The sequence below is a fragment of the Dendrobium catenatum genome, unplaced genomic scaffold (genome assembly GCF_001605985.2).
Source record: "Dendrobium catenatum unplaced genomic scaffold, ASM160598v2 fragScaff_scaffold_1089, whole genome shotgun sequence".
NCBI classification, from domain to species: domain Eukaryota; kingdom Viridiplantae; phylum Streptophyta; class Magnoliopsida; order Asparagales; family Orchidaceae; genus Dendrobium; species Dendrobium catenatum.
This window is the reverse complement of record NW_021319551.1, coordinates 1,429,643-1,501,731: the sequence shown is the minus strand read 5'-3', so window position 1 is coordinate 1,501,731 and position 72,089 is coordinate 1,429,643. Positions and strand designations below refer to the sequence as shown.

Sequence of the window (72,089 nt, the reverse complement as noted above, 5' to 3'; positions counted from 1 at the left end):
ATTAATACTTGACTGTCATATGTATGAAATAAAATCATATGCTTGACAACTATCTTTCTAAATTGTCATTAAAATCAATATATGTCCACGATGATACAATATACTCTTTTAATTCAAACCTTGCATTACTTACCTACTTGCCGAGATTCTCCTCTAATTCTTTACTTCGTTCTCTTCTATGATTGTAAGTCACTTCGAAACTCTCTCTGTACATGACTAAATAGATCTAGGACACCATAAGGTACAACATCTTTAAGAACTTGTACTACTAATTGGAAATCCATACAACAACTATGCATATTACCAAAATAGCTTACCCTGACTTCTTCTCACTTAAATTTTCTTCTTCCTTTCCGTTATTCTTTTCTTCTACTCTTTCTTTCCACTGCACCAAGACACCACACTAATTCATTGATCCTTCAACTAGTTTGTACACTCACATCAAACTAATTCATTACAAGAATCTGATTAATTAACTTCCAATATTGATAACAGTTTTCAAATAAAATTCCATTCAATTATACTGATAATCCCACTGTGTCGTAATTTCTCTTCTAAGCAGTGCCGAATTCCCTCAGCCAAACACTGCAACAGTCCTGCATGCATTGAATCGCCTATATGCAAAATTCTACTATGTCATTATTCACATCTTTGAAGATTGACGAGAAACAACCATTGATAGAACTTAAAATGTGAAGAAGCCATAGTAAATCTCTTGACAAAAGGCTGTTCCAATTGCTGATCTTTTCACTTTGATGAATTTTTTATTTATCTATTTTCTTCTAAATATTGTTTTATTGGCTTCCCCCGGTTCTTGATTTTAATCAAATTTGATACAACTAAAATTTCAATTGTGACATTAAAATTCAATTGCGACATTAAAATTAAAATTCAATTGCTAACAAATTTTGTATGGTTCAAATTTCTACTTGATTTTTTTGGAATTATTCGTTCATTATATTATTATTTAATTCGAAGTTTTGCATTTCATGGTTTGCAATTAAATTAAGTATATTTTGTATATTTTGCAGTCTTTAATCCGGCATCTGCTAATTGTAATTATCTTTAGAGTAATCTACATTTATTACATCATCTCAGTTGCACTAGAAACTCTATTATTAACTCATGCATCAACTATTATCATGATAATAACAACCACATCATCTACATGGAGCATGTTTTGCTTTGGCAAAATACAGCTTAAAAGAATGAGCAGAATAAGAAAGATCAGCATAATTACTCACCAGGGACATGACAGGGTTCTGCGAGCTAGCAAAGGGAAATTGATCTTCTGAATTAAGCTCTTGAAAACAAACCAAAAAAACGTTAGGGATACAAAAGAAAAAAAATTGCCGGTCCAAAAAGATAATTTTTCAAGGAACAGCTGAGGAAATATAAGCACCTGAAGTTTCGGTGTTATTACTGGGATTTGAACAGGAGAATCCACCATTTTGTACCTCCAAGGAAACAGGTGAAATTTCCACTTGTGGTACTTCAATATTTTCAAGCAAGTCAGCCTCCATTGGAAGACGAAGAAAATGAAGAATGCATTGTGCTTTTGACTTAGTAATGACATGCTCAGCAATTTCATTCCAATTGTCATTAAATTTCTCTACGGCCTCAAGCAGCAACAAAGTTTCCTGATCTGTCCAAATATCCCCATCTACATCAGTCAAATCTTTCTTGGAGTTCATTCTCACAAAATCTAAGCTTGAGTGACCAGTGATAAATTTTGCATCATTAAAACATTCTGAGCATAGGATTGTCTCAACCTGCAATCATTTTTTTGACATATAACAAGCAAGCAAAATGTGACCATAGCAGACCAACAGAGAAGCAAATAGAATAACTAATTGATCATAATAAATCATCAATCATGTCATGCCCATATTGTTAGCATAAAAAATATAATTTAGGGAAGTACTCCACAATTAATAAGTGGTGTATATTTATTTGGCTGTACCTTAAATCCTCTCTCTATTATAAATAGAGGTCCTCTAGCAAAATAATACATATGAGTTTTTGCTCTGTCACAAAATAAGAGCCTGAAGAATTATATTGAAATTGAATTTACTTACAACAAAACGGGCATCTATCTCAAAGGAATATATTATTGATCTTCTTTAAGAGCTTGGCCTCCTAGGTTGCAAATCATTAATACTGCTACTGATACTCAAACTCCTAACAATGATAACCTCTTTTATAATCAACCTCAATATCAAAGGTTAAACGATTTGACTATCACTATGCATGATATTTCACTCATTATAGGAATTGTGAACTAGCATAAGAAAACTCTAAAATAACATTGAAAAGTTGTTTTGTATATTCTCAAGTAAATCAAAAAGTCTAATGGAAAAGAGTATGTACTGAAACTAAGCAATTGGTTATATTTGTTAGGAGTAATTTTTCCACCTCAAAAAGCATAACACCAAAATAATTTTTTCTTCAATGGCTACTCTAGCATCGACACCCTTCACAAAAATCCTAGGCATTATATATATACACTAGCATACCCCATCCCTCCCTCCCAACAGGGCCTAAACCAGCCGCTCATTTAAGGATGAGCAAACATAGCATAAAAATAAATTAATATTTAAAAAAATCTAAATTTCTATTGGTTTTGGTTTAGGGTTGAATGGATAATAATATAGACAAAATGCAGCATCTTTTTATACATAATATCCAACCATTTGGGATATTCTTCGAAAAAATTTTAATTAAATCTCTGAGCAACATTTCTAATGATTGTTTAAGGAAAATTATGATTTTTTGGCTGATGGGACCCTTTCACCAAATATGTTCTTCTAATTTTATCTTTCTCAATAACATCATAACTCCAAATTGAAGGTCAAAGCCGAAAGTCAATCGAAAGAGTATCAATATCAATATCTACACATTTTTTTCTTCAAATATCAATCCATTAATCAAAATTAAAACACAGAAAATCTATTTATTTAGCCAAAAATATGATGTAGAACGAAGGGGGTAATAAAAAAAATTAAATATCTGAAATTCAATTTCAGATTTCCCTTAATTAAGGGATTTGAATTTGAAATTCAAATAAGATGGAGGGAAGGATAAATAGGTGATTAATTATTCCCCTAATTGGATTCCTTAATAAGGAAAGAAATAATTAAAATTAGGGAGAGATGGGGCCGACCATATGGGGAGAGAGGAGAAATGTCCACATACAATGTATGTGGACCATAGCATTAAATGTGATGGGGTAATTAAATCTGAAATTAATTTCAGATTTGAGAGATTTGAGGGATTTCCTAAATGAGAGTTGGTTTAATTAGAAAGCTTTTGGAATTCAAATTATTTTGAATTTGAATTCAAATTTCTTTCCAAATAACAAGAGGCTAAATAAGGAAATAACTAATGGGGATTTAATTTGAGATCTAATGAGAAGTGAGGGAGGCCGACGGTTAAGGAAGGTTATAATAGGTGTAATTAATGGGGAGAGGGGAATTGGGAGGGAATTTAAAACTTCCTAAATCATGATTCTAAATTAGGAAAAGGGTAATTCAATTAAATATAATTTAAAATCAAATTAGACTTAAATTTAGGAACTTTTCTAATTTAGCTTAGTTAATTTTAGGAAAGTATTTGAAATTCAAATTTGAATTTCAAATATATTTAATTCTTACCCCAAATTAGGTAGGCTAATTTTGTTTGGTATTAATGATGATTGAAATCATCATTAAGAGGAAAAAATGGATGGGGTGGCCGGCGGCTAGGAGGATGGGAGGAGATGGGGTGGCCGACTAGGAGGTGGTGGCGGAGTGGTTTATGGCGGCGGTTGATATGGATAAATTGGGGGAGGCTTGTAGCTTTGGAGGGGTTTGTGGGAGAATCGGCAGGTGGCAAGTGGGGGATTTTGGCTGGATTTTCAGGGAGGAGGAGAAAAAGATTTAGGGAAAGAAAGATACAACCATGAGCCAGGACACATCCTGCAGCTGACGGGTAATATGTTGCCCTTCTTCAAGAGACTTCAAGCCACGAGCCCGGACCCATCATACGGCTGGGGGAAACTCTGATTCCCTTCCATATAAATCTCACCCAAGTTCTCTCCAAAGAACACAAGTGCAAACAAAATTTTATTAATAATCCATCATCCCTAATACAAGAGAAGGGGCCTCTATATATAGGTCTCAAAAGAAACTAAAAGACATATTTGCCCCTTGGGCTTACATAAGACAAGACTCTTAAATAAAGGGATAAAAAGGAAAAATTGCAAAATTAAATCAAAATACAATTAATAAACTAAAATAAAATGGAGTGATCCCGACTGTCGATCTTCGACTCTTCCTATAAATATCTTCCTTCGGATATCCGCATCAACATAGCTAAAAATCTATCAATTTTATATTGCATACCTTATTAAATTTGATTTTTTATCTCTCACGCTTAAGATAAACTACATTACCACAAATAGTAATCAACCCAAACAAATACTAAAACCAGAATCATTTTGTTTGAAAAGATGAAATGGTTTGTGATTTAACACAACTGATATTGTCTTATTTTTAAATTCAATTGATATAAAAAACTATTTCCTATCAGATTATACAACATCTATTAAAATTCATTCGAATTTACAACTCAGTTAGAATTAAACTAAAAAGTCAGTTTATCAGAATTATAAAGTTAAATATTTTTTTTTCCTATCAGACTATTAGTTAGCTCTAAAAGTAAGAATTAAACTAAATTTTAAATGTTTCGCATTCTTTGGAACAAAGCTTGAACTTATTTCAAGAAAAATGCAATTATATAAGAAAACAAAACATCTCTGAAAAATAATATAGAACGGAATGTGGATAGTAGGGAAACAACTTTCTCGGATCTTTTAAAAAGAAGAAAATGGAGAAATACACAAATATTGTAAAAATCTAATAGATAAAAATCTGAATTACCCAAAATAAATTCAATAGCAAAATTTTCTGTCAATACATTTATTTATTTAAAGATTAGATGAGGTGGCATGTGAGGAGGACGAGGCACCTTTTGCAGGCAGCGGTGTCCTACATGGAGGAGGCGGAGTTGTGCAATTATAAGGAGGCCACGACATTTGCAATGGGTGGTGTCATGCAAGGAGGAAAAGAATTTATGGATTTTTCCAACACATCAATTTCAATTCATATTGTAGGAAATAAAACAATTGAATGAGAGAAAAACATTTTGAGATTATTTAAAAAAGATTGAGGCTTCCAAGGGAGAGAAATAAGAACATAAGCTGTGAGGAGGACATGATTTATCCGGTGAGATATTCAAAGATTAAAATAACGAGAATTAAATTTAATGATTCAATGAAAATTCATATCATATGAGTTAAGTGGGCTAACTTTGATGACCTTGGTAGGAAGTGATGATTCATTATACTAAAAAATTGGTTGGCCCAACCTTTATCAAGAAAAGATGAATGAAAAAAAAAATCCTAACTTTTGATAATGGGAAGTTTGTTAGCCCAACCTTTATCAGGATAATTAAAAAATTTCCTAACCCATGATACTAGAGAGTTGGTTAACTCAACCATTAAGGGGAAACTAACACACAAGAGTTGAAGCCTATAAGCATGATATGACATTTCTAAAGTAATGACTATTAAAATCAAATAAAATGATGAAAATAAGGAATTCATGTCATGTTCAGGTTCAATGAATAGCTATACTAGTTATTTCTAGTTTGATTTTTCATATAGTAATTCATAACTCCTGTACTGAATTAACATCTACTGCATTGAGCTCATTATGCATATTTTAATGTGAATTTTTCTTATAGCTCATACAATCAGCAAAGCATTTTGTCCTTTCCTTATAATTTGACTTTATGTTTAAATCATTTATCTCGCTGAACTTATAGCTCATTGGATGCTATATTTCTAGAAAAAAAAGGGCACGAGGAATAAGGAACATGTGATATATTTTGCTCCATAAATCAATGTTTTTAGATGTATAAATTCAAAAATTATATAGATGATAATAATATAAATTAAAAATATTGGGCATATTAAAATTTATTTTGAAAGTTTTATTAGAAGCTCTGTAATTAACTCGATGATTTGATTATGTGCACTTCCATTTCAATCTTCATTACAATTATTAAATGTCAATTATATATTTAGACGATCAAGCCAAAGTATTTTCATTCATTCGATCTTAACAAGTTAAATCAGGATCAATGTGATCAGAATTATGTTTGTCCATATTGTCCACTTCTATTATGCTCATACTTGCCTAGAAGAGGGTGAAAATGGGGCATGAAAAAAAATATGGCACATGATACAAAGCCATATCTAATAATAAGGTTGATTACAGAGTTATGATCAATTAAACATGTGAAATTATGCGAGAAAAGACTCCTTTTACGTGGCATTTGATTTTCCTAATACAAGTTAGATTTTGCACTATAACAATAAGCTACCATCTAAATGATCACAACCCTATGTTCCTTGAAAAAACCAAGCATATTAATGATGATTATTAAATCATGCAAGATGTTTTTTTAAGAAGATTGTAACTTTTTTACAGTTTAAAAGTAGCAGGCAAATGCCGGTAATTCAGAATAAGTTGATTATACTTTTACAAAAACATTGGGTCATCTACCTTTCTCTCAATTATGTAACAAATTGAAGCGAACTAATATCTATGTTACAATTCAAAGAGATAAAATTTCAAATTTCGCTCAATACAATTGTTAGATGTTAATTATTTGAGTGCTTCACAATTCTACAAGACAACTTCTAGGTGACAATTCTCCTTGTTCCGGGATGAAGCCTATATATTCCTATTGGGATGTTTTTCCTTATTCTTTCTTATAAATTGTTTGGTGATTGTTTTGTGTGAGTGATTAAGTGTTGTCACATTTGTTAAATAAAAGAGTTCCATTTTATAGTATGAATCTTAATTGTTATGGAAATCTTATGTTGGTTCTCACATTTTTGTAGAATTTTAGATATTCACAACTTCTAAATAATTATTTGGAATGAACATTGGGTTCTAAATAATCATTTGGAATGAACATTGAGTTGTTGTATTTTGTACTAATAGAAACTAATCTTTGCCTACACTCAAAGCTAGGAAGAAGCAAATTGTGTGGTCTTTTGTTTGTTTCTTTTCGTCTCATCCTATGTCTACATTAGTGAAGTCTAGATCCTATGACATCTTGCATTACAATATACTATACTTATATGATTTGGAATTAAAAATAGTATGCTTTTTTTAAAAAATGAGGGGCAAAATATTTCTATAATTGTACAAGGTTATAGTGATATTTGGGCAATTATAATTATTTTGATTATTTTATTGTGGCAGTATCAAAGTTTGAAAAGAACCGAACCTAGGTGTTTTTCTAATCGATACAACATACAAATCTCATTGTGGTAGTAGGTGTTAATCTCAAACTAAAAAATTAAAAATATAAAACTAAAGAAAATTCATAAATATGTCAAAAATTATCACAGCATAGTTAAAGGAAAATTAAAAATCAAAAGCTTAAAATAAAATAAAAACAAACCAATAAAACAAAAGGAAAAGAAAAAAAAATAAAAAATAATAAAAATAGTAACAAATAAAATAAAAGAAACATTAAAAATAAACTAAAAGTTAAATTAAAAAAAAAAGAAAATAAAATCTATTAAAAAGAAAATGAAAAAAAAAATTTAAAATATAAAAAAAATAAACTTAAACGAAAATGAAAGCAATCTGATAAAAATAAAGGAAAAGAAAAATCATTTAAAAATAAAAAATAACCTAAAAACTTAAAACTCTCTATTTCCAAATAAATCTATACTAAAAAACCCTCTTGTATATAACTTGAAAGTGCATTTTTAAAGTAAATATTAATTTGAGGCATTTTACCTCATGGGCATCAAGGCATATAACCTCAACACATATGCCTTGAATGAAAAAGGCATTAAGCCTCGCTCTAACTAAAAAATCATTAGCCTCAAAGAGCTTAAGAGGAGCCTTATGGTCAGATGAGCCTCGAGATGGGTGCCTCGAATACCTTTTTAAATCACACGTACTATGTGTTATCTATTTATAATAAATTTATCTACAAGTTTTAAAGTTGTCAAGATATTTGCAAACCTCAATTACTTGATAGCTCTAGCAAGTACTTTCAATGAGTAATATATATTCTTTAATCACTCTGATTGCTCCTTTTGTTTTATTATGCGTAAGTTGATTTTCTATATTTCTTTGTATCACATATGATAGTAATCTCACATCTTTTTGTATAATGCATTACTTTCATTGTATGCGTTTTGTTCAAAAAGGTGCATTTGCTTAAACCTTAGTAGGTAATCAACTTAGCAACATACATATAATCAAGACTAACTTAATAACATATAATAATTAACATGTAATCAAACCTTTATTCTCGGCAATGGTGACATAAACCATGTTAATTCTTTTAATTGGTCACGCTTTATGCATTTGCATATAATGCTAGCTAAGATTAATGAAGCAAGAAAAGGAAGATTAACTAGAGAAATAGTTATTAATAAAGTTGAAAAAGTGTAGTCTCTGTATATTGATGGAGGCAATGTCAATTGTAGCATAGTTTCTAAATAAAATTGAGTTCGAGATAGCTGGAATATGCAATTTTGGAATTTTCCTTCAATGATTTGGATTGTTGTAGGCATGGTTTAAAAAGCCAATTGAGGCACGCATCGATTTGAGCGGCACAATGGGCATCTTGAGGCATAAGCCTCATCAATTCTGGTGAGGCTTACACCTTTTTCATATGAGGTGTGCGCATAGAAGTATTTTAAGGCGCTGCCTCAGACTATAAATTTAATTTAGGAATATATATATATATAATAATTAACCTACCATCCACACATGTGAACTCGATTTGGAACGAATAGGCCTCAAGATAGAGGGTTGTGCAAGAGTTCTTTGTCAATCCTCAGCATTAAGCACATCTCCAACATGCGAGCAACAGTGTAGTATTTCAACATTAAGCTCGTCTTCAGCATGTAAGCAGCATCTAAGCATCAAGACCATCTCCAACATGCGAGCAACACCTAGTGTTAAGCTTGTTCCCAACACACACCCAGGGTTTCTCTTTATTTAGTTTGTTGCTATTATGACTTCGCATGCTTCACCTGCTTCACGTGAAGTAGAGTTTTAAAAGTGTCACTCAAGACAGCTTCTTCACCTCCTTTGAATATGACATACTTTTCAGATCGAAAATCATGACAAGAGCTTGCAACGAAGGTAACAAACTTACTTCTATTTTGTTCACTTCTTCTATGAAATTTCATTAAAGCAAGATAGAGAAGGAACAGGGTTTATCATACTTGTCAATGGCGAATGGTGCACCACAGCACAAAGTTCCCCGTGAAGCTATAGCACATAGCACACGGCTAAAAATTGAACAAAACAATGCCAATTATAAACTTATTGCTAATCTTAAAAGAAGATTTAAAGAGTTCGAAGTTTGAGACTTTGTGATGGTGCGAATCCGTCCGAAGCGTTTTCCTCCAGGATCCGCAAAGAAGTTGCATGCGAGAAGCGCCAGACCTTTTAAAATAATTTCAAAGATAAACAGTAATGCTTATGTGTTGGACCTCCCCAAAGGTTTTAAGATTAATCTTACATTTAATATAGAAGATCTAGTAACATTCGAGGGACCAGAATTTAACCCCAATAATCCACTTGCTAATGAGCCTTGTGTGACCCTACCTGGTGAGATCCCTAGCCTACCTCCACTCCCCAATTGTCCTCACTTACCCAATGCGGAGAAGATAGAAGCCACATTGGATGATGAGATCATTTCCACGAAAGAAGGGGGACGTCGAAGATACTTAGTTCACTGGAAAGGGACCCCGGCGACAGAGGACACATGGGTTGATCAAGAGGAGCTACAGAGTCTAAATCCAGATCTCCTAGAGTTGTATGAGAGCTCTAGGGACACTCACTCAACAGGGTCGAGTTTTCTCCCACCTGGGGAGAATGATGAGGGCATCGACAGACGTTATCGACAAGTTTATCGGCGTAGGAATCGTAGATCGACAGCTACGATTCACAATCTTTATTTTAGATGCATTCATGTATTATGTTATATTTATTTGCTAGTTTTGATTGTACCCTTTTACTTGAGTTTATTTGAGTTGTAGCCTAAGGGGCATTTGAGTTTTTTCTTTATTTTTATTTTAGACCTATATATAGATGCCTCATATATTGTAAGAGGATGATGAATGATTCAATAAAATTTAATTTTGTCTTCTTCTTCTTGTGAGTACACTAGAGGGAAGAGAGAGAGCCCAACGTGTGGGCAAGCGCAATACCCACCAATCACCGGAAGAGTCTGTGGCTCGTGGTCTTCTTCTATGTTCTCTATTCTATCTTCGTTATCACCCATCGGCTTCTTTTCATTCTTCTACCATCATCCCTCAACCAACATACCTCCCTTAGATACAATCCAATTCCCCTCCCAAAACCCCCATCCGCTGGCCTAGCCCTTGGCCACCCAAGCCACCCAACCCGACACCAAGCCCACCCTCTGCCTCCTTGACTGCCGGCCCCATCAGTGTCCCAAGTCATTATGGAGATTCCAATCATCATAATGACTCCCTAAATTAGCTTAAGCAATAAAGGAAGGAGTTAGAATATTTTGAAATTCAAATTTGAATTTCAAAAAAATTTCCATATTTACAAATTCTAAATAAGGAAAGTTTTCAAATTTGAATCCAATCAAGATTTAATTTAGAGAGGATTTAATTATTCTCCCTCCTAATTTGTCATAGCTTGTTTGGAAAGTATTCAACTCCTCCCCAATCCCTCCCTCCTCTCTCTTGATGTCGCCAGCCCCCCCCTTTAATGGGCTTCTAAATTATTTTCCTATTCAAGCCCTAAACCCTACTTGAATTTGAACTTAATTTCAAATCCAATTTTCCTCCAATTTCACTTAAACCTTAAATTAATTTCCACTTAAACAAAATTCCCTAACCTCATCCTAATCCCTCCCTTTCTCCCACAAGCCGCCAGCCTCCCCATCACCCAAACTACCAGCCCTCTTCCTCCTCCTTAATCCTTATCGTCTCCTCCCCTCTTCCCTACTTCTCTACACCCACCCTTCAAGGCAAGCATGTATGGCCGATACTGAGATCGACCGCGGATTTATTTTTGACGAGCAAGGAAGGACGGATATTATTGGATCTCAGTTCTTTGACGTGTACTTTGGCATCGACTGCATCCTATACCAGCTTACACGGTCTATTGAAGAGCACATTCGTCTGGTCCATTGGATAATCGTCGATCACCCACCACCTCCTCCACTGTCGGCTACCTCTCCATCAATGAAGGTCTTCAGCTCCATCTTCCTAGTGATAATCTCCTTCCTTGTATGGTTCGTCATCCTCCGCTAAAGCTCAAGAGTGATTGAGTGAGAAGGTACTCAAGGTGAACCCCTCATTATTAAGTGGTGGATTTTGTTATGTGCATGTAGCATTTAATTTCATCATTGGATTTTGATTGAATTGTTTGGTTAATCTCAAGAGCGCTTCTTTGCCTAATCAAGTTGAATGTTTTGAATTCTGAAAGCTTCCTTTATTGCAAACAATAATTTTATATTAGCAAGTTTTGATCAATTATTCATTTAATTTCTCAAGTAACTCCTAGTTGTTTACATCAGAAGATTTTCTAGTCTAGGTTGTACTTCCTCTTAACAATACAATGCTAACTTAATGTTCAATTCTTCATCTAAATAATCCAAATATGCTTATGTTATTGTTGTTAAAAATTTAATTGTGCCCTTCTCTAAAGCTATTGACTATTTAGATTTTGCATTGTATTTGGAGCACTAACATTTGAGCCTACAATTTATGCTAATCCTTCAATTCATTTTTTATATAATGAGATCTAGTGGTGACGGAATTGGGCGTGGTGATGGTTCAATAGAGCCCGACATTGAGGACAATAATCCTTTGTGAAGTCATATAACAAAAATTTTAAAAAAAAAAAATCTTCTAAAGGTGGTGATAATATTGTATTCAAATGTAATTACTGCAATGTTATCTATAAAGGATCACACTCTAGAGTTAAAGCAAGCTCATTTGTTAAGAATTGTTGGTCATGAGATTAAAATTTGCCCCAAAAAAGGTTTTTCACAGTTGATTGAATTGTATAAAAAAGTTAATGAAGCTGAGCAAAGGATTAGAAAAACTCTTCCTAACGAGATACCACTACCAAGTATTCATATTTCACATCCTTCCTCATCTCCTTTAGCTCAAACTGATGATGTTACCGTCATTAAATGACCATTTAGAATAAAGGAATATGAATCTAAAAAAAAATTGTAGATTATTCTTTGGAGAAAGTATTTAATTTGCAGATGAGAGCAACTAGATAGAGTACATGCTCAAAAAATTCTTATTGAATGCTACAAGTGTGCTTGTTATAATTTGTTTTATTTTTGTACCACTTGAAGCAATGCTACTTTAAGTCTACTCCTTTTCATTTTTACTCCTTTCGATGTTATATATTTGCTTCATTGTTCATCTCTCTGTTCCGTAGTACATGCTCAAATAATTCAAGTCAAAGTTTCACTACGTTATGTTCAATACTTTTACCATCCCGTGAATAAAATAATTTTTCTGTCTTTACTTGATAGGTTGAGAGCACATCCATCTTATTATTTTCATTCAACCACACTCGACTTTAGTATTAGTTATTCTTTAACTTCATTATACTAAAAAAATATACCCAGTTGCACTTAATAAAAGTTAACATATAAATCTTCCGAAGATTCTCTAATTCACTTAGTAAAATTGCACGTTATTTTCATTTTTTACAAGATAATTTCAAGTTGTGTCCTCAATTCTGGATCAATTAATTTTAAAAATGCATCAAATGTCCTTAAACTTATTACATATTTGTACTGCCTATCTTCCGAGAGTATTAACTTTCAATTTAGCATCCACTAAAATAACATATTATGCCCTCTACCTTTGTTCTACTATTCCTAAACCCATTATCTCTAAGAATTTATGCAGCATCAACCCCTCATGTTTCTAATACATTGTTGCATTCATACGAGAAATAAATCTTAAGCATGGATTTAAATCTATTGTAGCAACCAAATTTTATAGCACGGATATTCAAATACATTGGCATCTTTTCATTTTATTGCCACAATAGTTGCTACAAAAGCAAAACTTGAAATACACCATACTCCAAATATGTGACGATTCAAGAAAAGTAATAACAATAAAACAAAGTAAATTAAACATGGCTGACCAAAATGAAAGTATGAAAAGAAGTTTGAAATTCAAATAAAGCAAATTACCTTCAACTATTTAACTTTCATTAAAATGAAAGTTCCAAGCAGCTCAATTAAACATTATCATAGAAATCTTCGGACATACAATTCAAATTATTTTGTAAATTCTCCTGATGATGGTTTCTAGAAAGGAAAATTAGTAATAATAGAGATTTTATGAGAACTTTTGATATTACTATTACATGCTTCCTTATTCTTAAGCCAAACGCTAGATCAATATGAACAAGGATTCTAGATGAAATTGAACCATATATTTATACTCAAACTTCATGTTTGAAAAACTCAATCCTTCATTTATTAAAATTTCAAGGTGTCTCATTTGTGGATATTTTAAGCCAAGGTGCACACTAAAACAAATGGTGAACAAGTCAACCATCATATAAAATTCGAAATCACATACAACCGGCATATACTTGCATAGCTTGGAAAATCACCAATAAAATCATGGAATTATAAATAATAAATGAATGATCACTTTTGCCACCTTTATATAAGCATATAGTGATCCAATCGTAAGAAGATGGTATTTGAGAAAGAAGCATATTGCCTTAAGTTTTTATAACATCAAATCAACATATTAGAGAAGTAGCTGAAGAAATGGTTGACATGTTCCATGTTAAAGGACTGAAAGCATCACATTAATCAAACTTGATTTACTCAAATAAATTAAGGCCTCTAGTATGACCAATTTGTGTGTTCATAATTCCACTCACACAATGTGGACCACTTGTGTATGACAAAGAAAATCTTTTAACTTTTTCTAAGATAGACGCTTAAGATAATAAACAATTAATTGGAGAAAAAATAATTCCACAACATGTCCAAAAATAGGAGTGTTTGCATCCTATTTAGAAAATAAAAATTGAAAATTGTTTAGATCAAGACAATATGTCTAAATAGAAATAGAAATTTAATTCCATAATCTTATTATCATATGTTATGAAATTAAATATAAATTAAGTTATGAAATTGTAATTTAAAATTCAAAAAATGAAATCAATAGATCAAATAAAAAGTTAAATTAAATTTAAATACAAATTGTATATGAAATTAAAATTTTAAGCAATGCTTCGTGGGCTGGCAACACTGCCACTTTTAAATTTCATAAAAACAAAGCCCATTTCAAAACCATGCTGATACATGCCATTAAAAAAGAATTACTGAGGGCCGACAAATTCATTTGCAACATAAAAATTAGAAGCTAATCACAATAATAGATATAAGATTATCAGTCACAACACAGTAGAAACACCGAGAGAAATGAATGATAAGTAAATATAATAATAATAATGGATGAAGCCAATTAGGATAGTTCAACATGCATGGAAAAAGATAAATATGAGCTTAATAAGTGAAAAAATATAAGGGTAAGCATATTTCCTAATGAGGCCAAACTAATTTGCTGAAAAGAAGCGAATGAGGTTAAGTATTAGTTTACACATAAATGGCACTGCCTCAATCAATTTCACATTTTAAGCTGTTGAAGTCAGTAATTTCTCTTTTTTTTTTCTTTCCTGACAGATAAAGTTTATCAGATAGAAAAGCTTTACTTTCAGTGAATTAATAACAATAATGAATAGAAGCAACGATTAACTATTTGAAAATGGGACTTTCTTTTTTCTTTTCATAAGATGACATGTAAGCATAACTTGTAAGCCAAGATCACTAGATGAATAATCCTTTACCGTACACATAACATATACCAAAGAATAAATGAGAGATTTACCATCAAAGGACAGAAAACTTTAAATTAAAAATAAAGCAAGCAGTTGTATAGCATGTTAAAATTTTTTGAAGCAATATGAATAAGAAACATTTTACAAAGCATGCTTTCCATCGCAAAAACATGACAGCATACTTTTCTTTTCAATCCAAAACTAATGCATACATAATATTATAAGGAAATTATAAAACTGACCTCCTTTTGGGATTGGTAGAAAAAATTAGGCAGTGGCCGGGAGCAGTAGCTGCATGAATGCTCAGATAATCTTTCTCTAATTCTAACATCCAAATCACCCAAATGAAAAGCTGAATCCTTAGAAGATGAAGACGTTGACAAAAGGGCTATATCATCTAGTCTGAGACTACATTTAGGCCTATCAAACAAAATCAAGCTATCAATGGATCTCAATGGTGAGGTGTGTACAATGAGCTCTCCATTAGCATCCTCCTTAAGAAGTGAACCAGCCATCCTAAGCCCACGATGAACTGATGAAGAAGAGAGATAATTGATTATCCCCCAATGGTCCAGGAACCTCACAATCCGGCTGAGATCATATAGCTCGTTGTTAGCTACAAGCCCCTGGCAATCTGCATACGAAAGCCTCCGGCCAGGATTCTCCATATACTTCGCAATTATCTTGTTTCTTAAAGCAACGTACTTCTCTGCCGTGTGTTCTGCAGACTTCCCAGAGAAGAAGTGCGGTATCACTTGCCTCTCTAGCCGGTGAACCGTGCTTAGAGAAAACCAATCTTAGGTTCTCCAAGGGGCAAATTATCATCAGGCTACAAAACAATACAAGAAGAAGGGTAGAATCTGATAAAGCAGGAACAAACTAACCAGAGTGCATTGGAAGAAAAATGATTTGATTGGTCCCGAATGGCTTCATGAGACCTTTTCCTTCCATGAGAGGAGGAGGCGTGCAAACATATGACGAGGGCTTGTCAACGTCCGGTGGCTGAAGAGAGGGGTGGTCGGGGAGGACAGAAGAGAGGGACTGCAGCTGACCGTGGGAGATATTCTCAAGGAAAGGAAGGCCAACCGCACCCTCGTTGCCAGCTGAGGGGCCGGAGAAATGTTGCCGTTCCGCATCCACAATGGAGACAACAGATGGATGGGGCCGGCGGATAGTGCGGCGCACGACAGCAGGAAAGTCGCTGATCCGCTGGGCGCCGTCGGAGAAGACCTCGCTTTGACGCAGGAGTACAGCACTGTCAGTGTTCCGGTCTGAAGCGGGGGAGTACCGGTAGTCGTCATCCGCCTCATCATCGTTAGCCACTGCAGCCACATGTTCTTCCTCTTCCTCCTCACCAATGCGGGGCTTCTGCTGGCGCTTCAGGTTGCACTCCCGTTTCCGCTTCCTCCAGTTAAGCTGAGAATCTGCAGTTGGGGGCGGATAATGGATCAAAATCCAGTTAAGAGTGAGATCGGATAAAAGAAACCCTAAAATCAGAAATTAAGATTGCAAGAGAGAAAGGAGGTGAGAAGGGTATCAGAGAGAACCAGAAGATGGGAGAGAAGGAGATGCGGGAGACATGGCGTAGCCAGAAAGGACGTAGATTGGTATTCTCTGTTGGCACTGGCGAGAGCACGGAATGGGAACTAGAGGAAGCGGGGACGCTAGAGAAGCGTTAGGAAACCGCGGGTCACCGTACCTCGGGACGTGCACTAGGAGTCGGACGGTGACGCCTGGCTGTTAGGAGCCGGATGCAAATTATATAATTCAAATAATCAGAATTTTTTTTTTCTTTGGGAAAAATTTGAGGACTTAGCACATTTTATAAAAAGAACAAAAGATTACGATGATATAACAAAACTTAACCAATAAAAAAAGGCTAAGACAAAATGATAAAACAAAAAATATAACTCAAGAAAAAAGGCGAATTTCAAAACAGACATAAATCTTGTCTTGTCGGGACTCAAAACTAGTAGATACGATCATGAAAGTAATTAAAAACTCTCTTTTGGTTGCCCAAGATCATCCAAAAGGACAAAACAGGTGTCATCATTGTCCACAACCCAAAAAATAACCTTCCAGAATAGAACTTGAGCAACGAGAACTCAACGACAACAATAGCACATGCCGGAGCAAATACCAAGTAACACCTCCAGCAGCCATATCAGGTTGGGCAACAAGGGATGTCGCCTGCAACCCAATCAAACCAAAGGTAGTCAAATAAAAAATCAACAGGCACCAATAGCAACCATATACACCTCTAGTATGACAAAATAGCAGCATCCCGAAAACACGGCAACCCAAAAACTCGTAAGCATTGGAGAAATAAAACCAAATGCTGGCAACCAGAGAAGAGCTAGCCAGCCAAATAAAATCAAATGTAGGAAACCATACCAGAACCCGACAACCAAAGGAACATAGAAAAGGTAGAGAGCTCATAACAGCTAGTTGTAAGACAGCATAAGTTTCTCTTTTATCAATTTGCCCCATTTCCAATTGTCAAGTTCCAGGTAAATAACTCTAGAGATTTTCTTAGCTAAAGTGATGGCACAAGCAGCTTTCCCATTGAATTTCCTACTGTTACGTTCAATCCATAGGAAACAGACAGCAACATTAAAAATAAGAAGTATCTCATACTTAAACTCCCTGTTAATAGAAAGCTCGTCAATGAACTGTAGGGCTTGAGCAATATTGGGTCTCAAAAAGAACTTGTTGAATGGGGAATAAGCCTAGTAATGATTTGGAAAGAGTAATCACATTCAAACATTAAGTGAGTTGTATTCTCAACATGACTGTGACAAAGAGGGCAAGAAATATCCCCAATGTCAATATTTTTAGCACGCAAGGTATCAGCAGTTTTAAGGCCATCAAAGAGGGCCATCCAACTAAAAACAAAGTATCTAAGTGAGTGTTTTTTATGCCAAACCAATTGTGACCAATCCTCTTAAAGGTTAGAAATGAAAAACTCATTATAGAAATTCTTGGAAGAAGCATTCTCATCATTATCCCAGGTGATGTGTATGGAGCAGCAATCGACAATAGGAATATAATGAATGAAGTCTTTAACAAGTTGACTAAGAGAGCCAGGAAGTGACCAAGAGTCTCCAATTATCCATTTAGCAAGAGTAACATCAACATTGGCAGGAAAATTAACTTCAGAATTTGGAAACCTATCGGAGATAATATCGTTCAAGCACCAATGGTCCCAATAAATAGCAATGGGGCTATTAGATGAAACATGAAATTTGAAATTGCTTTAAAAATGAACAGCAGTGGAAAAAATGCTCTTCCAAAAATTGGAACTGTGACAAGGGAAAGGCTTCCAAGGGGAAGAATATATGATTTTTAACCATCTAGAAAGAGGGGAGTCAAGATTGTATAGCCTTAAAATGGTACCACGGTTGTAGGCAGAAATCTAAGGGATTGGAAGGAGGTAATACCAAGCCCTCCCCTTGAGTAAGGCTTGGTGGATCCAAGAGATGAGGTGAGTTGGAAGAAATTATTACATGTGAAATTTGGGCGTAGCTCATGTAAAATCAAGTAGTGTGATTTACAAGTGCCGAGTTCGAACGTAGCTCAGTGTATAGACTCTATTCAAATCGTGAAATATGAATTTTGAATATGAAATTCATATTTTATTTTTCTCTTCTCAGTCTGACCTATCCGGCCCAAAGGTTTTTTTTTTCCGAAAAAGTCTTCACCGTCTCGTTCATAGTAATGGTTGGTTGGAGGAGCTTTATAGAATAAGAAATAAGTGAACAACAACATTCAATAATAACTGTTTAGCCTGAGCATTCTATCCACACAACTTATCGAGTCTACTAATAATGTGGAACATGACATTTCAAAGTCAACAAGTTTAATAATTGGTTATTTTTTGGGCCTATAAAAGGTGATGACAATATGGTGCCAAAATAAGCATTATAAAAATTATAAATGCAATCAATCTGCTGTAGTAAAACAATATTAAAGCAAGCCGCTCGATTTTACTCTAGAATGCTTTATTCATGTTTTAGGATGAATTTTTATATGGTGTTATTGGAATGAGTATAGAGTATGCCTCAAATGATTCTTCAAAGTTTTTTATCAAAAGCACAAAGAATAAGGATCGGACAACCAATTAGGTTGTTCATTTTGATGCAAAAGATGATAGCATCCAATGCACCAGTGAGAAGTTTAAGACAATGGGTTTACTATATTCACATTACATGAGAGTTTTGAGGCTGTTAGATATTGTGAATATCCCTGAGAAATACTTTCTACTAAGATGGTAGCAAAAGCTAGAAAAATATCAATGCATGCCGCATATTCATAGGTACATGAAAGATATCTGAAGTTGGCAGTGGATTAATATTCTAAAATCATCTAAGCAGATTTACATATCAAATAAGCACATGAGCCCAAGGGAATGAGAAGGCTGAAAAATATATATTTGCTACAATGATGGATATTGCCAAAAATATCGACTTGATTCTTGATGGCAAGAGAAATAACCACAAGTTTCAAGGCAATACACAGGGCGACATTGCAAAATTGAAAGATTCAGTAAAGTGTAAGCCTAATAGCATCTCTAATGCAAGGTTGAAGGGGAACTGGGAAAAAGAAAAAGAAGCATAAGAGTAAGATTTAACTTACCTACTAATTGCTTTTCATTACAAATTTATAAGACAATATATGTTTTGTTATGCTTAATTTTTTCAACAGATAATATGTCGTGAAGGCAAATACAATTTGTTATTATGCCTAAACAGAAATGTCTTCACCTTCAAAACAAATAAATTTCTCAAGCATGCATGAATGCTTATGTGAGGAATTCATAAAATATAAATCAGCCAAGGCTTAAGTATAGAAGGATGATGATGTATATCATTGCTTTAGAGCAACAATTTAAATTTATTTGTAATGATTGATTGTTAAATTAGAAAATTCATTGTAATAATTCATACATTCTTCATTCGTTATAATAACGTAAGTTATTTTAGTCCGTTGTTATGTTATTGATCGAATGTGAGTTTTCACTATGTATTAACTATGTAAGGAACAACTTTTTTATTATGTATCTCTTAAATAACTTTTTGTGTATTTAATGTGTATTTACTACATATCAACTAAATATTTACTATGTATTGATTGTATACGAATTTAACTTTGTGTGAACTTGAAGGAAACTTATTTTTGTCGAGTGTGCATTCAGAATTAAATTGTAATAAAAAATATTTTTGATAAACTGTCAAGATAACATTACTGGGTATTTATTGCATGTTTTTTGTTTATTAATTGTGTGTGTGTGTATATATATATATATATATATAACTTTAGTTAGTAATGTATAAAGAAAATTATTTTATGTATTCCAGATATCAAAAATAATTTTTCGTATTATCTCATTTAACTAAATATTCTCTAATTTTCTCCCTTTGCTTATTTTGATTTTAGTCACGCTCCTCATAAATTAGCCAACTGAAAGCAGGAGAAATATATATTTATTATGTATTTTAAAAAAAATTAAAAGTTTCTACCACTTGTTATTTACTGCATAATATATTTCTAGCAAGTTATACATATGATTTATTAAGGTTTGTTGATTATTCAAGGAGCATTCTATAGAATGCTATTTAAACTTTGTTTGAAATATATTTGTGCGGGGTTCAAATGTTGTTCAAAAATGGCTAGAATATATTTCATGCATCTTCGATAACATTTGAGCTATATTTGAAACATCTTAAAATATTTTGCGATGATGGTTTAAAATCGATTAGATCTTTGTTCAAAGCTGTTTTGAATAGCAATTAACAATGATATACATAGTAAAGTGTGTTCTAATAGTTATGATAGTAGTTAATATTATATAGTAAATTGTTATGATATTATTAATATCCCCATTAGTGGCTTGCATTAAATCATTAAAGTAAAAGGTTGGAACATGTGATACTAACAATGTCAGAATAATAACTAGAATGCTAATAGCTCAAATGAATTTTGAAATTTTTTTCCATCTATATAAATCAAATGACCTACTTGTAGTGATCTTAGCTCACAGTAAGATGATCTTTGATATCTTATGGCAAGGATTCAAAATCTTGAATCACATTAGCTACAACTTTGATATGCGCTCTTGGAAGGATTACAACATCCGCATTGTGATTTGGTTGCTTTGTGTATACTATGGTGAATGTTCTCTTTCTTGTCAATGAATTAATCATTGAATAGTAAACAAATTCGTTTAACTTAGCACTTCATCTCATTTTTGGGGATGATCCCCAATGAGGTAACTTAGCAGGTTTGGTTTGAGAACCTCTATCTAGGCTCTAGCCATTGATTTGGTGGTGATAAAATACAATTATCTTTGCAATTATGTTTGCAATCTCTTCTATAACTCATGTCGTGAAGATGAATGATCACGTGAAAGAAAAGTTTGGTTATATTAATTACATCAAATGACTTTTACATGCTATGGAGTTAGCCACTTTTAAAACTACTGTTTACGACCATTAGGGAATATGTTTATCACTTAATGGTCAATAGTCTTGTGAAGCCTTAGGATATAATGGAAGAATTAAACTTACTTAATCCTATAAGTAATTACCTGATCCAAGCAAACCCAACCAGAGATACTACATTTCGCACAAATATAAATGCAGTATAATCAACTTTCATTTCATCAAAACATAAAAACATAATCCAGAAAACTTTCAACTCTATACATGGGAATAAATAAAAACTAGATTACAAAATCAACACCTTATACTCTAAACTCAAAGAATTCTTCTCTAGGATTGATCTACTCTATCAGACCCTTCCCTTTGCCAAAAATATTTAAAGCAACATAGTAAACTCAACTACCTCAGTAGACTCCCTCCTTCACTCACATGTATCAATATCAAATACAAAAAATTAAGAGCATTCAATTAAAATAAAACATAAAGATTTATGAAATAACTACAATATAAACAAAATCTGAATTTACTGGAGTTGCAATATATAAATGATCTCAGAGCTAACACTTATACTTTCAAAACCACATAACCACTTCCATAAAAGTCTCTAAATGCCATACAAAATACATATTTTCGGAGGTTCACTTGCATATCACTTTCAATTTCATTTCTCTATAGAATTCATATAGAGATTTGGAGCTTAGTAATGCTTATTTCATAATATTTCATAAATTTAATTAATTAAAATATTAAATTATAAAATGTAATAATTGTAATGCATATATCCCGATGTCAGTTTCTGGCTCCACTTTCACTTATGTCTCCCTTTACCATTCCCACACCTGCATATAACAAGTGGGGTCAGAATCCCTCCAACATCTACATCAGGGAAATGGGGCCATAAGAGTATTTACTTAACCTCCAACACCTGCTTTCAGCAAATTAGGCTAGAATCCCTCCCTCATTTGTATCAGGAAGACTAGGCTAAAAGAGTACATTCAATGCTCTTATAACTTAAAAGAGAGAGTGTTTTCCCATATTTTAGAATATCTCTAATGCCATGAAATGTTGAATGCATGTGTAATGTAAAAATGATTAATTTATATATCCAATTTAGATATTAAAAAAAAGCAAGAATTGACAATAAAAGCCACATTACTTATAAAACAAAGTACTCGTTGAACTTTCCCCTTTTAATTTTTAACTTCAAAGGAACATTCAAATAAACATTTTAAGACTTTTAAATAACAATTGCATGTGTCAAGAAAGCCTCAATTCGACAATATATTCATAAATTTGTGTAGGAAAAATCAACCATTGAAAACTCAATTTCATATAATTAAAATGTTCATAATAAAGGAGTGCAATACATATTAAAAATCACATAGTGAAAACTTCTTAAAACGCATTTTTTCATATATTTTAATAAACTTCCTACAATTGAAATCACATAGAGGGGTAGGAGTCTAACTGAAAATTTATAATATCCAAACTAACTTGACGGACGAATTAGGAAACTTTGACCCCTGAATCCCTCTCTCTCCCTCCTCCTTCCTCCTCCCCCCCTCCTCCTCCTCCTCCTCTCTTCTTCTTCGATAATGACTGGGCAAAATTCTTTTAGTAAAATGATTTTAGATTTTTTTTTATTATTTAAAAACTACTATCACCAACCACCCGACACTGGGGTGGCATTTCCCCGGTGCCGTAGCAAATGCCCAACCCCAATTTTTTGTCCAAAAACTTGAGAGCTCAATGCCAAACCTCGACTATCCTGGTATTGTGAAGCCCACAAAGAATTTTTCAAATTTTGGATTTTGACTTCTTTGACCCCAAACCTTGGTTGTTTTCTATTGCATTCAACATTCTATGAAACTTAATTACTAATTGACTTAAAATTAACAATTATTAATAGAAAGTTACCTATATTTTAGATGACATATATTACAAGTTCCAACACAATCTTGGCTAACATCCTCCCATATTGAATTATTTATTAAAAGATGAGTATGATGTGTCTTTAGATGTTTACTAAATATTAAAGTGTCTGGTAACACCCAAGATGGGGTGTTTTTGACATAGTTGATTTTTAAAATAATTTTTAAAATTTTGAGATAATATAGCAAAATATAAAAATCAGTAAGATGAATTTTTTATAGAAAAACAAGATCAACATGAGAAATTAAAATGTGTATGATTGCTTGTAATGATGTTGAAGGGATCAAATACTACACAATAAAATTAACATGAAACATAGATATCTAAAAGCAAGAGATAATTTTATGATTATAAATATTGTCATCCATAGTACATTAAATAAATAAATAAAAATTAAAGGCATTTCAATAAATAGCAAGGGAAAAAGGGGCGCAAACTAATTTTTATTTGATTCACCACTAACACGTATATCCATGATTTAGGTCTTCCAACTCAAGGACTCCTTACTCTCTCCCTAAACCACCGAGGGGTGGAGAAACACCTCTCATTGACGTGTAATGGAGAAACCCTAAACACTCTTTTTCTACTCCAAGTTAGAAGAAAAAAAAAATCCCTTCTAGACCAACTAGTCAACACCTTCTTATATATATATATATATATATATATATATAAAACTCGAGATATCATTGACCTCTTACAAACTCAATCAAGTAAAGGCTCTCCACACACAACACCAAATATTGGAGGAATAAATTGAAGAGATGTGAAAACATGTGATTAATGCATAATTTCATAAAATATTTTCACACTTAAGGTTTTCAATTGAAAGGCATTAAATCCCCCTCAAAGCTCACATCATTTTCTAATTTTTACATCACACACATTTTAGTATTTTAGAAGAGTATTTATATAAAGAACTCAAAGAATGAACTCTAAAAAGGATTGTTGTTTGCCAAAACTTTCGTGGCGGTAGAGAGATAAGAGAGTTTAATATCCTAGCTTTACATAAAGATCTAATACCCACACACATATAATAAAGGAGTGCAATAATTATAAGAGACACTACACTAAACTTTTTATGTGAAAAATATAGGAAAGAGAAAAATCATGGGGCCTGACCCAATTGAAATTATTACATTATTATTTTAATTTGATTACATGTGAAGCTCTTCCTCAAAGGAAGGCATTAATTCATTGTAAGGAACATCTTAGTTGGTTGAAGTTAGAAGAGTCCTTTGGTAAGAATTCAGCTTAAATTAAATTGAAGTGCTAAAGTTGGGAGTCAAATTTGATGTTTATGGTGTGTATAGATATTATGAGTGAAGGCATGTGTTGGCATTATTAGTGATAGTAGGTGATGAAGTCAATATGCATCCGAGTATCTATCTGATAATAATCCAAACATTATCGTTTAGCAAATCGCAGTTAGGAAATGGTGGCCAAAGATATATTTTCAGGTGATGGAGGTCATAAAATTGTAATTTGGCATCAGTAAATTAAAGGACTGTAGTCAAGAAATAAAGTTCATATAATAGTAGCTGGGTGAAGGAGGTCAAATAATCATAGTCGGGTGATGTCGGTTGGAGGATCATTTCTAAGCGATGGAGGTCGAAGGACTGAAGTTGGTAAGCAACAGATGTTTGAAAGATCGTAATCAGACAATGGTAGTCGGAGGAATATTAATTGGTAATGGAGGTTGGAGGATGATAGTTAAGCAATAGTGTCTGAATGCCTATAATCAAGCAATGATAGTTGGAGGATCATTTTAGGGTCATGGAGGCCTAAGAACCATTATCGGGAGATAGTGTTTCGAGGACCACATTTGATAATGGTGGTCAGAGAATTATTGAAGGGTGACGAATGCATAAGGACTGCAGTCGAGTGATGGTGGTTAGATGACTGTAATCGGGTGATATAAATCTTAGGACTATACTAAGAGAATGATGATGGTTCTATAGTAAGTGGGTGATGGAGGTTAGAAAGACCAAAATTAGAGATGGTATTTTAAAAATTGTAGTTAAGCAATGGTGGTATGAGGAATGTAGTCGAGTGATTATTATTTGACGATCATAGTTTGGCAAAGTGGTCAAAAGGACCGCAGTTAGGCTACAGTGGACTAAGGATCATCGTTGGATAACAATAGTCTGAGGACCACAGTTAGGCGATAATGGATTGAGGACCATAATCAATGAACAACATAGGCTATGTAATAACCCATATTTTGACCTAGTGAAATAATTTTTTTAGGATTCATTATAAGCCCAAATTACAGACCATCTTTTCATAAGATATATATTATTATGTTTTAAATATATTAATTTTTCATAATTTTTGAGCACTGGTGCAAATTCTTTAAAAATTGGCACATATTAATACAAGTGAGAATTTTAGAACTGTTAGGTATCCGATTTGTAATTCATATTGGGCACGAATGCATTAATCCCAATTTACAGACGTGAGATTCCATTTCCCTTAAGACAGATTGTAGTTAACCAGATTTCCTCTGAGGGTAATATCAGGGTTTAAAGATCTAGGGTCCTTTCTTCCTACGAGTGCAAGCACTCATAATTACCCCTCTTACTACATAAGAGAGAACTCTCGATTAAGGATGAATAAATTTTAGATATTTTTAGTCTCAATAGTGGGAAGAATGGAGGTAAACTAGATCAAGATCCCATAGTTTCGTCATCCCAGGTATATCATAGATTTCAATCTACTAATAATAATAAGCATTGATCGTAGTGTCTAGGAAATCTTATTAGCAACCATGGGTTGTCTTTTCTTAGGGATCCTGAGTAGACTAAAGTAGTTAGATTTGATTTTTAATTTAATTAGATATTTTTAGGTTTACATCTATTTGAATACCCAAAAATCGATTTAGTTTGAGATTTATGACTTTGTTTAGAAGCAACCCAGGAGTTTGGTTTGGAGCAAGTCTTATGGCTTCTTTAGGAAGTAGCCCAGGGATTTATATTTATGTTGATATTTACGACTTTCATAGAAAGTAACCCAGGTAGTTAATTTAGGGTGGGGCTTATTACTCTATTTATGAGTTGCCCAAGGATTTGATTTGAAATGGGGCTTACTTCTCTATGTATGAGTTGCCCAAGAATTTGGGTTTTACAACCTAACTCTATAGCGAGGCTGTCCAAAGGTTTCAATTATTAGGGTAGGACTTATGATTTCCCTTAGGAAGTAGCCTGAAAAAATGGGTCTTATAACCTAATCCTATAGCCCGAAAGCTTTTATTATTTGGGAAGGAGATCATATGATAGAAATTTCACATGCTTTCAACGTAGGAATCATAATTACTGTATTTCAAAGCATTATTTAAAGATGAAATTCTTTCTTCAGGCTCGTGCCTTAATTTTTCAACAAGAGCTGTTCATATGATTAGATTTAGGTAGGGACCTACGACCTTTACTAAGGGTAGCCTGAAGATTTTAGTTGGGTAGGTCTTATTGCTTTCTTAGAAGTTGCTTAATGATGGGTCTTACGACCTAACCCTATAAGCTAAGTGGCCCGAGTGATGGGTCTTACAACCTATTCCTATAGACTAGGATGCCCAAGTGAGAGGTATAGGATTTTATTATTACCTAAATATTTCCCTCAGAGGTCGGACTTACAGCTTCTATTAGAAGTTGCCATTGTTTTAATTGGGGGGTTAGGGGTTAAGGTAAATTATTTACCTAAAATTTTTCCCTAAGGTCGGGATAACGACTTTCCTTTAAAAGTTGACGAGTAGTAGGTCTTATAACCGAGTTCTTATAAACAAGGCTGCCCAAATATTTTAATTGATTTGGTTTGAATTTGATACCAGTTATTTCTTGTTATAGTTACTCTTTTCTTGTTTTAGTAGTTCAGCATTTTGCTCAGCTCTTTTTTCCTTTCAGCGTTATTTTACTTGTTTTTTTTTTTTGTCTGTAGCTTAGTGTAGCATTTGTTCTTTTTATGTATTAGCATTTAATCATATATACATTTATCTGTGATGCTTAATGAATTTAATTTATTTGCTTGCAGGAGCTCATACAGGAGAGTTGAAGTTTTGTTCATGAAAACTGGCGAGTTTGTGTTCATGGAGTTAGATAGTTGTCATTTAGAGAACTTGTACAATATGTTTGAGAGTTGTTATTTGGAGGGATTTGATGTTGAGTTGAGAATTTAAAAGTTGCCGTGAGATTTGTAGTTTGTGGAGTTTAGAGAGCAATTTGTACAAGATTTTGGAGAGCAGTACATGTTGATTAGTGCATCTCTCCCCCTCCTCCCTTTTATTGCATTTTAATTTTTATAATTGCTCATTTGATTAATTAAAAATGCTCTCCACTTTTAACTCAGATTTTAAATTGCTACTGATAGATCCATGGATTAATCTGTTGATACACCTCATCCAATATGGGTCCATGGAGAATATTGAATGGCACCCTGCCATTTATTTAGAGTGTATAAATGATACCTCTTCATAGAATTTGAAGGGGCAATTACCATCTGGGCAAAAAATATAAGCCCGAGAAGCCTGAGGATCAGTACATTCTCAAACAGATCCCATATAGAACTTAGATAATTGCTTTAAGGATGAGCTGAGAACACTCTTGCTGTTAGTATAATAAGAGAGTTTCTTTTCATCAGAATTAAATAGAAGCTTCAATTCCCCATGTCCAATCTCTATCTTACCCATTATTGCTTTCCTTTGATTGGTGCAGAGATGATATAGTAACAGAAGAGCCTCTGCTTCTAGCACTAGGGATAATAAATGTGCTGAAACTAAATAGTAGTACAGACACTCGAATATTATTTGGCCTCATCCCATTTCAAATTCAAGGGCAGTGCTTCCAATTCTACCAGAAATCCGACCGTCAGACTGGAACAATTATTATATCCTTACACCGAACGAAATAAAAGTATTGAGACTGGGATCACGCGACAACAGGGAAATTGAAGTGCGGGATCTGAATCCGAAATTTTTATTAGGTCCGGACTCCTGACATAGTTCTACATCCGGACGTCAATAAAATATCGCCACGTGCTCTTACTCTTTACCGAGCGGCCCGACGACCCGACCCGGAACGGAAAGCCGGTATTGCTATGTTCATGTATTGCTAGGTATTGCTAGGTATTTCTTGGCAATAACTAGAAATATCGCTCTGTCAAGACCATTACCGAGCAATACCTAACAATACCGAGCAATACCTAGCAAAACCGGGGTATTGCTAGGTATTGGTCTTGACAGAATGGTATTTCTCGTTACTGAGCAATACCGAGCAAAACCTAGCAATACCCTGGTCTGTACAAATCAAATAATACATAACAATATTGGGTTCCGGTCCGGGTCGGGTCGTTAGGCCGCGGGGTAAAGAGTAAGAGCACGTGACGACATTTTATTGGCATCCGAATTTAGAGCTACGTCAGGTGCTCGAACCTAATAAAAATTCCTGAATCGGAGTGGTAGAGGCGTTTAGTAAGGGGAGAGAACAAGGAAGACAGCTCGACGTGCTAACGCATGTGGGTTCGGGAAGACCAAACGAACCTCCGTTCAGTTTTTTTTTCTTCTTCTATTTTTATTGATCAATTTGTTGGAGTGATGCGTCGTTTAAGCAAATAACTCTATGTTGTGGGGTTGAGTCGAGCTCACGAAGAGATACACTCTTCTCATAATTTTTTTAAAATTTTTTACATACGTCAACAAGGATAACTCTTAAATGATTATTAAAAGCCACCTCTAAAAATAAATGATTAATATAAATAAATAAAAGATAAGATAAAATCGACAAATGGATAGATATGACATATAATAGATTGAATGATAAAAATATCACATTAAAGTTAGATGTCTTACCGTGCTTTCTCATAATTGCAATATTTAAATGATAGTGCATTGATCTGATTAACATATAGAGCTAAAGATAAAACTAAAACCTTACTGGCATTAATATTGATACAATATAATTTAGCGAGCTAAAGATAATGATGATTCTCTTTATCGATTATTTTTATAGTTTAATAGATCTCTTTTGATTTTATTGATAAATAGTAAATTTTTTATTGATTTAAACCGGAACATACATAGTGATTCTTTTGTCTTATATTGAATACAATGATAGAGTTTTAATTACTTGTTGGGTTTTTATGCTTAATATGTGAATTTTTAAAATTAGTTCAAGAAAGGGGTTAGGACTAGGGGTGTAAGTGAGCTGAGCCGGCTAAAGCTCGACTTGTTTATGGGCTCGCGAGCCGAGCTTATCAAGCTCATGAGTCAAGCTCGAGCTCAAACTCGAGCTCGTTTGCTGAACGAGCTCGAGTTAGCAAACTAGCTCAAGTTCGATCTTCATTAGATTAGGCTTGAGAGCTCACGAGCCGGCTCGAAATTATTAAATCCGAATATTTTAAAAAAATATAGTACTAAATGTTGTATAAATCACACTTAAATTCCCGTCAGCATATATTTGAGAAATTCAAAATGAATCTCATTCGTTTGCCCCTCTCTTTCTCTCTCTGACAGCAATATCGTAAATAGTGATAAGTATAAGCTTTAATAACAAGCAAAATATCTTACTCTGCCTTGAAGAATTAGATAACCTTGATGAGTTTAAACTACAAAACCAGCATAGCTTAGAAATTTATCACGTTCAGATAACTTAGACTCACGAAAAGTTTGTTAGGCTTACAACATTTTTTTCTATATGTCATTCAGTCTTAATCCTTAATCGACCTATTGTTGCTCACCACCGACAAGATGAAAATTTTGAGCCTACAGGAGAATGCCGCTTCATAATAGATTTGCTCTGTGAAAAAGGAGCTTATCTATTAGTAGATAAGAGATGAAACTTGATATATCATCAAAAAATTATCTTGATAAAGTATGCTTTCTTGAGGCAAAATCAGGTTGGAAGCTTCAAACATTAAATCTGGGACCATCTGAACTCCGATTTCAGCAAACTTATAGTCGAACTGAGTGTATCGGAAATACGAACCCAACGACACCAAATTCAACTCAATCCGAGCAAAAAATGGTTCAAATCAAAGGCAAGAAGCACATTCGGAAGGTTCAATACATAATTTGGGTTACCAAACATTTTCTAAATATGGCATGCTTATAGTCGATTCGAGCGGTTCGACGAGACGAATTCAACGAGTCCAAGATCGTCAAATTATGATATCATTAGAGCCTTTAAATGCTTGATAAATGGTCCACGATTAAGGGATTCAACATCGGCCGTCCATTCAAACCACTCCCAATTTACCCCCGATCTTCCTCCTATTTACTGGCCATGTCATTCTCAAAAAACTGTAAGTAGTCCATCATTTCTTTTAAGAGGGGACCTAAACAAGAAGAGAAGAGAAGACAAGAAGAGAAGATAAAAAGAGAAGGAAGGAAGAGAATGAATAAGCTCCTCATCGACTATCGACGGAGTTGCTCTCGGCTTTCAAGTGACGACGGAACTCCGCCCGATCTCCAAGTGACGCTGGAACTCCGCCCGATCTCCAAGTGATGCCGGAATGCCGCCCGATCTCCAAGTGACTCCGAAATTCTGCCTAATCTCCAAGTGACGCCAAAATTCTGTCTGATTTCCAAGTAACACTGGAACTCCACCCGATCTCCAAGTGACGCCGGAATTCTGTCCGATCTCCAAGTGACTCTGGGATTCCAGCCAACTACCCAACATCATCGAATCTCAAATTCTTTTTTGTAATTGGATTTCAACACAGGGAGTTGATTATTGCAATCTGATCATCTTAAATTTTAAGGACGAGTTAGCCTCTTGTAACTCAAGCAAACACTAGTGGAATTCTTTCAACTGAGCGGGGCCTCATGATTTTTCCCTTTCCAAGGTTTCCATGTAAAATTCTAATGTTTTATTTCTCTTATGTTTGTGTGTTGGATGTCCGTAAAATGCTGAGACGAAAAATTCTAACTCTATCGCCGCATATATTATAGCCTGCAACAATACTCATTCAATGCTCCTTATTAATTGGCATTTTCTTAAAAAACACCTTTCTTAAAATATATGACTCAATAAACACTATTCTATAGACACATATTAAATATCATTTCAATGATTAATGCAAATGAAAGATTTCCTTTTAAGCTATTATATTTATGAAGATTATTTGAAATCTTTGATTTTGATCCCTCCATTAATGATGAATCAAATTGACTTATAGAAGTAAATAAATCTTTGAAACTATTATCTAGTGGTACGAGTTGAGTTGCAATAGGATATTGTCAGGAAAATATTTTCATGATATATTTTTATAGCAGCTATTTGAGTTGGATGAATCGAAGGAGGGTCTAATCTGAAAACTCATTTTGACACCCCTAGTCCTAAACAAATTCTCTCAACCTCATCTATTCTCAACCATTATCCGTAGCCATGAAACTTGTTGTAGAGACCAAGAAAAAAATGGCTTAGTCAAGTATAAGGAATTGGTCATCTTCAAGTGATTCTAACTAACTAATTGGCAGATAGTCTATATGCATATTAAGGCTTTATTTAAGACATTTTTTTATTACTTTCTAAAACAAATTTTTAGTACAAAAATTTCAAATTTTTAGTACAAAAATTTCAATTCAAAAATTTTTTTATACTAAAAGCTACTTTAGAAAGTTATAAAAAGCTATTCCAAATGATACAATAAATATATATCTACAGTCAAGCAATGCATAGTATAAAAACCAACAACCATGTTTGATAAATAATTGTGAGGAAAATAATTTTTTAAAAGTTGTAGCACAAAAATATCTTGAATGCAATGAAAAAACAATAACTAAACATAATTATGATTGAGATTTAAAAATCAAAGTAGAAAGAAAATTATCCCGAACAGACTCTAATCTTGCAAACATCTATCTACAATGTAATGCAAGTTGCAAGTCTACATCAACATCGATGCACAAAGGCTGGTGGATAGAAGGCCCCATAAGATATTTTTCATGAACAAATGTTTTTAATTGTAGTATGTTACTTTAGATTATTATGAAAACTAATTCAATTCATGCTCGCAAAGTTCTATACTTTTTCATTTCTCTAATCAATTCCTTCAAACGAAAAGCCTTCAAACAGCCATGGCAGTTTTGCGGTGCTTATGAACTTAGGCTTCGTTTGGAACGGCTTTAATACTGCTTCTCAAAGCAATTTTCTAGTAAAAAAATAACATTTTTATATTAAAAAGTTGTTTTAAGAAGCAGTAAGAAAGCCATCCTAAACAAAACCTTAATAAGACTTCAATCTTTCAGTCGTCTTTGGCTGATAGTTTGTAACAATGCTCAGCACGTGCTTCATCTAGTTTGCTGAACAGCTCCTTCATGAATGGTGTCGAGGTGCCATGAGTGATACGAAGGATCTCCACTGCCTTAGTGAATGATTTCAGAGCATCCTCTGTTTGTTCCAGTAGCCTACAATAAGTGCAGGAAAACCCAGCTGATTAAAACTAAAGTACTTTAGACTTCCAACAAACAAAATCGTACCAGATATTGGAATTAACAAAGCCTAAAAGTATCTCTTTCAGTGCTAAGGAAAGAAGAGAGACAGAGAGGAAGAAGTATAAATTGTTATTGCTTTCGTTCTGGTTTTGAGGATAAGAATGAATGTAGGAGACAAAACATAAGGGGATTTCATTTTATTCTAAACCGAATGAGGTAGGCGTTTAGGTCATATGAAAACAAGAGAATCATTGATATGTTGATCTCTCCACTGAGGTCACTAAGCAATTTAGTCCTGGCACTTAAGAATGATTTATTTTCTGAAGGAAAAACCTTCTTTTAACTTTTCTTATTGATAGAAGAGAAAACTTAGGTCAGTCATTTCCTGGTAAGGATTGAAGACTAAGGCTTCGTTTGGGACGACTTTCTCATTGCTTCTTAAAGCTGTTTTTTAGTACAAAAATTAAAAATTTTGTACTAGAAAGTTGATTTAAGAAGTAATAAAAAAGCCGTCCCAAACGAAGCCTAAATTTAAACTTGAATGGTCAAAACAAATAATTAAAATCAACTCAAATATTTGGTCAAATTTCCTGATCAAGATATATCATTCTGCCTTCTTTTTTTAGCATATAACTTGACAAATATCAAAAGCAAAAAAGAAAAGAAAAAAAGAGACCATAACCCATAATATTTTCATTAAAAAAAAAACACATGAAAATAAGAAGTTGACAATTGAAAAACAGCAAGGGATGAGGAGATTGGTACAACCCATCTCTTACCATTCGAGCTTCCCACAAGTGTAATACTGTAGACCAAGCAAGGGATGAGGAGATTGATACAACCCTGCATTTAATACGAATAAGCACTCAATAACTGATGGTGCCTTACCCAAAAGTGCAGAAACTATAAAATGCAAAGCTATTTTAATCGAAACTGGTTTGTTAGCAATAACTGTTGCGCAGCTACAAGACGATTTGCCAAAAATTTGCTTCATTCTTCATTTTTTTTTATAATAACAAATAATAAGACCAAAAAGAACATGGCTAAAAAGTGAAACCAAAGCACAGTAAAAAGGAGTTTGAATAGCAATGCAAAGTTTACCAAAGGAATGTAATACAATTTGACTAAATTAGCTCAAACAATAGCGATTTTTATTGGACATAAGAAATTGACCTGGAGGGTCAAGAAACTGAAAATGACCGATTTTTAAGCGTTTTAGGCTTATTTTTTTATTGACCGAAATTTACTTATTTAATTTTATTGTTTAAAGTATAATCCAAGATAATCCAAACTTATTTTAGGAAATTAAGTTAAAAATAATTTCATCCTATCCTTAAAATTATTTTCTTTTATAATTAGTGTTGGTTATATGAGTTTTTTTAGGCTAATAGGCTATTGATGAGTGAAAAATATTTATTAGCTAAACTAAGCGCTCATTTGATTCAATGAGAACAAATAAGATATAGGTGGTTCTGAAACTTTGGTAAGGAAAATACAAGCTTGAACCGAGCTAATTTTGCAAGTCTGCTGCATGCCTGTGAAATATTCAAATCGTTGGCATGATGAGGCACAATGATAGTAACTAAAAAAACACCACAGAAATATAAACTTCTCAATCTTATGAAGATGGACTTTTGAATACTATTCTCACCCCCCATAAGAAGTTGATAGGAAGTACTTGTAGAAACAAATGAAACCTTGGCTGAATTTTAATTTCAACAGTTCCAAAAGCAATCAACAAGAAGAACTATGATGAATAACAAGAGAGAACCCTTTTATTTTATGATATTTGGAAAAAAACAAAGAAGATACAATGGATCTTCAATTAAAGAGGAAGATCCGGCTCTCCTAAATCCCTAGTTGTTGCTAGAGCCAACTCAACCTAAGAGCAATCTAAATTCAGCAAACACAACATAAAAACAAACTGAACCCTAGGTCAAAACCACTTAAAGATTACAATCCCCTAGCCAAATCCATAAACAACTCCTCTGAATTTTCCTTCATAACCAAACCTTAACTCCCCCTTCAATTAGCCACTGGACCCCACCCAAAATAGAGCGGAATTAATGCAGGAAGATCTTCAGTTTGTCGTATACGTGAGCCGGTTCTAGAGGGACTGGTCTATCAATACCCACTTCCCAAAGACCCATCTTGTCCTCAAGGTAGAAAGATAGAAACTGTTTCTTTACCTTGTCATAAGGCTCCCACGTGGCATCATAATCAAATAGATTCTTCCATTTTATCAGCACTTCCTTCATCCCTCCCTCTCCTTATTGTACCCCTTTTAGCTCCAGTGATTCTAACACTGCCTCCAAATCCTCTGCCAGTATCATATGTAACTTTAGACTGGATGCATGACCACGAATAGCTCTCCTCAACCGTGACACCTGGAACACTGGGAGTATGGTAGCGGTTGGAGGTAATCTCAATTGATAAGCCATTGCTCCAATCCTTTCCAATATCTCATAAGGGCCAACATACCTCGAGACCATCTACTCATTCCTCCAGTTATCTACCATCCTTCGTTTGAAGAGACGAAGCTTCAAGTATATCCTATCCCCTATCTCAAATTAGATGTCCTTCATACGCCCAATTGCTACTTCTCCATGATCAGTTGAGCCATCTAAAAATGCATTTTCAATTCATCCAACACACTCTCTCTCTCCTCTAAGTATTATTCTACTAAAAAGACTGGTGTGCTACTCTACCCAAAGTGCATCAAGTAAGTTGAGTCCCTTCCATACAAAACTTTGAAATGAGTCATCAAGGAAGTCGAATGTGACGAAGTGTTGTACTACACTTGACCCACATCCGAGGTATATCTGAAGCAAAACATCGTAGGTATGTCTCCAGGCTCCTTTTTACCACCTCCGTTTGCCCGTCCCTTTAGGGGTGGTAAGCAGTGCTCCTCTTCAGCACTACCCCAACAGCCTGAACAACTCCCTCCAAAATTGACTGAGGAACACGTTATCTCTATCAGACACTAAAGACTCCAGTATCCCATGCAGTCTTACCACATCTTTGATGAATGTCGCTTCCACTGTCACTATCGTATAAGGATATCAGAGGAAAATGAAATGAGCATACTTGTTCAATATGTCCACCACAACCAAAATCACTATAAACCCCTCAAATCTGAGTAACCCATCTATAAAATCCATGACGACCTCCTCCCATACTTTGTCTGGAAGAGCTAGGGATTGCAGTAATCCCCTTGGAGCCATGACAATATATTTGCTCCTCTAGCATACCTCATATCTAGCCACTATCTCCTCCACATCCTTATGCATCTCCTTATAATACAACTCTGTTGCCAACCTCCTCTACGTATTTTGCATCCCTGAATGACCCCCAACAGCACTCCTGTGGAACTCCTGCAGAATGTGCAGAATATCAGCCAAGGTTTATGGCAAAAAAACCTCCCCTGGTACAACAGTCTTCTGCCTGCTATATATGTGTGCTGGTCAAGGAGGGACTCACTTAACTTATCCCATTTATCCAAAACCTTCCATCTATCAGAAAGAATTGCAGCTTGATTTACCACCTTTAAGTTCTCCAATTTTCCACCATATAGTAGTTATGGGTCATGAAGTTTGATGCGTATGGATGGACATGTACAATTAATACAATGGCCAGCCAAAGTGGTGTGAGATTTATTAGTTAAGAGTCTATAAAATATGGATAACGACAAGGGACATCTGTGATATGCTTAAGTAAAAATCTTGAAATTTTACATGTGAGCGCATGCCACATTAAAGTAAATGTAATATATATATACTACTATATATTAATATATATTAGTATTATTAATATATAATATATATAGTAAATATATATAAGAGCAATAAGAGAGTAATAATTATAAATTAACCAAAGAATTCTTAATCATAGTAGAATTATATCAAAGAACATCATTGAGTTCATTTATTTTATTCCTTATGAAGAGTGTGGTGCCTTGATATATGCTTCTTGCGATAAGACAATTGCTAAATAACTATGAAGTTAAATTAATACTACAAATGTTTAGAAGATAATCAGATTAAAATTGTTATGAATATGATACACAATTTTAGTGAAATATTAAAAACTAACGGTAAATCTTATTAGAAAATAAAATGATAATAAGGTGCAATACATTTAAATATCTTGATTTATTATAAGAAAAAATAAGGATATAAATGAGAATGTAACTTTTAGATTCAAGTCCTAGTGATTAAAAAGAGGAACTGCATTAAGAGTAATAATATGTTAAGAGGATATAATAAAGACTTCATGAGAAGTTCTATAAAATTATAGTTAGGTCAGCAATGTTTTATGAATTTGAGAATTGATAGTAAGAAAATTATTAATATCTATGCTACTATTAAAGTGTCGCTTGTGACTCTCCCGATACATCATCCTAAGTGTTTGTTAAAAAACCTTAACTTAATATCCATCGTACATTTTTTTAACTATATTCCTTACCTTCTTCGTAACAACAGGGCTTTATCTGCTCACGAACCAATATCCACCTTTTCTTCTTTCAACGCATCCCTCATTTCTTCTTCGTATCAACGCATCCCTCCACGAAATGGCGCATTCCTTTTTGTTATATAAAATTTCATATGCTCGTGAAGAAATATCTATACACTGCGAATGTTTTGCTCGCCGGATACATAAACATCCCAATGTGAATTTATTTTCAATTTATGCGATTTCTCTTCACCTTCTTCCGAGTTTTTTTTTTACTTGCCTCAGCCACTCACTAAAGCCCCTTGTCTCCCGCAATTCCCTCTCTCGATAAATTCAAATTTTTTCTCCCCCTTTTAAGGCCTAAATTCACGCTCTCGATAAATTCAAACGTTTTCTAGGTTTTGCAATTTGGTAATCTCTCTGTCTCCTTTCTATGGCTGCATTCTCTTGTTTTACATACCTCATTTTCTTCTTCAGCATTGTCATTTTGTCCTTGGAGGAGCACCATCGATTCTCCGATCGGGTTCGACATTGGGCCAAATCGATGTCTGGGCGGTTGGGTAGAGAAGAAAACGACATCTATAAAAAAACTCAAGAATAAGATTGGGCCTAGAAAACTCATAATTTATGTGTCGCCTTTTGGATTTATGCGTCGCCTTTTGGATTCGACATTCACCACCGATCCTCTGATCGGGTTCGACAGTAGCCAAAGTCGATTCAAAGGAACCTTCTGGTTGGCCGGCCAGAGAAGGGAATGACATCAATCCACTTTTCTTTCTTTCTTTAATTCTTCTACATATTTTTTTCAACTGGAGTTGAATGTTTTGATTTTATTGATTCCTTCCATTTATCATTTTTTGCAAAATTATTATTTTTTTATCTTATGAACTGAATATTTGTTATATTATTTTTTGTCTGATGTGTTGGATTTATTTTTGAAACCCTAAACCCTATGATGCTTTGTAGTAGATTTTGTATCTCTTAATAAGATCATATTACTTTGTTTTCTAAATGTAAGAATTATTATCAAGGTCAGCAAACAAGAACATTATACGTTGCGATATAAGAAAATTAATTTAGTCATTATGTTGGGCAATTTAAAATTGAATGCTATTCAGTTAAAGTTATATTACTATATTTGATAAGAGGTATAATTCTGCGATAATTTAAAATTGTTTAGATAACCAACAAATTTCTTAAGGTATATTTATTATTTTAAAAATATCGAATTTGCTAAATGAAGACTTGTGATCTGCACGAGATAAAATCTTCCTACTAAAATAAAAAATTCTTGTACCATATCAAATGTTAACTTAACAAATAGTATTTGCCAAGCATATATTCTATAGATAAACAATTTAAAGTGTCAGGGTATTGCATTTCCTCTACTCCATTTCTTATAGTGATATTTCCTGTTTGCAATTGACTGAAGCATAAGAAGAGAGGAAATGTATATTAGTGGTTCACCATAATATTGCTCTCACTGAACGCAACAACTTATCCATCTTCTTCTCGCAAAACCCTTCAACCCAGCAGTTCGCTAAACCATTATGGATTATCTCAAATGCAAGGTCTTTTACCGTTAATTTATTAATTTTTGTTCAAATATCCATAAATATTTTTTATTTTATTTTATTTGTGTTTGTTTTGTATTTTTGGTGTTCGATGTAATTCCCCAAAGCTTTCTTTTTTTATAATATAGCTTGAATTAACTCAAGTGGTGTTTTGATTTTGGTCTTTTTTATTGAATTAGCCTCAAGTTATCATTTCATCAATTTTGATTAAGTCTTCAAATATGCCAAAATGTGTTTGGACAAGGGTTGAGCAAATGAGAAAAAATCTTGTTCTCTATTTACATATGATGTGAGTTATCATGCATTGCTTCTATTAAATTTGCTCATGAAGTTCTAATGTTCTGTCAAGTTGTTTCTTTTTGAGGTTTTCTTTGTGTTCGATATTACTCCCCAAAGCTTTCTTGTTTTATAATGTATATTAAAATAAGTCATTTGGTAGTTTGTTTTTCTTTTTTTTTTTTAGTTATGTTCAAATTATCATTTAAACTATAAATATGATTATTTAAATCAATGACTTATTTTCCGTAAATGCTTAGCATATGATACTTTTCTCACCACACAGTACCATATGATACTTTTGTCATCTCTAATCTTCTATCAAATTGCTTCTTCTTGAGCTCTTCTTTGTGTTTGATATTATTCCCCAAAGCTTTATTGTTTTTAAATGTACCTTAAAATAAGACATTTGGTGGTTTGATTTTGGATTTTTTTTAAATTATTCTCAATTTTTTGAAGAATTCTTTTTGTTATTCATAATAACTCATATCCCATCATAACTTATAAATATTATTATTTAAACTATATTTATGTGTCAACCTCAGAGGAGAGAACTCTAAATGACAAATCTTGCCTTGATAAGCATTTATGATTCCGCAAAGCTAGAAAGAATAGATCCTTCAAAATATAGTTTTCCAATTCTATCAAAGAGAATTTATACCAAGCTTTTAAGTATCTAGTTAAGTGTGGCTAAGATAATAATATTAAGATGAGTTTGTAACAAAACTAGAAAGAATAAATTAAAGAACTTTATATTATAAAAATTATTGAAGTGTCAACTATTAAAGAAACGATACTTAAAAGCAGCCTTAGGCGATTGTATGTAACAATAAAGAGTAGAAATGCGCCCATTAAACAGTAGAAGAAATAATGGTCTATGATTTAAGAAGTAAATTTGGTAGAAATAAAGTAACATCAGAAGTAGTACAAAATGATTTGTGAAGAATATCTTTAATGCCTGAGGCAACACTTAACCACAACAAAAAAAAATGAGGATTCATAATGTTGACCCTAAATTGTTGGGATAATATTAATGATGATGATGATCAAGCAAAAAATATGGAAATGTGAATATTTATAAAGAGAAAATATCCAAAATAATATTTATTCAGACTGTAACTGGGTTAAAATAATTATAGGATGTGTCGCGCTTGTGTCTCCTACATAAACGCCCTTGCAATATGTGCAAGGCATGGAGAAATTGTCTAGTACGTCATTTTTTTTTTAGCTAGACAACAAAATCACTAAAATATCATGAATTTGTCTTCTTCTATTAAAATAACTGTAAAATTTTCAAAGCTCACATGTGATGGAAGATTGCAGAAAGAGAGAACAAAATCCATTGAGGCATATATAAATGCTAAAGTTATATGAAATATTAATTAGAGGTATGATATAAAATAATAAGAAAAAAAAAAGATGCAATTTATCCCTAAATTGCTGATTAGATGTTAAGGGCAAGTAACTTGCATAGATTTATGCAACAATTAGCAAATCCGGTGTTTTAAAAATCAGATCGGATCGACCAGTTCAATTGGGAACCGGTTGAATGACCGGTATGATCCTATGAGTGCAGCCGCTTTGCACTCAAACCAGGAAAAAAACCGGCCAAATCAGCGGTTGAATGATGAAACCGGCAGACCGGCCACATCCCAAAGAACTGTTCGATTCAAATCCCACGATTATGAGCGGTAGATCGTACATCCAATGGTTAAAAATTGCCTAACTAATTTAATTTAGTAAAACTTAAATCTAAAACCTTAAATCAAACCAAACAAGCTCTTGCCTCTTTCCGTTTTGACTATTTTCTCTCCCAACTCTGAGTGCAACTGTCACGACCCAGCCCGGATACTCGATTTAACGAGGCGGAAACTGAAAGTCGAACGGTATTACCAATTCATCACATTCCAAATAAAGTACATTAACATAAACTTTTCATCAACTGAAGAGCCACTAAACACAAAGAAAACTTTAATTAATCTAGAATCAAACTAAGCATTCACATCAGTCATTTTTACCTGTTGTCATTTGCACGTCGTCTTCTATAGATGAATTCTTCTCTTTCAATCATTTCTTCTTCTTTGGGGATTTATATGAGACATTAATTTAAGGGTTTGAGTTTACAGTGTAAACTCAGTGGATAATAGTTAAAAACAATTTATAAGCATAAAATACAATACGTAAAATCTTTGATATATGTTCATTTAATTAACATATGAGTTATATTTTCTTTTCCTTTGTTTCATTTCATACCATAAACATATTATATCATGACCTTATCTTTCCTTTATACATACTACAACATATTCATTTAAAGTATTTAATTTAATAAATATTAATTCTCCCATTTATTTAGCACAGGAGCACCGTCTAATGTACCAAGGGTATAACCATTTCCATTTCATTTTTTTCCATATCCTTTTCCTTTTTTTTTTACGTGCACGAGTACGTTGCTTCCCCAGTCAGTACCATACGGGGGTGAAAGAACTCCTGTAATACTTTTGCATGTATATCATTTTCTCTTTTTTTATTTATTTTTCCATTCATGTATAATTCATTCATATATACTTTCTAATGCATGTATATATCAAATGCATATGAATAATTGCTTTCTAAATTTACTCCCTATTTCTTTGACATACTCATTTCTACATATATTTTCTTCCACATATTTGTACTTATACATATAATTGCTTATTTTAGGTAATCGTTTCTAACAATATAAGTCATAAGTCTTAAACAATCATATGCATGCATCTTTCAAAAATGAAAATAGAAAATACAATAAAGAAAATATTTTATAAATACCCACTTTGAATCTTCTAAGTCTTTGATTTAGTCACCACCTCAACCTCAAATTTCGTTCTTGTTATTTCCTTGAAGAACCCAACTCCTACAATTTGATATCCTCCTTAAATGGGAATCTCTAAATCCTTCTTCCTTTCCCAAAATACTTTCCCTTGCCTTCAATTCCTTCCTTTTTCTTCTATGAAAATTATATCTAGGTTTAGATGAAATAACTTATTACAATTTCTACGAAAAAGGAAAGAAAAGTTTTACAAACCTCCTTCCTTGTTCCTCTCGGTCATTCCTCTTGTTCGTTGCAATTTCTCCCAATTTAGAAATTTGTTAGCGATAGGAATGAAAATGAATTGTTGATTCCTATCTCCAAACACGATGGATTGCTAAAAATGAAAAATCGAAAACTCCAAAATCTCCCTATGCAATGCTCGGTTCCGCCCAGACGTCTGCCCTTTTTTTTCCTGTTACCGAAACGGGGAAGTTGGGTCGCGGCTTTTTAAAAGGGGTTGGCCGGTTCAGTTGAATCGGCCACCCAATCGGTTCGTTACAATCTCCCATACTTATAAAAATTTCGTCCTCGAAATTAAATCAAGTAACATACCTTAATTGAATAAATAGGGATATTGACTTTTCATTTCAGCTTCCTTTTCCCAGGTGACATCTCTTTCTGATCCATGCTTCTATAAAATCTTCACAAAATGTATTGTCTTATGCCTCAACTATTTGACATCATAATCCAGTATTTGTTTAGGTTCCTCAACATATTTTAAATCAGGCTGCAAGTCAATTGATTTAAACTGAATTCTCTTAGATTCATCTGAGATATACTTCCGGAGCACTGATATATGAAACACATTATGAATTCCTTGCATATGCACTGACAAATCCAATATATAAGCCATATTTTCATTCCTCTCTGTGATTTCAAAAAGAACTATATACCTTGGGCTCAATTTTCCTGTTCTTCCAAACCATTGAACACCTTTTATCGGGCTAACTTTTAAGAAAATAAATTCTCTCACTTCAAACTCAACTGGTCTATGCTTTGCATCATAATATTTCCATTGCCTATCTTGCACTGCCTTTAATTTATCTCTGATTAATTTGATTTTGCTAGTAGCCTCATCTACCAGTTCAGTTTGAATGATTTTTCTTTCACCTGTTTCTACCCAACAAAAGGGTGTTCTGCACTTTCTCCCATAAAGAGCCTCGTAAGGTGTAATTCCAATACTAGATTGGAAATTGTTGTTATATACAAATTCAATCAACAGTATGTGAGTCTCCCAATTTCCTCCAAAATCTAAAACACATAATCTCAATAAATCCTCCAAAGTTTGAATTGTTCTTTCTGATTGCCCATCTGTCTAAGAATGAAATGTTGTACTGAAAGTCAATCTAGTACCCATAGCTTCCTGAATTTTCTTCCACAATTTAGAAGTGAAACAAGCATCTCTTTCTGAAACTATATATTTTGGAATTCCATGCAATCTCATAATTTCATCAACATATAGTTTTGTCAGCTTCTCCACTGAATCTGTCTGCCTGATTGGTAAGAAATGAGCTGACTTGGTTAATCTGTCTATAATAACCCATATTGCATCTCGACTCTGCCTTGAACTGGGTAATCCAATCACAAAATCCATCGCAATGTCCTCCCATTTCCACTCAGGTATAGGTAAGGGTTGTAGTTGACCACTTGGCTTTTGATGTTCTTCTTTAATCATCTGACAGAGAATACATTTTGATACAAATTTTGCAACACTCCTCTTTAATCCTGTCCACCAAAATAAGCCTCTCAATTCTTGATACATCTTTGTACTGCCTGGGTGAATTTCATAAGTTGAGAGGTGAGCTTCTTTTAATATTTCTTCTCTTAAATTTCCAACATTAGGAACACAGATTTTGCCCTTATACTTTAATAACCCCTCTCTATCAACTTCAAAGTTCTCTAAATGTCCTGCTTGCACTTTCTTCATGATGACCTGAAATTTTTCATCTTGAGACAATACATTAAGCACTCTATCCTTCAAAGTAGATTCAATCACCAGTTGATTTAAAAACATATCTTTAGTCTCTTTCTGATTGATCAATGAAATCTCTAACTTTTTCATATCTCTGGTTATCTGCTCCTGCTGGTGATTAAAAATTTGCATTTCCAAGAGCTTTTCTGATAAGTACATCTGCAACCACATTTGCTTTTCCCGGATGATACTATATATCCAAGTCATAATCCTTAATTAGTTCTAACCACATTCTCTGCCTCAAATTAAGTTCTTTTTTATTGAAAATATATTTGAGACTCTTATGATCTGTAAACACTTCGCATCTGACCCCATATACGTAATGTCTCCATATTTTGAGTGCAAAAAATACAGCTGCCAATTCTAAATCATGAGTGGGGTAGTTTCTTTCATGAATTTTCAATTGTCTTAAAGCATAGGCCACCACACTATCAAGCTGCATCAATACACATCCAAGTCCCCTTAAGAAAGCATCACAGAAAATTTGGAACTCTTCTAAACCTGATAGAATTGTCAAAATTGGGGCAGTCACTAGACAATTATTTAACTTCTGGAAAACTTTTTCACACTGATTACTCCATTTAAATTTCAATGCCTTTTGAATTAATCTGGATAACGACAATGCAATCTGAGAAAATCCCTCTACGAACCTCCTGTAATAACCAGCAAGACCCAGAAAACTTCTCACCTCTGTAAATGTCGTTGGTCGTGGCCAATTTAAAATGACTTGAATTTTATTCTGATCAATTGAAATACCTTCACCACTGATCACATATCTAAGGAAAGTTACATTGTTAAACCAAAATTCACACTTTGAAAATTTAACATATAACTGGTTCTCCTTAAGTGTTTGCAACACTGCTTGCAGATAACTTGAATGGTTTTCTTCAATTCTTGAATAAATCAGAATATCATCAATAAACACAATTACAAATATGTCCAGGAATGACTTAAAAATTTTATTCATCAAATTCATAAATACAGCTGGTGCATTTGTCACTCCAAATGGCATTCCACAAACTCATAGTGACCATATTTGGTTCTGAAAGCTGTCTTTGTTATATCTTCCTCCTTAATGCGTAGCTGATGGTACCCATATATCAAATAAATTTTAGAGAAAACTGTAGCTCATTCCAGTTGATCAAAAAGATCATCAATCATGGGCAAAGGATATTTATTTTTAACAATAAGCTTATTCCGTTCTCTGTAATCCATGCACATTCTGAAGCTTCCATCAATCTTCTTTACAAACAGTACTGGAGCTCCCCATGGTGAGAAACTTGGTCTGATAAATCCCTTATCTAGCAATTCCTATAACTGACTTTTCAGCTCCTGTAACTCTTTGACTGTCATTCTGTAAGGTGCCCTTGCCACTAGTTTTGAACATATTATCAACTCAATAGTGAAATCTATTTCTCTTTCTGGTGGTAATCATGAAAAATCATCCCAAAACACCTTTGGATATTCTTTGATTACAGGTATATCTTTCAACTCTTTAACTTTCTTATTTGTATCATTTACTTGAGCAAGAAAATACTGACATCCCTTAAATACAAATTTGCATGCTTTCATATAAGTGATTATCATTGAAGAAATTCCCCTCTCCATAGAATTTCAATTTTCTTTCTTCTGGGGAATTAAATTTAACAATTTTCTTGTTGCAGTCAATAATCACAAAATACTTTGATAACCAATCCAATTATGTCAAACTCATGTAATGGTAAAACATTCACTATTGTTTCAAACTCTCTCTCCTTTATTTTAAAAGTTATTTGACATACACTTACATTCACAACAGACTCATTTGGCATCAAAACTTTCAAAGTTTCATTTATTCCATAAACATTCAATCTCATAGATTCAGCAAATGCATCTGAAATAAAGGAGTGTGAAGCTCCTATATCAAAAAGGATCTATACAGGCTTTCCTTGAATCGTTACTTCACCTATAAAATTACATAAAAAGAATAACATAAACATTCATCATTCTTTTAACAATGTTTTCATAATATATATTTATCCACTTCTCATTTTTATCACATGTAATTATTTCAGGTGAAACCTTAGCATCCTTCTGAGTCAGTGCATATACTCTAGACAGAGTATTCTGTCGGCTTTGACTTGATCCTGGAGTAGAAGCAGCTAATTCTATTGTTCTTGGTCTTCCAACATTCCTCTGAGATCCAATATTTATCTTTGACTCTCCTACTGGTCTTTGCCCCAAGGTATGACAGTTCTTGGCTATATGACCCGGTTGATGACACCAAAAGCAAGTATTTATACCAGATAAATATTCTCCTTTATGTTATCTTATACGCTTCTTGCAATTGTTCACACTTGAACTGTCACTACTGCTGGACTTTATCTTTTTCCAATTAAATTTCTCACCTTGTGAAAGAGATTTGCTATGTGAATCCTGATGGGCTCCCATAACTTCACCACTTTTTCTCTCCTTAAAATCGCGTCTCCTTTGAGTATTTTATAGGCCCGCTTCTATCCTCTTAGCCCTTTTCACAAATACTGAATAATCTTCAATCCCAAATGGAATAAAAGGCTGTCTAATTACATCCTTCAATCTCAAATGGAACAAGAGGTTATCTAATTGCATCCTTTAATCCAGCTAAGAATCGGTTGCATTTATCCTCCATAGTATGTACTAATTGAGGAGCATATCTGGCTAATGTTGTAAATTCAATCTCACACTGCATAGCTGATCTATCTCCTTGTATCAATCTCATAAACTTGTCCTGCATCTGCCTCCTCATAGATGAAGGAACAAACCAATTCTTGAATACCTGAGTAAAATCATTCCACTTAATTTGCATGTTAGGAATTCTTTCAAATTTGTCTTGATACAGACCTCTCCACCACCTTTCAGCTTCTCCATCAAGTACTAAGGTCGCTAAAGAAACTTTTTTCTCCTCTGGACAATTCATTCCTTCTAAAATCTTTTCAATTCTTAGTAATCAGTTTTCAGCTTCTACTGGTCCCTCAACTCCTTTAAATAATGGTGGTCGTATGTCTTGAAACAATTTCAGATACTTATCCATAACCATTCCCACACCACTACTACTACTTGATGATTGATTCCTTGAATCTTGAATCAATTGAGTCATAACTGTCATCATTTGTGCCAATGTTTCAGGGTTAATAGGAACATTAGGTACCGTTCTTTCTACTTCTTCCTCTTCTCCATACTCATTTTGATTCCTACTTACAAAAAATATTCATATTATAATAGAATTTAAAAAAAAAATCATTATTAATTATCCTAATGGCCCTTTCAGTACAGTTCATATCGTAATTGGGCTCTGATACCACTTTTGTCACGACCTGACTCGGATACTCGATTTAACAAGGCGGGAACTGAAAGTCGGACGGTATTACCAATTCATCACATTCCAAATAAAGTACATTAACATAAACTTTTCATCAACTGAAGAGGCACTAAACACAAAGAAAACTTTAATTAATCTAGAACCAAACTAAGCATTCTCATCAGTCATTTTTACCTGTTGTCATTTACACGTCGTCTTCTATAGACGAATTCTTTTCTTTCAGTCATTTCTTCTTCTTTCGGGATTTACCTGAGACATTAATTTAGGGGTTTGAGTTTACAGTGTAAACTCAGTGAGTAATAGTTAAAAACAACTTATAGGCATAAAATACGATACATAAAACCTTTGATATATGTTCATTTAACTAACATATGAGTTGTATTTTCTTTTCCATTGTTTCATTTCATACCATAAACATATTATATCATGACCTTATCTTTCCTTTATACATATGAATATTTATTAAAGTAAATACTTTAAATGAATATGATGTAGTATCGTCTAATGTATCAAGGGTACAACCTTTTTCATTTCATTTTTTTCCATATCTTTTTCCTTTTTTTTACGTGCATGGGTACATGGCTTCCCCAGCCAGTACCATATGGAGGTGAACTCCTGTAATACTTTTGCATGTTATCCTTTTCCTTTTTTTTCCATTCATGTATAATTCATTTATATATACTTTCTAATGCATGTATGTATCAAATACATATGTATAACTGCTTTCTAAATTTACTCCATATTTCTTTGACATACTAATTTCTACATATATTTTCTTCCACATATTTGTACTTGTACATATAATTGCTTATTTCAGGTAATTGTTTCTAATAATATAAGTCATAAGTCTTAAACAATCATATACATGCATCTTTCAAAAATGAAAAAAGAAAATACAATAAAGAAAATATTTTATAAATACCCACTTTGAATCTTCTAAGTCTTTGATTTAGTCACCACCTCAGCCTTAAATTTCATTCTTGTTGAATTCCTTGAAGAACCCAACTCCTACAATTTGATCTCCTCCTTTAAATGGGAATCTCTAAATCCTTCTTCCTTTCCCAAAATCCTTCCCCTTGCCTTCAATTCCTTCCTTTTTCTTCTATAAAAAGTATATATAGGTTTAGATGAAATAACTTAAGACAATTTATACAAAAAATGAAAGAAAAAATTTGCAAACCTCCTTCCTTCTTCCTCTCGGTCATTCCTCTCGTTCATTGCAATTTCTCCCAATTTAGAAATTTGTTAGCGATAGGAATAAAATGGAATTGTTGATTTCTATCTCCAAACACGATGGATTGCTAAAAATGGAAAATCGAAAAACTCCAAAACCTCCCTATGCAATGCTCGGTTCCAACCAGACGTCCACCCTTTTTTTTCTTGCTATTCGCAAAACGGGGCAGTTGGGTCGCGGCTTTTAAAATGGGTTGGCCGGTTCGGTTGAACCGGCCACCCAATTGGTTCGTTACAGCAACTCTCTCCTGATTTGCGTGTTTCAGTTTCTTGCCCTTCCGCCTGATATCCCACTATCGCACGCCGTTCGTAGCTTGCACTCTTGTCGCAATTCATCGCAGGCTTGCCTAGTCACACTTCCTTCCTCAGCCCACCCAGTCGTGCTTCTTTGCTTGGTAAGATTTGAGATTTATATGACAGTTATGGATTTAATGATTTATATTTGTCGTTGATATAATTTTTATTTCCAAACTCTGTAGATTGTTGAAAAAACCTGTTTCAGTTTAGACTACATTGAGTTTAGCAACCAAGTCATCACTCTGGATTTATATATTGACATTCTGAATGTCACCTAAGGAAGATATTTCTAGACCAAATAAGACACTTCAATGGGGCATCTGCACGTTAGCCTTAGTGTTGGTGTATTTGATAGGGTGAAGAGCACTCTGTTAGCTAAGGCTTGTCATGAATTAGTCTTCTCGGTAATTTTTCACTCGTGGTCTATTAGAATGCATTGAACAAGGGAACTCGTGTTCCTAATAAGGCTCATTAGGTTGAAGATTTTTAAACATGTTTTAATGATTATTTTGATCGGATTAGGCCCCACCAACACCCACCTCCCCAACGAACAAATCGCCCATCAAAATGAAGCTGCAATATTTCTTCATGAATAAGGGAAGCCATCCTTAATAACATTAAGATATTATAGCCTCATGGCATTCTTAATTTTGCTCATGTGAATTATCAAATCAATAATAATAAATCTGCCCTGAGAGGAAAATCTCTTAGTTCTTCTCCACTTCTTAACCTCCTAAAAACATTTTAAATATTTTCTCTTAACATTAATATTCTCTAAGCCTTTGAAAGTTGAGTATGCTTTCATATTTTTTTCATTGAAATTGTGTAGTTCAAAACTTTTGTGCATCAAATCTATTATATGTTATTAAATGCATTTCATTTCTATAAATTTTAATCAGTTTTATTTTGCTAATTGAAGTTTAATAAGTTGTAGATTTATTCATTCAACCTTCAGTTCATTTAGTGAATTTTACTTAAATAGTCAACAATCTATTAGTTGAGTTCTTCATATTCTCTAAGTTTCTGAAAGTTGAGTATGCTTTCATATTTTTTTCATTGAAATTGTGCAGTTCAAAACTTTTGCTTTAAAATGGATCCAACAACCAATCAAATAACAGCTTCATCTTATATTGTGCGTGAAAAGATAGATATTGCTTATAGTTATTATAGTAAGTATAAAGGACCTAATGGAAAAATAATAATTTAAATGTCTACATTGTGGGATTACTTGCAAAAGTGAAGGTATTAATAAGATAAAACGGCACCTAGCAAAAATCAGAGGTAACATTGCTTCATATAAAAAGTCTCACATGATATCTATCATCAGATATCTATTATCAGATACAAGAGAATTTGAAAGAGATATCTAAAATGAAATAACAAACACAAGAGGAGTTGGAGCAGAATACATCGGTGTTTGTTGATGACCTTATGAATGAAAAAAGTGAATCCTCGTCACTTCCCATGTCACAATCTTCATATGCACACCATACAAGGATCGATAGAGGGAGAGAAAGATAGATGAGATGGAAAACTTTTTAGCTCCAAGGACCAAATCAGAATCCAAACCTTCTTTGAAAAATGTTAAAACTATGTTCAAAAATGTTAAAAGTATGTATAAATCATACACAAGTATTATAAAGAGAAGATGAGATAGCCAGCTATGACAAGACATATATTGTGTAGTCTATTTTTTTAATCTTTATTTTCAATATGACAAAAAACATTTTTTACATAAGCCTGAAGTGATGCAAGGTTTGATTGGGTAGATTTGAAATAAAGAGATATGTCCTAAACAATCATTAGTAATGAATGAGGTTAGAATTTTTCATGACAGATTAGAAATTTTTTGGCAAACCAGTTACTTTGACATTGTCAAAAAAATACAACCTGGTAAGTTCTATAACAAATTCTATATGTATTTGATATTTCGTGCATATCACTTACCTATGAACTAATTAATGTTTGACAGCTTGTAGACGAATAATGGAAGATGTTTGGCTCAAGTGCACCAAATTTGCAGAAATTGGATGTTAGGATTTTTAATCAAACATCTTTATTTTTAATATGTAAAAGAATTTGAAGTGTATTTGAGTAAATTCGCACGAAGAGATGAAAGCATCTAGAGCATCAAAGGCTCTGTGATTTTGGTACAACCTCAATTTGAGGCATATGTATGATTTTCAATTATATTTAAATGTTATTTTATAGAAGAATGTACAATATACTTATCATGATTCATATTAACTTTATAGATTAAAAAAAAACTATGATCCTTTGAACTATACAAATATTGAGATGGCTGATTTTGAGTGCTTGATAATGAACTAGTTCCATAGCTTGCTTTAGAGGATTTAGAGACTGTAATTTATATAGAGGATATTACTCTCACTGTTGAAGATCTGAATATTAGTTGGACCAGAAAAGTTCGCCACAAAGTAAATTGTCAATTGGATTAAATTATATTATTTTGATAAATGTTTAATAAAGATATAATACTTTATAATTATGTTTTGCAGATGATGATATCTTAAAAAATTTAGGAGATAGCCATGAAATACTTGGAAGTCATGATGTTGATGCATTTGGTGGGAAAGATTTTGATGGAGGATTTGAGGGCTCAACTTTTGATGATGCAAATTGACAGCCTTTTATACTAAGCTTGAAATAAAAATATACTTGTTCTTGATTAAGCAAGACTGATTGATGCATAAGTATGTGTCAGTCAAATAATAAAGTTAGACTATGATGCTAATCCCACGAGGAACTAAATTACCCTAGTACTGTCTATTCAAATCGCAAAACTCATCCTATCAATCGAATTTAGGAGTTTTCTATGGTTCCTACTACAATTGTTGAAAAGTAGATTTCAGTTAATGAAAATGTTATGAACCTACGATGGTGATTAAAGACATCTTTATCTAAGTTGACTCTCCTAATGTATGTTGTAAATCAGAGTATATGTACTCCTTGATCTCTGTCAAGTTTATAAAAGTTTAAAGTAGAGCTGTCACTCCACTACAATTGTTATATTTTCATATATTAAAAAATCCCAATCATCCTATGCCTAGGCATGAAAGCTTTGTGTTTCAATTCTCCTAATTATTCTCTTATTCCTCCATCGAGGCAATTAGTCACAGTTTCACACTAAATTTTAACTTAAAGCACGATCGATGCAATTATGAACAGGAGTAATTGAAAAATACATTAATCATTTCAAGAATTAGAGTCTACTCTGATGATTCATTCTTTACATCACACATCACAAGTCCAAAACTAAGTGTTTAGCTAGCCACAGAAAAGGTAACACACAAAACATATTTCATTACTAAGATCAAAACAAAATACAAAGAAGAGTTGTGTGGGATGTCACCTGGAAGCACTTATGTGATTGTTCTTCCTTAAGCATGCTCTCTCCACACACTCTCTTACACACACTCACTATTTTGTTCAAGAAAATAATTTGCCAGCCATAACAAATTTGGCCAAAATTCTATATATCCTTAGTACACAGACTATTAGGCATCACGGTGCTAAAAAAGATGGCGCCGCAGTGCAACTAAGTTTGACTGCTACAGCGCTAGGTTTGAACCATCACGCAATTTTTTCACTGAACCATTCCAACTCATAGTTTTTTAATCTACTTAATTTTTTATCACATATTTAAAATGATAGCATCATTATTATATTACTTTTATTATTTTTTAATAAAATTAGTATTTATTACATCATCCTGTTCGACTCCTGTTCAACTCAAGTTGAACAATCAAACTGTGAACCTCTCCTTCTTCCGAATCGTTGTCCGGTCCAGCTTTCCCAAACCTTGAGAAAAGCTATGAAAAAGATTCACAATAATTGATTGAAATTAAAATGAAACTAAATGAGCCATAGCAACGAACAAGATGAAATGAAATCAAGGATCTGCAATTAGTAATTTCTTCCACCGCAAAGGATGTGTCATGTTAGTTATAGAAATGAGTAGACAAATGAAATAAAGCATTTCGCAGCACACAAAATGCAAAACTCACACTACTGCAACTTTATAAAGAAGGGCTTACTTTGATAGACAGGAATTGTCAGCTGGCAACACGTCAAGGCATCTCTCCAATCGTTTAACTCCAAAAACACCTGCTTGGGTAGCAAGAAGTACTAGTCAAAGTGCTAATCCTATGATTAGAGAGACAGAAAAGGAATGATCCATCTGTTCAAGGACTTCCCCGCCTGGAGGAAGAAAAAACTTGAAAAAACATAGAAATAACAAACTTCAAAAGATTATCAAGCAAATATCTTTCATGCCAAAGAAGTAGGCGGAACCATAATCAAGCACGGCATCATTATCCATTTACTGCTAAGAGGGATATAATTTGTCTGTATTTGAAATCGAACACAAAACAGAAAGAAAGAGGAAAATGTCAGTAATTAACTACACCTTCAGAAGAGTTTCACGAGTTCCCAACAACTTGACTGAATGAGGATGAAACAAATTAACCTCGAGCTGCTCAAGTTTTTTGTACAACAAGCAAGCTTCAGAAAGATCTGATTTGAAGTCAATTGTCTCACTCGAAAACTTCATAAAACATATTATAAATCTTCATTTTCCTAAGGACATATCTATAGTATCTTCTACATAAGAAAAAAAAAACTATATTGATGATGATATTCAGGGTTTGTTTAGTTGGGTCTTAAGCTAAGTATAAATATGGCAAGGTTAAGCCTTAAGCAAAGTTAAACTGTTTGTTTGGTCAGAAACATAAGCTGATATATGCTGAGAAAGCTCATTTTCTTATCATCGTATTCTAATATTGCATAAACACGAGTGTATTTAATTTTAAGACTACTAAATGATGATTAATTTTACTTTAAGAAGTTTCAAAACAAATTGGCAGCATCTCCAGATGAAATATAAGATTTTCACTATGTAGGGGGCAAGCAACATGCCCAACAGCAAGGATGCGACTGGGAAGGAGAAGACTTGACTCTAGGAAAGGAAATCATGCAGACAAGCTGAGCTGCTAAGCTCAATTGCAACCCCCGTTATTTTACAGGGCTTACTTCCCCTCTTAGGAGAAAAGTCGAGCTTACATCTCTCAAGCTTATGTGTGGTGTTTTTTAAGCTATTTGGTCTGGCTTAAGGGCTTAAACAAGGTTAAGCCTTACTTAATCGTTCCATAAACTTTTCATGCAGCATTAAACTCTTAGTGAAGGATACTTCCAGTGGCAAGAGAAGAAGCAGCCTTTGCTGATAATTTTTCTACTTCATTAGCAATCCTATTTATGTCGTACTCATCCCTACTGTGACCACATACCTGGCATGTAAAAGCTTTATTTTCTGCATAGAAAGTCATTTTATTGTTAAAGTAGATACTTCACAATTATATCATCCAAACTTATTGATGGTTTACCGGCTTTGTAAAACAAGAAGCCAAAGCATTTCTGATCCTTACATCCATAACCTTCCAGAATAGCAACTTCCTTAAGCTCTTCAAGTGGATTCTTGATGAAGGAAAAACAGATATAAAGATGAAAAATATAAGAATATTACTTTCTGCAAAAGACAAGGACAGTCGTAATATGGATTCAACATAAACAACCTTGGTGCAACGAGGACAACTGCATTTGAAGAAATAGTGATTTAAGGAGTTTTGTCTTGTCTCAGTGGTTGCAGCAGTATCAATGTAACTAATCACAACCTTGAAGAGTGAAGTGCATCAGCATACAAGTATCAACTGCATTAAAATCAATAAAAGCAATATAGAATGATTTCCCGAGGAGATCTTACTTCATCACCCTTATGTATCGGTTCCACAGCCCGAACTAATGCTATTTGACCCTCAAATACCAAAACTGAATTTGGTATACAACTAAACTCAACATGATTCAATCAGCAGTGAATTTCTTAAATAGAAAAGAATCTGCATATAGCAGCTCCGTATAAAGAAGAAGACAAACAAAGAAAAATGCTTCATCAAAAGGTATCAACCTGTGATTAATAATGGAAACTACAGGATACAGTCCAGTTCCCAGTGGTCTGAGCTCGTCATCACAGATTGTATGAGCATTACATGAAAGCTGCATCAGACCCAACAGAACTATATCACTGAATAAAAACGAAAGATGAGTGACAAAATAAAGCTTCTTAAATGTTTAGATGAAAATGAAATTTAGTTCCAATGTTCCAATCATACTTCTTCAATATTTTCAGAATAAATCAAGCAAGTTGACTAAAGTGGTATGCGATATGCGAAATCAATGGGGAAATGTTCGATTTATTTTTTCATTCCAAAAATGACAATCCTGAGTTTGTTAAGCCAAGATATATAAAGGATGACCCAGTTAAATAGGGATTGTTATGGTGGCATTGTCCATTTCCGATTACTTAAAAGTAAGAAAAAGGTAGATAACGGACAAAAACAACTTTTCTGCTTGAAAGAATTCGTGATCCAGTTTTTGAAGGAGAAAGTTATTTCTCTAAGTTCATAGATCACATTATTTGTAATTTATTGCTCATCATTCTCAAAAACAAATAATAAAACTTTCCTTCAAATGTTCTAACATCTGAAAAAGGACAACAAGAATGAACTACTAGTTTTGAATTATAACCTTTGAAAAGTTCTGTGTTATCTCCCTGAGGTCAACCTCCAATGAAGGAAGTACCACCTTCACAAGATTAGACATTTGAGCATACAGTACAATTTGTTTCTCATCAAGATCAGACATATCTTAGAAAGAAAACAATGGTCAATAAAACATGGAATTATAATCTAAGAATGCTATGGTGATTGTCATATAAAATATGGAAAGAGCTGCAGGATACGAGAAACCAGTGCAGCCACCAAGTCATAATTATCTGTTGCAGTTGTTGGGATAACCTAGACAGGAGAAAATATAAAAGAAATATCAAGAAGTGGATTGTAGCTACTAGCCTTAATGCATAATTATACGCAGCAATACTAAAAATTAAAGATCAAAGAGAGAATTAAGAAAAATGGTTATACCGCTCAAGAATAAAAACATAACTAAAGATAAGAAGCCATTCATAAATATGTACAAGAAAATATAAGTACAGAGAACCATGTAGTGCCATTGTTGATGCATCATACGCAAACGCTTAAAACATTGCCATCTCCCGTATTTCACGATCTTATATTAGATGTCATATGTATTTGGTCAATATGGATGAACAGAAAATTATTGGAATGCAGCAGAATAATAGAAATTAATAGGTAACTGAAAAAAAAAACTATGGAAAAGATCCCAAGCAACAAAACATTGAGACATACAAATATTAAATCATCAAAGCAATAAAACTTGGAGCCAAAATAAAGGCCATAAGATTTTACATTTAATTTACATCATCATTTTTAGAATGAATAAAGGTTATTTATAGAAATAGCATGATGACTAAAAGTCGAGCATATAAGGGTTGTTTGGTATGCAGAATTAGGAGAGTAAAGTAATTTATTTACCCGCATTTCGTAAATTACGTCGTTTGGTTGGTCTTGAGGGAAAAGGAATTCCTCCGAAGGATCAGCGGGGTGTTACGGAGGCCATTTCGTGCTACTTCAAAACCCGCTCAAATTGAGCGGGTTATAAATCCTCTTGCATGAAATATTTGATGGAGTCAAGCGGGGAGGAAGCCATCTCAAAGTCTCGGTCGGCGAACATCATTTGATGGAGTCGGCGTTCTGCGTTAGTGACGGCCATGGAGGTAATGTTGCTCTCGCCTTGGAGGATGTTACGGAGACGTGACTGAATGTCGGAGATTCTGTGTGGCTCGTCGTAGATTGGCTGGCAGGATTCGTCGTCGGAAACGAAAAGGACGACAGCCATCCTGCCATTGTGCGTAGTATTCAGGATGTTATGGGAGGGGCAGCAGCTACGGCGGTGCAGCCATGGAGAACTCTCCTCACTGCAGCGCTGGAATCTAATGCGTACCTCAATCATTCTTCCTACTTCCAACTCGTATACTTCTGCTAAACCCATGCCGCCCTTTATTTCTTCTTGTTCGTTTTATTTTTTTAGAAACCCTAAAGTTTAATCTCCAAAGCTTCAACTTTTGGTGTTTAATTCTTATTTTGAATTTTCTTTCAGGCCACTGTATCCGTTAATGGAAGGCCCGCAAATCGAACAGTGATATTCAGGTTCTTAAGGCGACAGCCCTTTTTTCTCATTATTTTAGGGCTCGAATAAGTTTCTTTCTCCCACATCCTCTTTTTGTTGCTGCAGAGGGTTTCAAGAAGGCAGCGATAATATCCTTATTAATACGGATAGGCGAACTAAGAAGGTTCAGCTATTTTTTTATGTTTTTGATTTTGAAAATTACTTTGAGTTCTGCCATTGTAGCACTATTTAATTTTTTGTCATTATAACAAAGGAAGTTTTCTTCTGAAATCTATGCCACTTTCAACCAATTGTTGCAGGTTGAAGAGATTACTCATTATCCATATGGCGAGGTAATGTGTTCATGATTTTGAATATGGCTAATTCTTGATAAGTTTACTAGTGTACTATTCTAAACATTGCTTGTATTTGTCAATTATTGAATGCATGAGTTGCTAAATAAATTGTTCATTCAAGTTAGGAAGAATGTAGCATAATCATCAACGCTTGTCCTATTCACCCTACTTATCTGCTAACAAACTTATCCTTTTGATTCAGTGAAAGATATGCACATTTCGCATCGCAATTGGCTGCATGCAGCTTTGGAGTATATGCAATGGATTGGATTGGTAAGCTGGAGCCATTGTTGTAGTATAAGCTTGATCGTTAGTGTGACATATCTATGTGTACTTATTCTGCTTGAAAGAATGTTGTAAATTTTGGTTAAGATTATTGAGGGTGATTTAAGTTGTATTATTCTCTTGTTATATTCTGATTGTAGTAACCTTTGGGCTCTATTTATGATTTAATTTCAATGCTTTATATCCACTAGAGAAATATTTAATGTTTGGCATTCTGTACAGAGGAAGCCACCATAAGTTTTCTTCAATTCAAACTTGTACTGGACTATTGTCCTAATCTTGCTTCGGTTTAATACCTGAGGTAAGCTCCAAGTAGAGTTTGCACTTTGGCTTCTTTTGGGGTGGTTTTCTTACTTTCTTAAAGCAGTTTTTAAGTATAAATATTAAAAATTTTGTACTAAAAAACTGCTTTATGAAGCAGATAAAAAGTTGTATGAAACGAAGCCTTAGGTTTTGTTTCCAATGCCTTTCTTACTGCTTCTTAAAGTAAAATTTTTGTAAAGCTGTTTTAGAAAGCAATAAGAAAATTGTCCCAAATGAAGACTTAAATTTTATTTGGGATGATTTTTTTATTGCTTCTTAATGCAATTTTTCAATGTAAATGTAAAAATTAAAAATTTTAAACTGAAAAATTATTTTAAGATGCAATAAGAAAGTCGTCCCAAATGAAGTCTTAGTCATCATAATTAATTAGTTAAGCTCAAGCTCAAATTAGAGGTGTCAAAATAAATTATTACAAAAAAATCACTTTTACTTTACTCTGGTTTTACCTAACCAAACAAGGGAAACAATTCTCCTGCGTTTATTTTGCAGACAACCAAACAGTCTTAAAGTATTCGGAATGCACTAGATTTACTTTATATTGCATTTAATTTACACTGCATTTTCTTTTCAGGCAACCAAACAGCCCCATAATCACCATGAAAATAAAATATAAATATAAATATTTGCTAATTTCTAGTAAATTTGTATATAAAAAAACAACACCTTGTCTATTTAGATCATCATCTTCTGATAGCATACTACATCAAAATTACTCCAAAATCCGGAAGAGTTCTCCGGAATCCTCCAGAATTACACAGTAGCAATAATGCATTCAATTACCAACTTGTAATTACTTGAAGGTAGATAATATCTCCATTTTTTTCAAAATAATTGTGGTAATTTCAAATGCTACCAGTAGAAGCATCGGTGCGATCTAAGTCCATTCTTTATGCAATATCTTCAAAAAAGATGGTCGCAGATCTTCATAGAAATAATGACATTTTTAAAGGAGAAAGAAGGCCTACTAGGTTTCTAATTTTTTTTTCATTTTCTCTTTTATCGTTTTATACAAACAAAGAACTTACAATCCAGGTTATAAAATCTACATGATCAAGGAAAGAAAAGCATAAACATGTTTCATAGGATTAAGTGGTGGCATACGGCAGGTAAATTTCGAACTTCTTTTTTTTGGTAGATGGATCAAAGGATTCTGTTTTCCAACCAACAAGATAGGGCTGGTCATATACGGTTGATTTCGGATTGGGACATGGTGGAAAAGTGATTAGGGATTTAATTCAATGTCTGTTAAATTTACACTCAGAATTTACATAATTATGGCGATATTTTAAGAGTAGTTGAGAGAATCTTAGAGATAATGTGGAGAGAAAGAAGAAGGGAGTATAAAGAGAAAATTTAAGTGGTGGAATTATGACCTAGGATAAGGTTATGAAATTTAAAAGGTGTGAAAGTGTTAATCTTTTAGAATAGGTTGCCAAAAAGGGCAAAATTGACCTTTTTGTTGAGCCAAATCTAATGTGAGATAAGATGTCTAATTCAATCAAAAAGACTGTTGTAGGGAAGTTATAAGAAAATCTAAAAAAAAAAATTATAGAGTAAAAAGGAGTCTGCTGAAAATAGGGGCTTAAAAATAGGTTTTTGGGTCGGGTTCGAGTCCAACCCGAAAATGAATCGCCTTCAATTAATCTGACCCAACCTGATTAGACAAACACGTTAGAAGTTCATACCCTAATTTGACCCGCCTCTAACCCCAGTTGACCTGACCCAACTCGACCCCCTCTAACCCGTAGGTGCGAGTAGGATAGCAGGCTAGCATCGAGCGTGGGTGCTAGCGAGGGCACGACCGCGAGCTAGCGATTGCGCAAGCGCATGCCGCGGGGCGAGGCAGGAGAGCATGACGTAGTGGGGGATTCTAGGTTGTGGCACATATGTTAAATTCTGCTCATTTCCAAGTTAGTAGGTTGATTGACCCAAACAAGACCTGATTTTTAAAACAGTTCAGCAATTAAGACTCGAATTCGACCCGTTTGTTAAACCGGTAGACCCGAAACCAGATTTTTTTTAGTCGAGGTTGGGTCCCAGTCTAGTTTTCAAGTTGTGTCAATAATTGACACCCCTAGTGAATAAGGTATATAAAGTTATTACGCAAAAAAATGCATTTTTAAATTATGGTAAAATTTGATTACTATGAAGGCCTGTGATGATTATAGAAAAGCTAAAAGTTTTGCAAAGATGGTGGTGAACAAAGCAAAAGCTATAGCTTTTGATGATTTTAATGTTTCTTACAAAGTAGAGGACAAATATAGAATAGCCAAAGAGATAAAAGTTCTAGAATTTCTGATCAAATTAGATGTATTAAAAATGAAGATCAATGGATATTAGATAATGATGAAAACATCAAACACAAAAAAATATTACTTTGAGGAATTATTAAATGAAAGATTGAAAAAAGAATTTATTTTAGAAATGTATAACGAACAATATTATGAATCATATTATAAATTTATCTTAAAAAGTGAAGTTCAGTTAACTCTAAAAAAAATTCCTAAAGGTTTTTAGATATAGATGAGATACCTTATTGAGAGTTAAAGGTGATGTGGGCATTCAGTGATTTGTGACAATAGGTCAAATTTTGAAGGTTAAAACTATGTCAAATGACCGGAGAAATTTTTTTTTTCTCACAAATATTTAAACATAAAAATGTTCAAGATTATTCTTACTATAAAGGAATCAAATTTATGAATCATATAATGAAATTATGGGAGAGAATAATAAATCATAGGCTTAAAAAATTATATCAATTTGATTTCATGCCATGAAGAGCTACTATGAAGAGAGTAATAAACCAAAGCATACATAGCTAAATATGATCAGATTCAGTTGAGTCGTACCTAATGCTACAATTTAGTTTTCTTTCCTCCACTCTTTTAGTCCATTTAAGCCGACGAGAGGTCACTAGTCAGCATCGAGTGAACCATACCTTATAAGTATTGTCGTCATAGACAGATGTCAAAATAAGCAACAGAGATAAGTGAAATGCAATGTCCAATGCTAACCTACCACCTTAGACCATGTCAAGGTGGAAGACACACGTATGCTCACAAATGAATGCCATCACCATAGAGCAAGTACCTAAATATCAAAGCAAAGTGACCACAAACATACATGAATTAATTGTGGGATTTTGAGCATTTCAAAAACCAAATCTAACTAAAACTCTGTATTAACAGTAGAGGTAATGTGGTTAAAACATCAATCTGTCTCCTAAAAATATATCTTAAGTTTCCTCATGGAAACATTAAAAGCTTCTCAAAAACTAACAAAACAACCTAAACATTTCTGCCCACCCACACGCATACATACCAACAATACAAAAGTATCATAATGATAATTATCGAGGCATTACTGTATTCAGTGCTAAGCAAATGAAGATTAAAAGGACATCTAATCTGCTTAATGCAGAACAAAAAGACTTCAAGTTTACCATATGCAGATTTTGAGGTGAAATGCATTTCAACAAAGGAAATCACATAGATACAATGTAGCAACAGAACGATAATTTAGTCATTAAACATATATCAGGGTTGGTCCAATGTCTAAAATGTGTACGGAGGGAGTACAAAAGGAAACTTAACAAATTACTATAAAGCAGTAGACAGAAACTCTCAAAAAGACGGAAAGCCTTAAAGAAAGGAAAAGGCTATGCAAGACGCTATCAAGAAAAGGTATTTTTTACCCGATCATTTTGCAACTTCCTTCTGAGTACAAGTCTGATCATTAATCTTATCGTTGGAGTTAGCATTTTTCTCTTATCCTCGGTCAAGGAGGAAAGGGCTTTGCATTCCAGTTGGTGTAGTTTCCACTCTGATTTCTAAAGAATAGCCAGAATACAAAAGTTAACGAAAGTCGAAACAGCAGAAAAACTGATAACAGCGAATTAAATTAGATTAAGCAATAAGGGAAAACAATAAGCAACAAAATGACAGTAGAATTTTCACAGCATCGTATCTGGTAATAATTTCAACTGAAACAAGCAAGAATTTTAAATAATAATAAAAAGTTACAGGAGCCTAAATTGAAAAGCTTGCCATTCATCATAATAACCCTCCCAGAAGTTTTTTTTTTTTTTTTTCTTCTATAATTTCCATAAATTTGCTGTTGAGTTTAGAATGCAAAATTGGAGTAATAGTTAGATTGGCTCTATATTGCATATCACAGATAACAGCTTCCATGTAATGCAAGGGTAAAAGACTAAGCAGTATTATCAAAAGTGAGTTGGATGCTCTCCTAGGTGCCTAGGTGAGGTGCAACAAGGCTTCAACACCTCAAACACCTCCAAGATAGGCGTCATCACTAAGCCACAGCCTATGCAAGGACCTTGGTGCAAGTCCCTAGGCAATATGGAGCTCATCTCTATGAAGCATAATTTTCTATTATTTTTAAAGCATGCCTAACCATATTATGAGATAATGGGCTACAAATCTAATGAAGACAACAAAGTACAGTTGATGAAAAAAATGAAACAGATTATAGTGAAGATTAGATTAAACTTAAATTTATATATATGGCTGTTTAAACTTGAAACCTAACTCTTGGGTCTTATGGGAAATTTAGTTTAAAAAAACATTTTAGCAAGATTTGGAATGACACAAAACTTACAAATATGCTTATTTTTACAACATTTGATTTTATTGTGATGATTATCATATTATAAATCCCAAAATTACCTTCATAATTAAAAAAGGTGAAACTTTTTAGTGTCTCACTTTGCTCAAGAGAGCGTCTGAGCGCCCCAAGCTTTTTTAAACAATCGTATTGCCCTAAGGGAACCAACTACTTTTAACAATTGAGATCACATACATCATTCCTTCCTGAAATACTACGTAAGCAAGAGTTTAATACACAAGTAAAACTTTTTCTCATATGAGTTTAGCTAAAGACATTATCTATTATATTAAAAATAATAAATTTTAATGACTCTTAAAATCATGTTTTATGGAATATTAAAATTAAACATAGAAAGTTTTATTTTTAATAGGCATTATTAGTTACATTTTTAAGCAATTTCTTTCATTTTTTTAATGCCATTCTGGCATCTTATGCAATATATAGCATTTTCAATTCAATAATAAACGAAGTTCAACCATGCAAGTTGAAAGACTAAAATAGAAAGGTCAAGTACAAACAAATAGTAATAGAGACAAAAGAATGGCTGCTGACTAAAAGCAATCTAAATAACTAGCATTTTTTAGATAATCTATGTAAATTGGAAAATCAATCAGTCCTTGTACAATTTATTTGCTACTATAGCGATGAGGAAATTACTTTTCAAGCTTGTTGCCCATAACTATGAATCCATGGAGTAAATTACAATGCTTTCAAGGCATATTTGTCAAGCAAATACGAAGTGTGAAATGCCAGATTTTTGAAAAGCAAAGCAACATAAACGTTCCAAAATGGGGCTTAATAGTACAGGTGCATATATATATATATATATATATATGCAAGTATTAAAAAGGTAATGAAAAAAGATGAATGCCATGGAATAAGTTTGAGAACTGAAAAAGTGAGAAGATTATTACTTTTCAAATATAGGATTAGAAGAGAACAGATTTTTAAACTTGAATAAAACCTGATTTCAGATTAAAAAATGATCACGTAGATTAAAAAGATTACCATAAAAGTTCCAAAGAAAATAACAGAGAGACTTTGGGGGCAGTGAAGTCACTACAAGAAGAACATGCATTACTAGCAGAAAATTCACCGGTGATTAGTGCACGTGGCTGAATTCCTGACAAAAAATCCTTTGGAATTTTTACTTAATTTCCATTGGAAATTCTACTGGAAAAGACCCTATTTTATCCCAACTCAGCACGACACTCCCATTTCTCGTTTTTTCTTCTCCAACAGCAACTGTCATCGTCTCGATAGCTCCTCGTCGTTCACCGTGCATCCTACACCATTTCGTCCATTGTTTGACATTTGGGAGATAAATCTTCAACTCTTTACTCATTTCCAATTTTCAAAGGATTTCATCCGTTAGTAAATTGCATTTTTGTGCAATCTAGGGTCACCCAAATATTAGATTTTGCATTCATTTCTCTATCAGGGATTACATTACATCCAAAATAATTATATCTATCATGCACACATGTCCAAAATATTGGAGAGGTTTGGAGGATTACAAATTATAGATAGATGTTGATTATTCATAAAATTATTCATGAATTAGCTAATTGTGTATAATTATATTATTTTATTGATTAAGGACAAATTTGAAACTAATTGTTTTATAACATTTTGATATTGTGAAGAAGGAATGCCGGGAAAAGAGAGCAATACAATGTTATTATACCTATTAAAATATTTTTGTTTGTACAATTGTTTACGCAAATTACATATGGATATATGAAATCAGGGGTCATAAATGCATAATAGATTGTTACCATAGTTTAAAATTGCACAATAAAAGCGCACCTCATAGGCTCTTTATTGCTTAAACAATTCTGCACAATTTCAACCCCAGGCGCGTTATTGCTTAAACAATTCTAGGACCAGGAGAGGCGTACGCCTCATGGAGCCTGAGGCGTGCCTCAAAGGCGCAATTGCACAATAATGGGTGAAACGTACGCCTCAAGCAAATGGGTCCCACTCACTTAAGTGCCTAATAAAATACCCCCCTTCATTCCTCCCTTCCATCAGCCGACTCGAACCACATGAAGAAGGAGAGCTTTGCATGACCCGCCCTAGCATCCCTTGGTTGGCCTTCCCGCCACCTCTCCTGCCGGCGCCACCTCACGCCGATGATTCCAACCCTGAGTTACAGAGTTTTGCAATTAAGGTTTTTGGGCCTTACTGGTTCTTCCTCTGGGTGTGAGCGAAACTGGGGCACATATAGTCAAGTGCAAACGAATAGAAGAAATTGACTTTCGACACTCAGAATAAACTCCCTTGTGTATATTATGCACAACAAGAGGTTGAAAGATAAAAGGTTGAGGAAAAAGGGGTTGAAGGATGATGAAGACCCTTTGGTGTGTGAAGATGTGGTGTCTGATAATGAGTGGTTCATAGATTTGTCATTATCAAACCTGCAGTTAAGCACGGGGAGCGATGACTAGCGGGGGAGTGCGTGGTGTGACCGTGAGTGGGCGACAAGGAGAGCGAGGGTGTGACCGCAAGTGCGGGAGGGAAGCGTGGGCGTGAGGCTGTCAACGTGACTGTGTAAGACTTAAGGAGCGGGGGACGAGGCAGGTCGCTAGCTGCGTGCATAATGTGCAGACGCAGTGCGAGCGAGACAGTGGGGTTGCATACGGGTCAGTTCCGAGTTAGCGGTTTGACCCGGACCCAACCCAATTTTTCATGCCGGTCAAGACTTAGAAGTTGAACTCAACCCTTTTATTAAACCAGTAGACCCAAAATAGAATTTTTTGGGTCGGGTTTAGATCAGGTTTTGATGTCATCTCAAAAATTGACACCCCTAACTCCGCTAAGACTTACTATGAACAAAAGTAACAACATGTTTTGATAAATCAAACTCAACAAGTAACTTATATCTATTAAAGCATAAAAGGTAAATGAATGAATGAAAAGTATAACATATCAATAACTAAGAGTAGAAATCAACAATCAATGTAATCATGCAATAAAATCGCATGCTATGATTCCTAAATGGTTCCAATGTACTGCTATCACAACTATGCATGTTAACTTGTAACTAATGCAATGTCAATCAGATTTATGCACATATAATCATATAAGATATTATCATACCATTATATGACCCATTTGTTATTTAATGTACAATTAACGTCTAATATATATATATATATATATATATATATATATATATATATATATATATAGTCGATTTTGTCAAATACTTTGCATTGGGAAGATAAAAACTAACCTAAGGAAATTCAATTATTTTTTATAGAGTCATCACTCTGAGGGTTCGTCGGCCCAGCTAGCCAATATTCAATAAACTTATACTAAGTTATATACCATTGCACAAATGCATATAGTCTTATGTTTTTGATAAACAAATTTTCATATGAGTTATATAGTCACTATGGCAATTTAGAAATTTCATAATTAATATGATTTGAAAAAATACTAGCTATTGTAATTAACATGGTTAATGTGAATGAATTAAATTAAAGGAATAATTATGCAAAAATTATTCAAGGTAATGTTACTTCTACACATGTTTTTTTTTTTTTTACATTAGTTCTACACATGTTAATATCATCATGAACAATAAATAGTTCTACACGATTATGAAGTAATAAATAAAAATTTAATATAAAACTAACAACATAAAATATCTAGAAATTTCATACAAGTAATAAAAGTAACACCTCCAACAAAGAAAGGTGTGGTTATCAAAGATAGAAAATTATATACATGTGTGTAATGGTATATAAGTTGATATAACTCTATTTAATATTTGCTTGTTGGACTGACGGGCCCTCTAAATGAAGCCTCTACAGGAAATCATTGGATTTCCTTGGGTTGGTGTTTACTTTTCCAATGCAAGCTGTTTGACAAAATAAACTATAGTTATATATATAAATGAATAGATATAATTAGACATAAGTTGAGCATTGAATGACAGATGGATCATATAATGGTATATAATTATATCTACATAAATCTGATTGATATTACACTAGTTATAAAGTTAACATATACAGTTGCAATAGTAGCATATTTGCCATATTAAAACCGTCGTAAAAATCATGACACGTGAATAACATGCATAAATATATTGATAATTAATTTCTACTCTTACCTACTGATCAATCATACTGCATAACTCATTCCTTTGTCGGTTATACTTCAATAGATAAGAGTTACATATTAGATTTGATTTAACAAACTCACTTATAGTTATTTTTGTTCATAGCAAATACTACTGAAGCCCTAGGTAGATAGCCACCTCATAAGCAGAACTATCAGTAGTAAAACTGATATTGAGTAATTTTATATTTCTATTAAGTTATTTATACCTTTTTTTTGCGATTGGATAGTTTCTTTCTTGTCATTTATTTTTTTTTTACATTTTTTTTTTCTAGCTGTATTTTTAGTGTATTATTTTTGAATTCATAATAATGAAATGAATGTTAAGTTTTTTTCTATTATTTACTCTGATGCATTATATTGTATTATATACACTTTTCTTCTTTGAGTAGAAAATAGTTCTTTGTACTCCTTAATCGCATCTTGTGTTGTTGGGATGTGACATTAGAGCATCGAATCTCGTCAGAACTTCAAAATTAAGCATGTTTGTGTGGGAGAAATTATATGTTGTGTAACCTCCTGAGAAGTTACACCAATGGGATAAAACTGTAAGACCATTCAGCCAAAATAGATAATACCTCAAAAGTCAAGAGTTTGGGTTGATACAAAAGCCTAAGAAAAAGTACCTGGCAGGCACTACCACAATACCACGCAATCCGGCATCCAGAGCATTTCCTCAAGTTGGTAGTTGAAAAACATCCATCACATGACGACCCCGTGGAAGATTTACTCGGCGAGCTCGCATAAGGTTCTTGACAAATTATCACATCCCCTGAGGCAAGTCAATTTAATATTCAGCAAAAAGCTAACACACGTCGTCGTTTTTAAGACTTCAAAACCCTAGAAAAAATAAAATGAGGGGAAGTAGAAACAAGGTAGGAGACGGACCGGGCAAAAAGTCTTTGGCAGCAACAAGACCACGGCCTTTGCCGTGGATTGTTGAGACCGTCAAGCCCTCTGCATTAAGAGCACGCTCAAAAGCGTTCATGTTTTTCACGTTGAAGTCGCTCTGGTTGTCGAAGCTGCAAGGCTTCTGCATTCTTCGAGCAGCGGCCCGAAGGCTTGAAGAAGCCTAACAAATTAAGCGTACGGGATATCATCAATCTATTTAAAATATAAACTATCACACAACTCTCCTTCCTATTGTTTGAGAGCTAAGACTTCCAACTAAAAAGTCTAGAGTTTGAATCTAAGTGTATGCGTTGTATGTGAGTTTATCTTAAATGACCTAAATGTCATATATATATATATATATAATATATATATATATATATATATATATATAGTGCAAATGAGTCGAGCCAAGGTAGTTACAGTCGAGTTCGACTAACTAATACCGAGCTCGAGCTCAAGCTTGATCACCTCGAGTCGATCTCAAAATCCAAGCTCGAGCTCAACTTGTCTTCATGTCGAGCGGCTCGTCGAGCTCAGTCCCTAGCTCCGTTGTCAAAGTTGTTGCGTCCATCGTCCCTCGTTCGCCGTCTCATCCATCTTCCCGACCTCCGTCCTTGATATCCTTCATCCCGAGCTCATCATCTTCTCCGTCGTCTTCTCGAACTCTGGTGACATCTTCCCGAGGTCCTGAGCTCGTAGTCCAAAAGGACGAACGTCATCATCCAATTCTTCTCCGTTGTCTTCTCGAACTCTAGCGACGTCGTCCCCAGGATTTGAGCTCGTAGTTGAAAATGACGGGCGTTGTCGTCCAGATCTTCTTCATTGTCTTCCCAAACTCGTGTCTGCCATCATTGTCTAGAGCTTGTTTGTCTTCGAGATCCACGTGTGAGCTCTGTCGATTTGGATTTCCCACTCATGAACTCCGTCATTTTCTATTTCCCGCACGTGAGCTCCATTATTTTCAATTTCTCGCTCGCGAGCTCCTTGGATTAGAATTTCCAGCCCGCAAGCTCAGCCGCCGAGCTGCTCGTCAAGACGACGAGTTGAGTCTGAGGCATGTTCGAGCTCAAGCTCGATATGCTCGACTCATAGAGCCTATTACCGAGTCAGCTTGATTCGGTTATACCCCTAATCTACAATATTCGTAATCTAACATAAATATACTTGGATGAGAATTCCAATGTATAATTAAATTAGAAATGTAAATTTTGAATTAAAAACATTTTGACTTTAATTTTAATAAATTTATTATCAAATTTAAAGTCTCTATGAGATGAGCCTAAAGACATTGAAGGTAGTGTAATACAAACCCAAATGAACCAGATCTAGTACTTGAAGTGTATAAAAAACTTTGGAACATTAATTAAATGATCAAAAGCTCACTAATTGTTACATGTTTACAATTAAATTAATCATCCCAACAAGACAAATCCAAAGAGCTCAAGACTCTGGAGACACGGAGGGGTTCTCTGAAAATTTTGAAAACCCTAGCCCCCGCCCTGCTTTTTCATCCACTTCCCTTCCTACTCTGGCTCTGTTGTAGGCCACATCTTTCTTGGATGGATGCGGGGGATCCCCTCTCCATCATTGACTTTCCACCTTTGGTCTCGAGACCCCATTCACTAAAGACTGCCAACCCTAAAGCTAATGATCTCGATGATGCCCTCAAATCTAAAACTATTCTTTTTTCTCGAAATACTTCTACATTAGATTTTTATGTTTCTTTTCTTCCTCATAACGATAATGTTACCAACTTCTTCTCTAATCAGCTCGCGAATGGTGTGAAACATTAGGAACTTTCTCATATTGGCTAATATCTTGGTAAGCGTCCTTACTATGAGGCTTTATTATCTATCATGAAAAAAAAATTGGGGTCTAAAAGGTAGTATTTCTCTTTTTTTCTTTTTGAATGGTTTTTTTTATTGTTGTGATTTACTTAATCTGAAGACTATGAGATGATCTGTTCGGGGGGGGGGGCTTAGTTTTTTTTTTTTTTTGTAAACCTTTCATTTTACAAAAATGGTCTCCCACTTTTATTCCTAAATGTGAAGAGTTTACCTCGATACCCCTATAGATTAAAATCCATGATCTTCCTCTTGCTTGTTCGAACCCTAAAAGTATATCTATGATAGCTAGCTACATAGGTATCCCTTTGGCTGTTGATCGGCTTACGTCTGAGTGAACTCTTCTCACTTTTGCTAGAGTCTGTGTGCACGTGAATGGGAAATCTAATCTTTCTGATGAAATTCTTATTTTGCTGGATGGTAAAATATATAAACTCCATGTTCAATACGACTAGAAACCATAAGTTTGTAAACATTGTGGCTCTTTTACTCATCCCTCTAATGCCTGTCTGAAAAACCATAACCCTAATCCTATTCCTACGATTAATTTTAATGTTTCAAATCCTGGGAGAAGCACTAACAGGATGCCTAAAGAGACTAGATTTAGGTCCAAATATAAAATACAAAGCCATTAAATCCCAAAACCTGTTGCTAACCCATCAGATCCATTGAAGGCTGGCCCCTTTAGAGTCCAAAAAGCTGATGTGAATCCTTTAGATGAAGTTGCTCTTCCTATTTCTAATGTTTAAGCTTTCTCTATGCACAATACTATTTTTGTTGATGAAAATTCTAGTGGTGAATTAAATGGTAACCCCCCTGCAAAGATTTCCTCCCCCGTTCATGTCATTTCCTCTAAATTTGATCAATAAGATGAGCCTAAATTAGACAAGGTTAACTCTTATAATGCTGAAGATTGTGCTTCTTTCATCAATTGACACACCTGTTATTATTCCAAATTTAAACTTTCCTACTGGTGATCTTTCCCCTTTCCAATACTGCTTCTATAGTAATGGGACATTCTAACTAGTTACATTCTCCTAACAAATTTGATGTTCTTAAAGATGATGACTCTTTTGAGGTTGTGGCTGCCTAGGTTTCTAATGTTATTATCAAGGAACCATTAATTCTCGAGCTAAGGGGTTTAAATAAGGCTCCAAAAATAAACAAAAAATCTTAATGATCAAATCTAGCTTGGATGTTTGGAATGTTCATAGTTTTAATAGCCCTAAAAAAGTCTTGATGCGCAAAAGTTTGTTACTTCTCATAATATGAATTTACTTTGTATTTTGCAAGCTAAGGTTTCCCATGGTGCTATTTGTGATGCTTGGTTTTCTGCTTCTCACGGAGTATTCATTTCAAATAATACAATAGTAACATAAAGCCTTTGTCCCACTACGTGGGGTCAACTGCATGAATCCTTTTTTTTTCATTGTGTCATGTTAAAAGTCAAATTCTCATTTAAATCTAATAAAGAAAGATCATTTCTAATATTTTCTATCCAAGTCTTTTTAGGTCTACCTCTACCTTTCTTAACATAAGTCAAATCATATACTTCAACTTTCCTTACCGGGTCATCAGAAGGCCTCTATTTAATGTGACCAAACCATCTAAGGTGACTCTCTCTAATCTTATCTTCCACTGGAGCTACTCCAACTTTTTCACGTATATGCACATTTTGTATCCCATCTCTAAAGGTAAAGCCACTCATCCACTTAAGCATCCTCATCTATGCAACACTCAACTTAGTATTATGCTTCTGTTTTAATGGCCAATGTTCGGCACCATAAAGCATTGCAGGTCTTACCACCATCTTATAGAATTTTCCCGTAAGTTTGAGGGGGACTTTTCTATCGCACAACAAGCTTGATTCATTCCTCCACTTCAACCATCCAACTTGAATTCTGCTGGTAATATCCCCATCTATTTCACCATCACTCTGAACAATAGATCTAAGATATCTAAAACATGAACACTTATTAATGACTTGATCGCCCAAAGTCACAATGCCCTCACTAGGTATATTGATACTAAAATTACACTCAATATATTCAATTTTAGACTCTAAGGTTGACCTCCATAATTCAAGTTTACCTTTAACTCCTTCTCTAGTCTTATCAACAAGAAGAATATCATCAGCAAAAAGCATACACCAAGGTATTTCCTCTAGCAAATGTCGAGTGAGAACATCCATGACTAAGCAAAAAGATATGGACTTAAGGCTGATCCTTGATGTAATCCAACCAAGATAGGAAAATACTTGGTCAGACCACCTTGTGTTTGAACACAAGTAATAGCTCCTGCATACATATCTTTAATGATTTGAATATAAGCGTTATTAACTACTTTTATTTTCAAGAACTCTCCATAGCACTTCTCTTGGAACTTTATCATATACTTTCTCTAAATCAATAAATATCATATGTAGATCCTCCTTATTCTCTTTATATTTCTCCATCAAACCTTTCAATATAAATGTATGGCTTCCATAGTAGACCTACCTGACATGAATCCAAATTGATTTTAAGAAACATTAGTATCACGCCGCAACCTATGACCCATAACTCACTCCCATAATTTTAAAGTACGACACATTAACTTAATTCCTCTATAATTCACACACTCATGTGCATTACCTTTATTCTTAAAAATAAGAATTAACACACTCATTCTCCACTGATTTGGCATCTTTTTAGTATTCAAAATAGTATTAAAATTTTTAGTAAGCTAAGAAATTCCTTTATCTCCTAAGCATTTACACATCTCTATTGGAATATCATC

General features: G+C 33.8%; 2 protein-coding genes across 2 annotated transcripts in view; both read right to left on the bottom strand.

Annotated features, from left to right (window-relative positions):
- LOC110098636 (SWI/SNF complex subunit SWI3C-like) overlaps nucleotides 1-16,643 on the bottom strand; it is a 32,883-nt gene extending 16,240 nt beyond the window's left edge. The window contains exons 1-5 of the mRNA XM_020825522.2: nucleotides 16,517-16,643; nucleotides 15,854-16,393; nucleotides 15,212-15,765; nucleotides 1,403-1,772; nucleotides 1,245-1,303 (exon numbers count right to left, since the gene is read on the bottom strand). Coding sequence (XP_020681181.1) covers nucleotides 1,245-1,303; nucleotides 1,403-1,772; nucleotides 15,212-15,765; nucleotides 15,854-16,393; nucleotides 16,517-16,550 — 1,557 coding nt within the window. The 5' untranslated portion in view covers nucleotides 16,551-16,643. The remainder of the gene's footprint in view (nucleotides 1-1,244; nucleotides 1,304-1,402; nucleotides 1,773-15,211; nucleotides 15,766-15,853; nucleotides 16,394-16,516) is intronic.
- A 15,462-nt stretch (nucleotides 16,644-32,105) lies between these two features.
- On the bottom strand, nucleotides 32,106-67,570 carry LOC110098638 (histone-lysine N-methyltransferase ASHR1). The gene is made up of 14 exons (XM_020825524.2): nucleotides 67,462-67,570; nucleotides 67,200-67,345; nucleotides 61,511-61,645; nucleotides 55,566-55,620; nucleotides 55,352-55,470; nucleotides 54,732-54,820; nucleotides 54,531-54,612; nucleotides 54,343-54,441; nucleotides 54,154-54,244; nucleotides 53,961-54,080; nucleotides 53,181-53,287; nucleotides 52,810-52,879; nucleotides 33,539-33,602; nucleotides 32,106-32,732 (listed from the first exon to the last, which is right to left on the bottom strand). The coding sequence occupies exons 1-14, from the start codon at nucleotides 67,559-67,561 to the stop codon at nucleotides 32,570-32,572; spliced, it is 1,440 nt and encodes a 479-aa protein (XP_020681183.2). The 5' UTR covers nucleotides 67,562-67,570; the 3' UTR covers nucleotides 32,106-32,569.
- Between the last annotated feature and the right edge of the window lie 4,519 nt (nucleotides 67,571-72,089).

What these genes read in the sequence shown, in the direction of transcription:
- LOC110098638 (XM_020825524.2), bottom strand. Translation starts at nt 67,561, where the DNA reads ATGAACGCTTTTGAGCGTGCTCTTAATGCAGAGGGCTTGACGGTCTCA. An exon ending in CGATACATAAGGGTGATGAA is followed by an intron (nt 54,442 to 54,530) that starts GTAAGATCTCCT and finishes TCACTCTTCAAG; the next exon opens with GTTGTGATTAGTTACATTGA. An exon ending in GACAATTCCTGTCTATCAAA is followed by an intron (nt 33,603 to 52,809) that starts GTAAGCCCTTCT and finishes TATTAAATGCAG; the next exon opens with GGTTGTATCAATCTCCTCAT.